At 41.6% G+C, this 72,089-nt stretch overlaps 1 protein-coding gene across 3 annotated transcripts; it reads right to left on the reverse strand.

Moving 5' to 3' along the window:
* Positions 1-28,877: 28,877 nt before the first annotated feature.
* TAF1 (TATA-box binding protein associated factor 1) lies at positions 28,878-55,489 on the reverse strand. Of its 3 annotated transcripts, none has more exons than XM_072125403.1 (40): positions 55,332-55,489; positions 53,157-53,274; positions 52,495-52,611; positions 52,289-52,408; positions 50,931-51,172; positions 49,281-49,496; positions 48,827-49,054; positions 48,552-48,747; positions 48,346-48,462; positions 47,871-48,038; positions 47,641-47,768; positions 47,165-47,272; positions 46,680-46,853; positions 44,868-45,041; positions 44,683-44,787; positions 44,405-44,605; positions 44,176-44,317; positions 43,706-43,836; positions 43,174-43,254; positions 42,939-43,088; positions 42,650-42,772; positions 42,253-42,428; positions 40,402-40,643; positions 39,120-39,333; positions 38,630-38,795; positions 38,198-38,409; positions 37,910-38,018; positions 37,505-37,603; positions 37,045-37,222; positions 36,876-36,943; positions 34,294-34,416; positions 34,065-34,157; positions 32,994-33,078; positions 32,754-32,821; positions 32,546-32,662; positions 32,306-32,428; positions 31,080-31,178; positions 30,832-30,982; positions 30,323-30,497; positions 28,878-29,449 (listed from the first exon to the last, which is right to left on the reverse strand). In XM_072125403.1, the coding sequence occupies exons 1-40, from the start codon at positions 55,437-55,439 to the stop codon at positions 29,233-29,235; spliced, it is 5,862 nt and encodes a 1,953-aa protein (XP_071981504.1). In that variant the 5' UTR covers positions 55,440-55,489; the 3' UTR covers positions 28,878-29,232. The 3 variants fall into 3 exon arrangements, with proteins under 3 accessions (XP_071981504.1, XP_071981505.1, XP_071981503.1); XM_072125404.1 differs by having other exon boundaries at positions 39,120-39,327; positions 50,931-51,175; XM_072125402.1 differs by having other exon boundaries at positions 50,931-51,175.
* Positions 55,490-72,089: the final 16,600 nt, after the last annotated feature.

Below are 72,089 nucleotides of genomic sequence, written 5' to 3' on the forward strand. Positions count from 1 at the left end.
GAAGACCCGAGGCTACCATGGTAACCGATCGCCGCCCCCCGATGACATTCGGGGGCGTGGCGATCGAAAAAAAGATGGCGGCGCCCGTTTAGAGGGTTAATAGCCGCGATCGGTGCAAGCACCGACCGCGGTTATTAGCGGTGGGGGTTTTGTGCAAAATGCAAAAACCCCCACCTCTGTATGAAGAGGACTCAGCCCGTGAGCCCTCTTCATACATCCCTTATACCTCTGCGCCGTAGAGCTACGGCGCAGAGCGTTAAGGGGTTAAAGGCTGCGGGCAATTGACAATACGGAGCGAAGTTTGCTGCTCCTGGAGCACAAACTCTCTGGGGACGATGGGTGTGGGGAGGGAAGCATGGAGGTGCAGAGTGAGGGGGCAGCTAGTAGGGTAACATTTAGAAGGCGGGGTAGAGGGAAGAGTTGTAGGGAGTCTAGTCCTGATCTGGTGCACCCCAATAAGTTTGCCAGGCTGGCGGATGAGGGGGATATCAGCTCTGGGGTAGCAATGCTGCAGCAAGACATGGCCTCTAGCAACCAGGGGACTGTCTGCTCCAGTAAGAAGGGCAATGGGAGCACAGTCAAGATCAGACAGGTGCTGGTAGTGGGAGATTCCATTATTAGGGGAATGGGCAGGGCAATCTGTCACAAAGACCATGCATACCGAACAGTGTGTTGTTTGCCGGGTGCTCGGGTTCGGCATGTTGCGGATCGGGTTGACGGATTACTGCGAGGGGCTGGTCCACATTGGCACTAATGACAAAGTAAGAGGTAGGTGGAAGGTCCGTAAAAATGATTTCAGGGATTTGGGCCATAAGCTCAGGGCAAGGACCTCAAAGGTAGTTTTCTCCGAAATACTGCCTGTACCACGTGCCACACCAGAAAGGCAGCGGGAGATTAGGGAGGTAAATAAGTGGCTCAAAAGTCGGTGTAGGAAGGAAGGTTTTGGTTTCATGGAGAACTGGCCTGACTTTTCTGTCGGCTACAGGCTCTACAGTAGGGATGGGCTGCACCTCAATGGGGAGGGTGCAGCTGTTTTGGGGGTAAAAATGGCTAGAATGTTGGAGGAGTGTTTAAACTAGAGACCTGGGGGGAGGGCAACTACACTTGTGCAAGGCAAATAGACAGTGTAGAAAGAGAGCTGGGAAGAGTCATAGTCCATGGGGGAGGAAGGGGGGCTGGAATGAGATTGGGGAATAAGAACAAAAGGAATACGGACAGGGAAAACCACAGTAGCTATGACTGGGCTGTTACTATAGATGGTTATAGTCTTTTTAGAAAGGATCGTATAAATAAAAAAGGGGGAGGGGATTATTTATATGTGAATTCTTGCCTCAAGCCTGTCTTGCGAGATGACATCAGTAACGCAAATGCAAATGTAGAGTCCCTATGGGTGGAGATAAGGGGAGGGAAAAAGAATAATAAAATATTACTAGGGGTTTGTTATAAGGCTCCAAATATAATGGAGGCAGCAGAGGAAATGCTGATAAGTGAAATGGATGCGGCTTCAAAGCATGGTGAAGTACTTATCATGGGGGACTTCAATTACCCAGATATTGACTGGGGGGCAGAAACCTGCAGGTCCTTCAAAGGCAGCAGGTTCTTGTCAACAACAAAAGACAATTACCTGTTGCAACTAGTCCTGGAGCCAACAAGAGGGGGGGGCACTGCTGGACCTTATCCTTACCAACAGACCTGATAGGGTATCAAAACTACAGGTTGGGGGGAACCTGCGGAATAGTGATCATAATATCGTTGATTTTGTATTACGCTTTACTAAGAGCGTTAGTGAAGGAGCAACCAGCACTCTAAACTTCAGGAGGGCAAATTTTCAGCAACTAAGGGAAGACCTTAAAGGCATAGACTGGGATAATGTTCTCAAAGACAAAAGCCCCCCCCCCCCCCCCCCAAAAATGGGACTTTTTCTCATATATTCTGAAAAGTCCTGTGAGAAACACATACCTTATGGGAACAAGAAAAAGCCTATGTCTTGTCTTGTAAGGAAAGCAATAAGTGAGAAAGATAAGGCGTTTAAGGTGCTTAAACGTGAAGGTAGCGATGAGGCATTACAGGATTATAGAGAGAAAAATAAATCATGTAAAAAGCAGATGAAGGAGGCAAAAATAGAGACTGAGAGAAATATTGCCAGGGAGAGCAAAAATAACCCCAAATTATTTTTCAAGTATATAAATGATAAGAAACTAAAAACAGAGAGTGTGGGTGCCCTTAGAAATAACATGGGGGTCATGGTGGAAGGAGATGAGGAAAGGGCCAATCTACTGAATGTCGCCTTCTCAACTGTCTTTACCCAGGAAAATCCCCTGGTGGAAGACACAATGAGGAATAATGTAAATTATTTTTGGAATATCAACAGTTTAACCCAGGAAGAGGTATGGCGCCGCCTCGCAACCACTAAGATAGATAAATCACCGGGGCCAGATGGCATACACCCCCGGGTTCTGCATGAATTATGTACGGTGATAGACAGACCGTTATTTTTAATATTTGAAGATTCACTGAGGACTGGTTATGTTCCACAGGACTGGCGCATAGCAAATGTGGTACCAATATACAAAAAAGGATCAAATAGCGATCCTGGAAACTACAGGCCCGTGAGTCTAACTGCTGTGGTGGGGAAAATATTTGAGGGGTTTGTTAGAGATGCTATCCTGGAGTATCTCACTGTGCACAACCTCATAACCCAGCGTCAGCATGGGTTTATGAGAGATCGGTCCTGTCAAACTAATCTGATTGGTTTCTACGAGGAGGTAAGTTCAAGACTGGATCTGGGGGACGCTGTGAATGTTGTATATCTGGACTTTTCAAAGGCATTTGACTCCGTGCCACATAAAAGGTTGGTATATAAAATGAGACTGCTGGGAATAGGAGAAAATCTGTGTATTTGGGTAAGTAATTGGCTTAGTGATAGGAAACAGAGGGTGGTCATTAATGGCACATTCTCAGATTAAGTTCACGTTACCAGTGGAGTGCCACAGGGGTCAGTATTTGGGCCACTTCTTTTTAATATTTTTATTAATGACCTTGTAGTGGATTTACACAGTCAAATTTCAATATTTGCAGATGATACTAAGCTGTGCAAAGTAATAAATACTGAGGTCGATAGTTTAGCATTACAGAGGGATTTGTGGAAGCTTGAGGAGTGGGCAGAGAAATGGTTGATGAGGTTTAATGTAGATAAATGTAAAGTTATGCACTTGGGCCATGGAAACAAAAAGTATAATTATGTTCTAAACAGTCAATTACTTAGTAAAACTGGAGCTGAAAAGGACTTGGGGGTATTGGTGGATGGTAAACTTAATTTTAGTGACCAGAGCTAGGCGGCTGCTGCTAAAGCAAATAAAATTATGGGATGTATCAAGAGAGGAATAGATTCTCATGATAAAGACATAGTTTTGCCCTTATACAAATCCCTGGTTAGACCACAGATGGAATATTGTTTACAGTTTTGGGCACCAGTGTATAGAAAGGATATAGTAGAGCTGGAACGGGTGCAGAGGAGAGCAACCAGGATTATTAGGGGAATGGAGGAATTAGAATACACTGACAGATTACAAAATTTGGGATTATTCAGTTTAGAAAAAAGACGACTGAGGGGAGACCTCATTACAATGTACAAATACCTGAACGGACAGTACAAGGATCTCTCCAAAGATCTTTTTATACCTAGGCCTGTGACCAGGACAAAGGGGCATCCTCTACGCCTAGAGGAGAGGCGATTTTACCATCAACATAGACAAAGGTTCTTTACTGTAAGAGCAGTGAGACTATGGAACTCTCTGGAGGTTGTTATGGCGGACTCTATGTACATGTTCAAGAGAGGCCTGGATGCCTTTCTGGAGAGAAAAAATATCACGGGTTATGAGGATAAAACATTTATTTAATTCTTAAAGGTTGGACTTGACGGACTTGCGTCTTTTTCCAGCCTTATATACTATGATACTATGATATTTTATTTAAAATCAAGAGAGTAACGATCACTGTTGAAGGAACTGTGAGACGCTATATATATTAAAGGGAACCTACCATAGATCGGGTGATAGGTGGATGTAAGGGACGTGAGGATAGCTCTTTTTAGAGCTAATCCTCATGTCCCCGCTAACTTTTAATAAACTTTATTCCCTTAATAAGTAAATTTAGTTATGTGGCTACTGGGGCGTGGAGTAGCCGGACACGAGGCTACACAGCGCGGCTACTCCATGCCCCACTAGCCACGTTACTCCTCCTACCCTATTGTGTGTGGCGCGCAGCTACTCGTAGCTGCGCGCCCTCGTCCGACATGCTGAACGCAGGCCCGTGGCTGAGCAGCCACAGCTCCGAGGCCGGAGCTACTGCGCATGCGCAGAACTCCTGCTTGTCGGATGCTGCGCGCAGCACACAACAGAGTAGGAGGAGTAATGTGGCTACTGGAGCATGGAGTAGCCGCGCTGTGTAGCCTCGTGCCGGCTACTCCACGCCCCAGTAGCCGCATAACTAAATTTACATATTAAGGGAATAAAGTTTATTACCACCCGATCTACCTTTATAGGTAGAATTTGGTGGTAGGTTCCCTTTAAATAGCATTTTTTAAATAGCATTTTGTAATTAGTTATTAGAGGGGTACAGGTATATGGACGCCAGCATGCTCTTCTTGTGTACACTTTATCTGGGGCATAACTAAGAGAGGAAGGGCCCCATAGCAGACTTCTGAATGGGATCCTACTCCTGAGTTACATACAAACTTAAGAACAAACCTATAGAACCTATGTTGTACGTAACCCGGGGACTGCCTGTATTAATTAATAAAGGGAGGGATACTGAATGATGTATTCATTAATAAGAGGGGCTGCTATGCTACATATTAATGGGGGGTTTGCTGAATACATATGGATTGGTGAGGGGGATGCTACTCTGCTACTTTATTTAACAATGTGATGCAGTGTTACATATGAATTCATTAGCGCACTGCTTTGCTAAAAATTACTGAATAGATTCTGCTACTGCACATAAGTGTCACACACAGGGGTGTGTGAAGAGTTTCTTAGGGCTAAAGTCTGTGGACTCCCTGGACCACCGCAGGAGATGATGGTACTAGTCGCAACCCAGGAGTGGAGTCTAAGTGCACCCTGGTCTTCGCCAGAGCCTGCCGCAAAGCGTGATGGTCTTGCTGCGGCGGGGAGCCACCAGGTCGCTCCACGGGTGCGTGGTGGCAGCCAAGGTAGAGAGACATAGGCGAGGAAGGACCTTGGGAAGGCAGGACTTCGGGAAAGGAGGACGTTGGGTACGCAGGACCTCGGGAAGGCAGGACCTCGGGAAGGCAGGACCTCTGGATGGCAGGACCTCTGGATGGCAGGACTTCGGGATGGCAGGACCTCGGGATGGCAGGACCTCTGGATGGCCACCGGAATACTGGACCACCACAGGAACACAAGACCTCCACAGGAACGCCACAGGAGTACAGAACCGCCACAGGAGTACAGAACCACCACAGGAACACAAGACCTCCAAAGGAACGCCACAGGGACACGGGAAACATGGAGGCATCTGGAAACGCACAGGAAACACGGAGCCATCTGGAAATGCTCAGGTGTCTTTCGCTTCAGTAGAATGACTTGAAGATCCAGCAGGGGATGTAGCAGAGCCGGGAATGCTAGTGCCAATTAAGAGGACGCTGGTCCTTTAAGTTCCTGGAGAGTCGGCGCGCCCGCCTTAGCAGCGGAAGCGTGCAACCTCGGCAAGCAGCAGGAGCGCCCTACAGAGGAAGCCGGCGTGGTACCTGGACGGGATTGCCACAGAATCCGGAGCCAGGAGATGTAAGTACGGTCCCGGGGGAATGGGGCCACATCGGAGGACACAGATGTGCCCACAATCAGAGACATGGATGGCAGAGGCATCCGTAACAGTACCCCCCTTTTTAGGGCCCCTCTTCTCCTCTTCTTCAGCCTCCTCTTCCTCCAATTCCTCTTTGTGACGGGACACCTAAGGAGGAGAGCAGGAAAAGAGAAGACTGGACAAACCACGTGGTGCTTGGACCTGGCATGGAACAAGCTGAGGATATCTTGAGGACGTCTAGAACACCTGGACAAACGCAGGAGATGATGGTACTAGGCGCAACCCAGGAATGGAGTCTAAGTGGACCCTGGTCTTCGCCAGAGCCTGCCGCAAAGCGTGATGGTCTTGCTGCGGCGGGGAGCCACCATATCGCTCCACGGGTGCGTGGTGGCAGACAAGGTAGAGACACAGGGAAGGAAGGACCTTGGGAAGGCAGGACTTCGGGAAAGGAGAACCTCGGGTAGGCAGGGGTGTGGGAAGAGTCTCTTAGGGCTACAGTCTGTGGACTCCCTGGACCACCATGGGAGATGGTGGTACTAGCCGCAACCCGGGAGTGGAGTCTAAGTGGACCCCTGGTCTTTGCCAGAGCCCACCGCAAAGCGGGATGGTCTTGGTGCGGCAGGGAGCCACCATATTGCTCCACGGTAGGAATAGGCCCGCGGTGGCAGCCAAGGTAGAGACATAGGGAAGGCAGGACCTAGGGAAGCCAGGACTTTGGGTAGGCAGGACCTCAGGATGGCAGGACCTCGGGATGGCAGGACCTCAGGATGGCAGGATGGCCACAAGAACACAGGAACACCACAGCAACATAGTACCGCAACAGGAGCACATGACATACAGGGCGTGGGACCTGGACAGGACCGCCACAGAATCCGGAGCCAGCAGAGGTGAGCACGGGCCCGGGTGGATGGTGCCACATCGGAGGACACGGATGTGCCCGCAATCCGAGACATGGATCGCAAGGGCATCCGTGACAATAAGTTAGTAAGGAAGCGGTGATGTTGTCCATAAATTAACAGGTTCATGACCGCCCGGTCAGGTCCCGGTGCATGGAGAGGGCTCACGGGTTGAGCCCTCTCCATAGCCGGTAAGTCTTTGCTGCATATTGCAGCAAAGGCTTACTGGTAATACCCGCGATCAGTGCCAGCACCGATCGCGGGTGTTTTCTTGCTGATTATGGGCGCCGCCAACTTTCTGAGGATTGTCGCTCCCCGTGACGTCATCGGGGAGCGGTGATCCGTCGCCATGGTAGCCTCGGGTCTCCCGAAGACCCGAGGCTACTTCTTTTTAACCCATTCATTACAATGTGCTATCAGCACATTGTAATAAATAAGGAGTAAAATCCCCATATACTGCCATACTGGCAGTATATGGTAGGATCGATCAGACAACCTAGGGTTAAAGTACCCTAAAGAGTCTGAAAAATAGTAAAAATAAAAAATCACCCCCCTTTCCCTGTAACTGATATAAATCTAAATAAACAGTAAAAATCATAAACACATTGGGTATGCCCGATCTATCAAAATATACTAACGGTTTTTCACTACGTTTAACCCTGTAACGGAAAATCGCGCCCAAAGTCATAAATGGCACATTTTTGCCATTTAAAAAAAAATTTTAAATTCTATAAAAAGTGATCAAAAGTTTGTAAAGTCCTAAAAATAATATCATTGAAAACATTATCATAATTCACAAAAACTGACACCACCCGCAGCTCCGTACACCAAAGTATGAAAAAGTTATTAGCACAAGAAGATGGCAAAATTTAAAAAAAAAATTGTACGTTTTAATTTTTGTAAATGTATGAAAACATTATATAAAACCTATACAAATTTGGTATCTGCGTAATCGTATTGACCCAAAGAATAAAGTAGACCTGTCATTTGGGGTGTGAAGTGAAAGACGTAAAATCCAAGCCCACAAGAAAACGGCGCAAATGCGTTTTTTCCCCATTTTCACTGCAGTTGGAATTTTTTTCCCGCTTCCCAGTACACAGAAGGGAATATTCAATGCCACCATTATGAAGTGCAATTTGTTACGCAGAAAACAAGCCGTCACACAGCTCTTTACATGTAAAAATAAAAAAGTTATAGATTTTTGAACGTGGGGAGTGAAAAATGGAGATGAAAAAACAGGAAAGGGCCCGGTCCTGAACCAGTTACATAAGTGATGTCTTTGCCTTACGAAATTGTGACGGTGCCAAATGTAAATTAATACACAGTTTTTAGCTGACATTATAAGTGGTATTTTTTGGCGACCCGTTATAAGATATGCTGTACAGAGCTAAAGACATCTGGTCATGGCTGGGAGAAGTTATCAAAGTTCATCAGGACGAAGACCACGGCAGTCCAATCCAGCACACTAATGAAAGGTTTATGCTATGACTGATTTATTCAGTTTATGATGTCTATATTTATATTATGGCAGCCCTGGAGTCCAATACATTTTTTGGCGCTATTTAGTGATGTGCAGTATTTATAGTGTGTGTGGGTATTTATAAATTAAGCCTTTAGTACAACACAATGGGGCTCATTTACTTACCCGGTACTGTCGCGATCCAGCGGAGCGTTCTCCGACGAGGATTCAGGTCTTCCGGCGATGCACTAAGGTCGTGCGCCCGATGTCCACCAGTGGTGGCCGCTGCGCCGAGGTCCGCCGATATCCGCCGGGGTTCACCATCCTATTCCTGCTGCATGTAAGTGTGTGTCAAGCGACACTTTTTTTTTGTTTTAAATAGCGCAATTTTTCCGAATCCGTCAGGTTTTCCTACGGCCACACCCCCCGTTTTTCTTTGCATGCAAGCCAGTGCCGATGCAACACAATCCGATCGCGTGCGCCAAAAACCCGGGGCAATTCGGTAAAATTCGGAAAACCCGGTGGAAAAAAAGCGATTCGGACCCTTAGTAAATGTGCCCCAATGTGCTATAATGTCACGGTTCTGCTAGGAATTATGGAGTGAGCTCAAGGGCTGAAAAAACTATAATAAAATATATGCACATAAATCCCTGGGGCCGACAGGTTTACTTTAGATATATTTGGGTATATGAAATACCAAACCACAGGCTCATAAGGATATGTTGGGATTCACAAATTCACCTCCTTAATGGTATTTAGTTACCACATAGCATCCAGCTGCAAGGACCTCCTTGATACACAATGATGTTCTGCAGCTCAGTGGATGACTAGCAACATCACTACCCAACATGCCCAACCTGACCAAAAAATCTTATCAGGACAGGTTGGGAAGGGATAGTGAAGCCTAATAGTAAACCCCCTAAATAAGACAATGGGGCATATTTATCAGGACCTCTGCGCACCGCCAGTGGCGCAGAGGCGCTGAAATAATCGCAAAAGCTAGCAATAAGCTATCTTTTGCGATTATTTTCCCCAATCCGCCAATATTGCCCCCGCGCCTGCGCACTCGCGGCTGCCGGCGACTTTTCATACATGAAAAGTCTCCGGCTGCGGTTTTTTCTACGCCAGGCCCTGCCTGGTGTAGGATAAACGCTGCGCTGCTGGCAGCCCGATACATCAAGAGGCAGAAGCCTCTTGATGTATCGGGTTGCAAATTTGCAGCAGCGGGGCGAATGAGCACGAGCGCCAGCGTATGATAAATATCCCCCAATATCCGCAACATAATATAGTAACTAGAAGAATACATAAATTCCCAAAACCTAAGTCCAAGAGATAGTTATGGAAATCCAAAAGGTCCAAAATAATAAATCAGTCCAGCAGCAAAAACACTTAAGGTGCCATCCCGTGTGTCACAGGTGCCCCTGCGTGTTCCCTGTCCTGACCTACCGCTATGTCCATGACTCTGATCCCATGCTGCCTGTCCTGACCTCTTGCCTGTCCCCCACTGCGTCTCTGCCTCACGATTCTGCACCTCGCCTTGGCCACCACCGTGGACAATGTCATGCTTGTGGAGCGACCTGGTGGTACCACGCTGCAGCAAGTCCAACCCACTTTGTGCCCAGCTCTGGTGAAAACTGGGTACCACTTAGACTCCGTTACCAGCTGTCGGCTTACGTCATTGTCCGTGTTGGTTCAGTGGGTCCACTACCCCTGAATCCTGACAACATGATTGTGCTTTGCCTCCGTTTTGAAACTGGATAAAACTGCACGGGGGCAGGCCACGGCCGATCACATATGCGTTTCTATGCAAACACGTGAGACCGGCAACCAGCTGGTAACCGATCGCACACGTTCCCATGGAAATGTATATGCGATCGACCGAAGCCTGGCCCTATGCATTTTGATTCAGTTTCAAAACGGAGTCAAAGCACAATCATGCGACAACAGTGGCGGATTAAGCGTTCCATGGGCGCCAGGATGTTCACATGACTAGGTCCCCCCCCCCCTAGCGTCCAAACCAACATGTGCCCGGATGTTAGGAAATAAGTACTACTCTATATCCTCATGATACTGTATATCCTTAACCGGCTCGCGACCGCCCGCCGTGTATTCACGGCGGCGGTCGCGTTCCGATGCATGGAGAGGGCTCGCGGGCCGAGCCCTCTCCATAGCCGGTAAGTCTCTGCTGCATATTGCGGCGGCTTCAAACAAATTGACGTCACGGGGAACGGCGATCCGTCGCCATGGTAGCTTCGGGTCTCCCGAAGACCCGAAGCTACTCCGGGTTAACCCAGCACATTGTAATGTATGAGGAGTAAAATCCCCATATACTGTCATACTGTAGTATGGCAGTATATGGTAGGATCGATCAGACAACCTAGGGTTAAAGTACCCTAGGGAGTCTGAAAAATAGTAAAAATAAAAATAAAAAAAAGTTAAAAAAAAAATTATAATAAAAAAACCTAAAAATTCAAATCACCCCCCTTTCCCTAGAACTGATATAAATATAAATAAACAGTAAAAATCATAAACACATTAGGTATCGCCGCATCCAAAAATGCCTGATCTATCAAAATATAATAACGGTTTTTCACTGCGTTTAACCCCGTAACGGAAAATCGCGTCCAAAGTCAAAACTGGCACTTTTTTGCCATTTAAAAATTTTTTTTTAAATTCTATAAAAAGTGATCAAAAGGTTGTACAGTCCTAAAAATAATATCATTGAAAACATCATCAAAAGTCGCAAAAGATGACACCACCCTCAACTCCATACAACGAAGTATGAAAAAGTTATAAAATAAAAAAAAAAATTTTGTTCATGAGGTTTTAATTTTTGTAAATGTATGAAAACATTATAAAACCTATACAAATGTGGTATCCCTGTAATCGTACTGACCCAAAGAATAAATTAGATGCGTCATTTGTGGCGTGAAGTGAAAGCCGTAATATCCAAGCCCACAAGAATACGACACAAATGCGTTTCTTCACCATTTTCACTGCATTTGGAATTTTTTTCTCGCTTCCCAGTACATGGCATGGAATATTCAATGCGATCACTATGAAGTGCAATTTGTTACGCAAAAAACGAGCCATCACACAGATTTTTACGTGTAAAAATAAAAAAGTTATAGATTTTTGAAGGTGGGGAGTGAAAAATGGAAATGAAAAAACAGGAAAGGGCCCGGTCCTTAACCGGTTAATCTTATACTGTTAATGAAATTAAATGATGAACTTCAATCATGTTCTTATAACCCTTCTATTTAGGAAAACCAATCACTTTCCCTAACTGCTGAAACCATGCACCCCGACTACTGTCCAGACCAGATCTCCTAGACAGTTTAGGAGATTGCTACACCTAGCTGGCCCTGCCTCTGTGTGCTCTGTAGCTGAACTGTAGATCTTTTATTAAAATATAAAGAATAAAATGTAACAATGTAATTTTTCCACATACATCTGTCTTTTCTTCTATTTTAGCAGATGTGGGAATATAAAAATACAATTGACCCCAATTACTTAATTGTGATGTAACAATATATAACACAAACCAAACATTATATACAGTACAGGCGGTCCCCTACTTAAGGACACTCGACTTACAGACAACCCATAGTTACAGACGGTCCCCTCTGCCCACTGTGACCTCTGGTGAAGCTCTCTGGATGCTTTACTATAGTCCCAGACTGCAATGATCTGCTGTAAGATGTCTGTAATGAAGCTTTATTGATAATTCTTGGTCCAATTACACCAAAAATTTTGAAACTCCAATTGTCACTGGGGCAAAAGAAAAAAAATTGTCTAGAACTTCCATTATAAAATATACAGTTTCGACTTACATACAAATTCAACTTAAGAACAAACCTCCAGACCCTATCTTGTATGTAACCCGGGGACTGCCTGTATATACAATAACTTACCTGATGGTCCAGCCCCATTCACACCTAGCAAAAACAACGGGGCTCATTTACTAACGCACACTTTCTTCGGGTTTCCCGCCGATTTCCACTGAATTGCCCCGGGAATTTGGCGCACGCAATCGGATTGTGTCACATCGGCGCCGGCTTTCATGCAACAGAAATGGGGGGCGTGGCCGTCAAACAACCCGCCGAATTCGGAAAACCGCAAATTTTTTTTAAAAAAATTGTGTCGCAAGATCAACACTTACATACACCAGGACGAAGCAGGTGTACTCCAGCAGACCTCGGCGCAGAGGCGACACCTGCTGGATTTCGGGCACACGGATCTTAGTGAATCCCGGCAGACCCGAATCAGCGTCGGAGAACGCGCCGCTGGATCGCGACTGGACCGGGTGGGTAAATGTGCCCCAATAACTTAAAATACACCAAAATGAACACTACATACCGCAACCCCCACCCAAACAATTATCACATCCCAAACCAAACCAATAAACAAAGATAAGCCACAAACATAAATTACCATAAATAAACATTAGCACACAGATCACATCCCACACCCATTTTTTTTTAAATATATACTAACAAACACACAAAAATACCCACAATACGCTATATATTACACTAACTGAACTGTAGATCTTTTATTAACCCCTTATCACCGACACTAGTTTTCAGCTCAATGACCAGACTCGATTTTTCAAATCTGACATGTCTCACGATAATTGGTTATAACTTCGGAACGCTTTAACATATCCCGGTGATTTTGAGAATGTTTTCTCGTGACACATTGTACTTCATGTTAGTTATAAAATTTAAGTGATAAGTTTTGCGATTCATTCTGAAAAAAAGTGAAAATTTGGCAAAAGTTTGTAAAAATTCTTCATTTTCCAAGTTTGAAATGTTCTGCTTTCCAGACAGGATGTAAAACTACCCAAAAAGCTTGATAAATTACATTTACGGAATGTCTGCTTTATGTTGGGATGATATTTTATGCTTCCGGTCATTTTTCTAGGATGTTATGAGGCGCAGAACTTTAGGTGCCATTTTTCTCATTTTCATGAAAATCCCCAAAACTCACATTTTGAGGGACAATTCAGCTTCCAAGTGACTTTGAGAGGCCTAAATAATAGTAAAACCCCATAAATGACCCCACTATAGAAACTTCACCCCTCAACGTATGTAAAACAACTTCTATTAAGTCCATTAACCCTTTAAGTGTTTCACATGGGTTAAAACAATATGGACCTGCGATTTAGAAACTATGGAATTTTTTTGGAAAATACATTCATTTAGGCCAAACTGACAGTTTCAGAATAAGTTAAATGATGAAACGCACTGCAACGTTTGATGCCCAATTCCTCCCGAGTATACTGATACCCCATATGTGGTGGTAAACTGCTGTATGGGCGCACGGCCGAGTATAGAATGAATGGAGGCGCCATTCACTGCAGATTTGTATTGTCACATTGTACGACCTATACATTTTTATTTTTTTTGGTAATGCGAACATATGAGGGCTTATTATGTACGGGATGAGATACAATGTATAGATAATTCATTTAGGGGGTCTATAGCTTATTCATGAGATTTTATTAACTATTTCAAGGGGGACACAAACAAAATCATCAATTTTTATTTTGGATTTTTAGCATTTTTTTCCCCCCGCTCACCGTAATGTAAAAATAATATTTTATCTTTATTCTCTGGTTCACTACGATTGCGGTGTTACCTCATTTATATAGTTTTTCTTATCTTTGCTCAATTTTCCTGAGCAAAACCAATATTGGAGAATATCGCATTGTTTTTACTATTGACAACTTTTTATTGCCATAACTTCTGTATTTTTATATTGTCAGACCTGGTTGAGGGCTTATTTTTTGCGAAAAGAGTTGTTCTTTTCAGTCGTATAATATTAGGGAACGTTTTTTGGTCACTTTTTAGAACATTTTTTGTGATGGTGTTTGATGAAAAATTGTATATTACGGGAAGTTTTTCGTAGTTTTTTTTTCATCGTTCACCGAGCGGGTTCAATATTGATTTAGATTTATTGTACAGATTAATACGGACGCGGTGATACCAAATATGTACATTTTTCGTGTGTTTTTGTGTTTTATATACTGTATTTGCATTACATGTGTAACTGGGGAGATTATGGGACTTTATTTTATTTATTTAATTATTATTATAAAATGATTTAATCTTTTTTTTTTTTACTTTCACATATTTTCCACATTTTGGCTTGAATAAGCGATCATCCGATCGCTTATTCAAGCCTTTACACTGCAATACACTTGTATTGCAGTGTAAAGTGTAAGTAACTGAGCATGCCGCGCAGGAAGGCAGAACCCGGCGGGAAGAGGAGCCGACAGCCTCGGGTCACTCGTCGGGACCGGGGGCAGCGGCAGGAGGGATCGGATCCCCCGGTAAGTTTTTTCCGATCCCGGGTGTCAGTGCCGGGTCTGGGCTGTGATATCACAGCCCGACACCGGCACTATACTGACCCGATGTCCCGAAATCTTCTTCTGACACGGCGCCGTGACCGACGTAGAATCCCGATAGGGCGGTCATTAAGGGGTTAAAATATAAAACAACAAAAACACAAAACATAAACAAACATTATGTACAATATATACAAAATATTTACAACAACTCACCTGCTGTTCCAGCCTCATCCACACCTAGTTTACCCCTAGGGGACTCAGCCTCTTTATCTGGCCTGTGTCACTATAAGGCCCCTTCCACACTAGCGTTTTTCACGCACGAGTTCTGCGCGTGCTTTTGACGCGCAGAACTTGCATTGCACTCTGTCCCATTGTTTCCAATGGGCCTTTCCTCATTTGCATTGTTTTGCACGCGCGTGCTTGCGTTTGTCTTGACGCGCGTCAAAATCGCAGCATGCTCTACTTTTGCGTTTCACGCGCGTTTTTCCCGCCCCATTCAAGTCTATGTAGACGCATCAAAAATGCATTGCACTCGCAAGCATTGCAAGTGCAATGCGAGTGCAATGCGTTTTAAATGGATGGGTTGCTAGGTGACATGAATAATTCCCCTGCTCCAGCTCGAGCATTTAATTAAAAAAACACAGTGAAGAACAGTGAAGAATAGAATAAAAACAGTGAACACAGGATCATTTAAGAGAAAAATACAATGAAGAACACAGTGAAGAATAGATTGCAGATGTTCGGCACATCTGCTTACTTGTCGGGAGATACGCACGAAACGTTGCGAACAAAATAGCATGTGAAGAACAATATATATGTGTGTAAAGAACACATTGCAGATGTTTCCATACATCTGCAATGTGTTCTTCACACATATATATTGTTCTTCACATACTATTTTGTTTGCACGTTCCGCGCGTATCTCCCGACAAGTAAGCAGATGTGCCGAACATCTGCAATCTATTCTTCACTGTGTTCTTCATTGTATTTTTCACTTAAATGATCCTGTGTTCAATGTGTTCACTGTGTTCACTGTTTTTATTCTGTTCTTCACTGTTCTTCACATCTGATAACTTGTCGGGAGATAATATACGCGCGCGGAACAGTGAAGAATAGATTGCAGATGTTTCCATACATCTGCTAACTTATCAGAAGACATTCTTTTTCAAAATAACACATTTTATTCCCGAACTATGGTCCCTTTGAAAAATGCTCCCATTGACTTTAAAAACGCGCGTGAAAAACGCACCGAAAACGCAAAAAAACGCGAACAACACGCGCGTGAAAAACGCAAAAACGCTAATGTCTCCAAGGAAAAATTTTTTGTAAAATCACCAGAACCCGTATTTAGATGGACCCGCTCAACTGAGAGGCCTAAATAATAGCAAGACTCATAAATTACCCCATTATGGAAACTACACCCCTAAATGTATGAAAAACCACTTTTAAGAAGTTTGTTAACCCTTTAGGTGTTTTATAGGGGTTAAAACAAAATGGAGGTGCAGTCTGCAAATTGTAATATTTTTTCACAATACACTCATTTTGGGTGGAAAATTAAACATTTACAATGGATTAAATGAAAAAAGGCTCCACAAAGTTTGATACACAATCTCTCCCGAGTACACGGATACTCTATATGTGGTGGTAACCTGCTGTATGGGCGCACGCCTGGGCATAGGAGGGAAGGAGGCACCATGCAGAGCAGATTTGCTATGTCACATTGTACAGGCTATAATTTTTTTCTTTTTTTAATGTGGACCTATAGGGGCTTATTTCTTTTGCCACATGAGATGCACTTTTCTGGTAGGTAATTTTGGGGCATCTATAGCTAATTTTCGCATTTTCGTCTTTCATATGCATAACTTTTTTATTTTTCCCCTCACAAATCTGGTTAAGGGCTTATTTTTTGCGAGAAGAGTTGTTCTTTTTAGTGGGCTTATTTTAGAGTGAATAACATTTTTTAAATCACTTTTTAGAGCATTTTTGTATAGGGTATTAATTGAAAATGATCTTTTTTGGAGCTTTTTTTGTTTTTTTTTATGGAGTTCACTTTGCGGATCTAATAACGATTCTGTTTTATTATGCAGATTGTTACGGACGCAGGGATACCAAATATGTGGGGATTTTGTGTATTTTATTCAATTGTACTGAATAAAAACTAATTTGGAGAAAATCTTGTTCATTTTTGCATCACCGTCTTTTCATATACATAACTTTTTTATTTTTTGCCTCAAAAATCTGTTTAAGGGCTTATTTTTTGCAAGAAGAGTTGCTCTTTTTAGTGGGCTTATTTTAGAGTGCATAACATTTTTTAAATCACTATTTAGAGCATTTTTTTATAGGGTATTAATTAAAAATGATCTTTTTTCGGAATGCTTTTGCGTTTTTTTTTCTCCGTCGTTTACCGTGCGGGTCCAGTAACGATTCTCTTTTATTATACAGATTGTTACGGACGCGGCAATAGCAAGTATGCGGGGGGGGGGGGGTTGTGTTTTTGTGTTTTTTATACTTTATTAAGTGTTTTAATGGGAAAGTGACATTTTAGGGGCTTATATTTTAATGTATTTATTTTTTATTTATTCTAATGTGTAGTGTTCAGTGTTTTTCACTTTTTTTTTACTTATACATACTTGAACTTGAACCAGTGATGCTCTGATCGCTGGTTCAAGTTCATTACACTGCTCTACAATACTGTTTTATTGTAGAGCAGTCCTCGGAGCTGCCCAGAAGTGGATCGGATCCCCCGCGCCGCTTACTATAGCGCAAACACCCTTACACGCCGCGGTCATGCTTGACCGCTGCGTATAAGGGGTTAACACCCGCGATCGGAGTCGGCTCTGTTCGTCGGTGTTAGCGCAGACTGTCAGTTGTGATAGACAGCTGACAGCCGCTGCTTCTGGTTCGTGAGCGGTGCCAGAAGCAGGACGTTATGCTATGTCCCGGTGCGCTTAGCATGTAGCCCTGGGGACGTAGTATAACGTCGTGGTGCGCCTAGGGGTTAACATAAGATATCATTAACATAAATGAACATAAACACACCCTCCACCCTCTAATAACTGACCACCCCACACAAATAACGCATGCTTGACCGCGGCGTGTAAGGGGTTAACACCCGCGATCGGAGTCGGCTCCGATCGCGGGTGTTAGCGCAGGCTGTCAGCTGTGATAGACAGCTGACAGTCGCTGCTTCTGGTGCCGGCTCCGTTCGTGAGCCGGTGCCAGAAGCAGGACGTTATACTATGTCCCGGTGCGCTTAGCATGTAGCCCCGGGGACGTAGTATAACGTCGTGGTGCGCCTAGGGCAGTGGTGGCGAACCTATGGCACGCGTGCCAGACAGGGCACGCAGAGCCCTCTCTGCTGGCACGCATGCCATCATCCTCCACCGTGTGCAGAGGCCCGCAGGTCCACAGTTTAGAAGAACAGCATCTGCACCTTGCGCTCAGATACAGAGCAGGCAGGTCACACTGCACGGGGTAGATGCAGTTCTTCTAAACTGAGGACCTGCGGGCCCCTCAGATGCAGCCCACAGCCGGGTGCAGGATGCCTGTGCTCCTGTCAGAGGAGCGCTGCTCTATAAGAAGATCAGTGCAGTGCTGGGAGCAGGAAGCAGCATGGAGAGCTTGTACCTCCCCCTCCTACTAGGAGACCTGAAGTGGAGCCGGGACAGAGAGAGAGGGGGAGGGGGATGCTGTGACCCGGAACATCCAGAGGCTGCTGTGTGCCTTCCTCATAGATAACTGTAAGTTGTACAGTGTCTAAAATTTGTTTATACAGTTCACATACATATATACCTGTGCTATGCATATATGTGTGTGTATATGTGACATTTACACACATATGCATAACACAGATATATATTATGTCTTTGTTATGCACTTGTGTGTGTTTGTCTGTGGTATGTGTATATAAGTATATGTATGTGTCTGTATCTGTGCTGTGCATATTTGTGTGTATATGTGTATATATATGTGCCATGCATACTGTATATATGTGTGTACTGTATGTCTGTGTTATGCATATTGTATATATGTGTGCACTGTATATGTCTGTGTTATGCATACTGTATATATCTGTGTACTCTATATGTCTGTGTTGTGCATACTGTATATATCTGTGTACTCTATATGTCTGTGTTGTGCATACTGTATATCTGTGTGCACTGTATATGTCTGTGTTATGCATACTGTATATATCTGTGTACTCTATATGTCTGTGTTGTGCATACTGTATATATCTGTGTACTCTATATGTCTGTGTTATGCATACTGTATATATGTGTGTACTGTATATGTCTGTGTTATGCATACTGTATATATGTGTGTACTGTATATGTCTGTGTTATGCATACTGTATATATGTGTGCACTGTATATGTCTGTGTTATGCATACTGTATATATGTGTGCACTGTATATGTCTGTGTTATGCATACTGTATATATGTGCACTGTATTTGTCTGTGTTATGCATACTGTATATATGTGTGCACTGTATATGTCTGTGTTATGCATACTGTATATATGTGTGCACTGTATGTCTGTGTTATGCATATTGTATATATGGCTGCACTGTATATGTCTGTGTTATGCATATTGTATATATGTGTGCACTGTATATGCCTGTGTTATGCATACTGTATATATGTGTGCACTGTATATGTCTGTGTTATGCATACTGTATATATGTGTGCACTGTATGTCTGTGTTATGCATATTGTATATATGGCTGCACTGTATATGTCTGTGTTATGCATATTGTATATATGTGTGCACTGTATATGCCTGTGTTATGCATACTGTATATATGTGTGCACTGTATATGTCTGTGTTATGCATATTGTATATATGGCTGCACTGTATATGTCTGTGTTATGCATATTGTATATATGTGTGCACTGTATATGCCTGTGTTATGCATACTGTATATATGTGTGCACTGTATATGTCTGTGTTGTGCATACTGTATATATGTGTGCACTGTATATGTCTGTGTTATGCATACTGTATATATGTGTGCACTGTATATGTCTGTGTTATGCATACTGTATATATGTGTGCACTGTATATGTCTGTGTTATGCATACTGTATATATGTGTGCACTGTATGTCTGTGTTATGCATACTGTATATATGTGTGTACTGTATGTCTGTGTTATGCATATTGTATGTATGGCTGCACTGTATATGTCTGTGTTATGCATATTGTATATATGTGTGCACTGTATGTGTTTGTGTATGCATACTGTATATATGTGTGCACTGTATATGTCTGTGTTATGCATACTGTATATATGTGCACTGTATATGTCTGTGTTATGCATACTGTATATATGTGTGCACTGTATATGTCTGTGTTGTGCATACTGTATATATGTGTGCACTGTATATGTCTGTGTTATGCATACTGTATATATGTGTGCACTGTATATGCCTGTGTTATGCATACTGTATATATGTGTGCACTGTATATGTCTGTGTTATGCATATTGTATATATGGCTGCACTGTATATGTCTGTGTTATGCATATTGTATATATGTGTGCACTGTATATGCCTGTGTTATGCATACTGTATATATGTGTGCACTGTATATGTCTGTGTTGTGCATACTGTATATATGTGTGCACTGTATATGTCTGTGTTATGCATACTGTATATATGTGTGCACTGTATATGTCTGTGTTATGCATACTGTATATATGTGTGCACTGTATGTCTGTGTTATGCATACTGTATATATGTGTGCACTGTATGTCTGTGTTATGCATACTGTATATATGTGTGTACTGTATGTCTGTGTTATGCATATTGTATGTATGGCTGCACTGTATATGTCTGTGTTATGCATATTGTATATATGTGTGCACTGTATGTGTTTGTGTATGCATACTGTATATATGTGTGCACTGTATATGTCTGTGTTATGCATACTGTATATATGTGCACTGTATATGTCTGTGTTATGCATACTGTATATATGTGTGCACTGTATATGTCTGTGTTGTGCATACTGTATATATGTGTGCACTGTATATGTCTGTGTTATGCATACTGTATATATGTGCACTGTATATGTCTGTGTTATGCATACTAATAGTGGTGGTAAACATGTGGCAGTATTATTTGGCCCTTACGTAGGTTATATTGCTCTAAATTACCATGTTGGCACTTTGTGGTAGACAAGTGGGTTTTGGCTTGCAGTTTGGGCACTCGATCGCTAAAAGGTTCGCCATCACTGGCCTAGGGGTTAACATAAGATATCATTAACATAAATGAACATAAACACACCCTCCACCCTCTAATAACTGACCACCCCACACAAATAACACATCCTACACCCAAAAACATTTTAATAAACAAAATGCAAACCTACACTAAACTGAATCCCATGCCCACTCCCTCCCTCAGACACTGGTCTAATGTCCAAAGTTTGCATTAAGAAGTCCAGACCAGTGTCCAATATCAGTTCAAAAATTCCACCACCATCACCTCCCTCCCAACCTAACTGGTCACCCAGGCCTCTGAATGCTCCATAGGCCCACTCCGCATAGGACAGACCGGCCAACCCGGGCCAATGGATGGAAGCGCCCACCCGGTTGTACACCTCTGTGTTATAGGGGCACTGAAGCAGGAACTGGTCCATGCTCTCCTGCAGGCCACCGCACTCCCCTCGGGGACAACCCCTTTCCTCAGAGCTCCTACACTTCAGATCGTCCCTCACACACAGCTTTCCAGGGAAGCAGAGCCAAGCCAAGTCCCAGAACTTCAAACAGATCATGATAGAGTTCAAAACACTTAAAACTACCCCCAGATCCCGACTTGGGCAAATTCTGAGGGTCAGAGGCCTCTGGAAATGGGTCAACAGGACCCTCTTGTTGAGGAATTTCCTCAACATGGTCCTGATCTCCCACATTCCCAGACCCCTCCGGCAAATCACCTTCAGAACCGGTGTAGCGTAAGCCGGAAGATGCCCATGCGGTGTACAGAGAAAGGCTGAAACTGAACTGTAAAAGCTCCTAATTTTACCACAAAAAGTTTACTACCTGGAGTATAAGCCCTAGGGTAGAAAATGCAGCTGCTACTATAATAAAATGTCCAGCAGCAGCCGCACCTCATTGATGAAAAGTCCACAGCAGAGCCCCCCCCCTCCTTTCCGGAAATGTCCACTACAGTGTTCCCCTTTACAAAAAGGTCCACAGCAGTGCCCCTCTTTACTGAAATATACACCACAGGGCCCCCATAATTTAAATGTCCACAGCAAATGCCTCCTTTAATAAAATGTCCACCACAGAGTCCCCTTATAATGAAATGTCCGCCGCAGATGCCCCCTTTAATGAAATGTCTACAGCAGATGCCCCCTTAATGAAATGTCCGCCCCAGGTGCCCCCTTTAACCGGTTCGCGACCGCCCTCTCCATAGCCCGTAAGTCTCTGCTGCATATCGCAGCAAAGGCTTACCGGTAACACCCGCGATCAGTGCCGGCACCGATCGGGGGTGTTTTCTTGCTGATCGCCGCCGGCAACGCTGCCAGCGGCTTCAAACAGATGGCGGCGCATCTTTCCGAGGATCGCCGCTCCCCGTGACGTCATCGGGGAGCGGCGATCCGTCGCCATGGTAGCTTCGGGTCTCACGAAGACCCGAAGCTACTTCGGGTTAACCCATTCATTACCATGTGCTGTCAGCACATGGTAATGTATGAGGAGTAAAATCCCCATATACTGCCATACTGTAGTATGGCAGTATATGGTAGGATCGATCAGACCACCTAGGGTTAAAGTACCCTAGGGAGTCTGAAAAATAGTAAAAATAAAAATTAAAAAAAAGTTAAAAAAAAAAAAATTATAATAAAAAAACCTAAAAATTCAAATCACCCCCCTTTCCCCTAGAACTGATATAAATATAAATAAACAGTAAAAATCATAAACACATTAGGTATCGCCGCGTCCAAAAATGCCTGATCTATCAAAATATAATAACGTTTTTTCACTGCGTTTAACCCCGTAACGGAAAATCGCGTCCAAAGTAATTTAAAAAAAATTTTTAAATTCTATAAAAAGTGATCAAAAGGTCGTACAGTCCTAAAAATAATATCATTGAAAACATCATCAAAAGTCGCAAAAGATGACACCACCCTCAACTCCATACAACGAAGTATGGAAAAGTTATAAGCACAAGAAGACGGCAAAATAAAAAAAAAATTTTTGTTCATGAGGTTTTAATTTTTGTAAATGTATGAAAACATTATAAAACCTATACAAATTTGGTATCCCTGTAATCGTACTGACCCAAAGAATAAATTAGATGCGTCATTTGTGGCGTGAAGTGAAAGCCGTAATATCCAAGCCCACAAGAATACGACACAAATGCGTTTTTTCACCATTTTCACTGCATTTGGAATTTTTTTCCCGCTTCCCAGTACATGGCATGGAATATTCAATGCGATCACTATGAAGTGCAATTTGTTACGCAAAAAACGAGCCATCACATAGCTTTTTACGTGTAAAAATTAAAAAGTTATAGATTTTTGAAGGTGGGGAGTGAAAAATGGAAATGAAAAAACGGGAAAGGGCCCAGTCCTTAACCGGTTAAATGTAATGTCCACCCCAGATGCCACCTTTTAATGAAATGTCTGCCCCAGATGCCCCCTTTAATGAAATGTTCACCCCAGATGCCACCTTTTAATGAAATGTCTGCCCCAGATCCCCCCCTTTAATGAAATGTTCACCCCAGATGCCACCTTTTAATGAAATTAATGCCCCAGATTCCCCCCTTTAATGAAATGTCCACACCAGATGCCCCCTTTAAATTAAATGTCCACCCCAGATGATCCATTTTAATGAAATATCCACCCCAGATGGCCCCCCTTAATGAAATGTCCATCCCAGATGGCCACTTCTAATGAAATGTCCACAGCAGATGTCCCCCCATTATTACCAAATGATCACAACAGGTCCTATACTTACCTTCGGCTCCGTCTTCTTCTTCCGGGTCGGGTGCATACACGTGACGTCATAGTGTAAGTGCTTGTGTGGAGCATACACTATGACCTCACACGATGTCAACACCACCGTGTCAAAGTGATGCGCCCCGCCGGAAGAGGATTAGAAGGAACCATGGGGCCGGGAGAAGAAGTCAGAAGGTGAGTTTCATAGTTTCATAGTTTATACGGTTGAAAAAAGACACTTGTCCATCAAGTTCAACCAAGGAAGGGAAGGGATTGGATGAGGAAGGGACTTAGGGAAAACAATTCTATATAACATAACCATCAATGTTATTTAGGTGTAAAAAGGCATCTAGACCCTTCTTGAAGCTCTCTGCTGTCCCTGCTGTGACCAGTGCCTGAGGCAGGCTATTCCACAGATTGACAGTTCTCATAGTAAAAAAGCCCTGTCGCCTCTGGTGATTAAACCTTGATTTCTCCAGACAGAGACAGTGCCCCCTTGTCTTTTGATTTGATTTAATCTGAAACAACTTACCACCATATTTTTTGTATGGACCATTCATATATTTATATATGTATAGATATAGAATATATCTATAGTATAGATTTTGTTTTTTAGAAGACTGATGGTGGATCTTCAAATAGGGCCCAGGTATGGGAGGGCATGGGCCATTGTGTGATGACACACTTACAAAGCTAGGAATGAGGATACAGAGTCCAGTCCACTGTAAAATGCCCTCTTTATGATTCTATGCCCTGGATCTTTTGCCTTATTGATGCCCCAGACACCCCTCTTCCCACACATATAACCACACAATGGGGCTCATTTACTAAGGGTCCACGGAGAACATTTTCGTCGGGTTTCCCGACGATTTCCGTTTTGCGCCAAATTCCCCCAGGATTTTGGTGCACGCAATCGGATTTTGGTGCCGAATTGTATGCAACAGAAATGGGGGGACATGGCCGTCGGGAAACCCGATGGATTCGGACAACGCGCAGGATTTAACATTTAGAATTGTGTTGCAAGACGCATACTTACAAACACCATGAAGAAGCAGGTGAACTCCGGCAGACCTTGGCGCAGAAGTGACAGATGCAGGAACTCAGGCGCACAATCTTAGTGAATTGCGGCAGACCCCAATCCTCATCGGACAACACACCGCGGGATCGCGACAGGTCCAGGTAAGTAAATCTGCCCCAATATGTGAGTTATCTCTGTGTTTCATAGAAAAAATAATGATAACAGCAAAGCTAGTTGAGTCTTAAGCCGTGGAGCAAAAAGACTCCAGTGGGCCCCAGTGAAAAATTTGAAACAAGCCCCATATATCTAAACTCTCACTTTATCCTCTGTCCTGCACAATACACTTGAGAATACACATACATCATAGCTCCCAACCGTCCCGGATTCAGCGGGACAGTCCCGGGTTTCACCTCTGTCCATCTCTTAGTTACAAAAAATCATCTAATTGCTAACCACTAAGCCTTTAGCCTAGTGGATAGAGGCTCTGCGTCTTTATGGCACATGGTCTGTGCAGGTTCTAGTTTCAAATCCCAACCTGGATTTTTATATTATTATTGAGAAGATGATTTTTATTACTATAATATGGTAAAAATCTGGGGCGTGGCCAGGGAGTGATTGGGGTGTGGCTTAAGGGGATCGCTGCGGCACGCAGAAATGTTTGGAACTATGCATAAATGCAAGACCTTATCTTTGAATTGTATAGCTACAGCATGGACTGCAGCCTGCTTTTACAAAGGAGCCAGTTACACTGTGCTGGCTTGCACTTTCCATTGTGTACACACATATCTATACACACAACACCAGTTGCATTTTACTTTTCTTTTGTCTGTATAGAAGATGTTTTCAATTCTGGTTTCCTACACCCTCTGTACAGAGAGAGTTTCTCTGTCCCTAAGGTGTAGTTGGTCTAGGGATCTATGAACTACCATATATACTCGTGTATAAGCTGAGTTTTTCAGCACCCGATGTTCGGCACTGCTCCTGAACCTGCAAAAGTGGGGGATCATTTTGGAAAACAGACATGGGGTGTGGGGGTATTGCCCATATTAGGCTGAAGCAGAACAATAGGTCTGCTAGGGCTATTGATGTTGTGAATTTCCAGAAGACCGCCAATGGTGGATGCTCTCATCCAATTCACAGAAATCGTAGGCTGTGCGATAAACTTCTATGACTTTCATAATGGCGACCTAACAACATAAGCATTTCTCCTCTGGAAACCCTCACCCCTCTCCTCAGGAAACAGCGCCACGGGCAAAGATGGAGCATATTCCTTACTGCTGCCATAGCTGTCTAGGGGAACACATACATCCCCCTGACAGTCGTGTGAATGCAGCCAAAGTATTCAAAGTGGTTCAAAGTATTACTGTGTATAAGATTGGAAAAAAGACACAGGTCCATTAAGTCCAACCTACAAGATTAAACAAATATTTTTTTCTCCATAACCTGTGAGACTTTTGCTCTCCAGAAAGTCATCCAGGCCTCTTTTGAACATGTACATAGAGTCCGCCATAACTACGTCCTGCAGCAGAGAGTTCCATAGTCTCACTGCTCTTACAGTAAAGAACCTTTGTAGTGAAGATCCACGAGAAGACGTCCCGTTCTGGAAGGCGCTGTCACACTCAGATAATAGACCAGGATGGTATATCCATAAAAGCAATTTTAATAAAAAGTAAAGGGTAAAACAGTACGCGTTTCGGCTCCGGGCTGGAGCCTTCGGCAGGTGTAAAATTAAATACCTGACGAAGGCTAGAACCCGGAGCCGAAACGCGTAGTGTTTTACCCTTTACTTTTTATTAAAATTGCTTTTATGGATACCATCCCGGTCTATTATCTGAGTGTGACAGCGCCTTCCAGAATGGGAAGTCTCCTCGTGGATCTTCGTTACACAGCTGAAACACTGGTTTGCCCGGACCTGAGTCCTGTCGGCAGCAGACACGCTCCATTTTTCACTAAACCAGGTGAGAGATATTCTACTATACATTTTCCTTATCAAACGAAATACACTTGAATCCTCTGTGCTTTTTGTCTCCCCCTCCCATTGACCACTTTGATGCATACCTGTGGATCCCCACATTAACGCATTCAACGCCAGCCCTCCGTTTGTTCGTTAGTAATGAACCTTTGTTTATGTTGATGGTAGAATCGCCTCTCCTCTAGGCGTAGAGGATGCCTCCTTGTCCTGGTCACAGGCCTAGGTATAAAAAGATCTTTGGAGAGATCCTTGTACTGTCTGTTCAGGTATTTGTACATTGTAATCAAGTCTCCCCTCAGTCTTTTTTCTAATCTGAATAACCCCAAATTTTGTAATCTGTTAATGTATTTTAGTCCCCCACATTCCCCTTATATGTTTAGTTGCTCAGCTCTGCATCCGTTCCAGTTCTACTATGTCCCTTTTATACACTGGTGCCCACAATATTCCATGTGTAATCTGACCAGTGATTTGTGTAAGGGCAAAACTAGGTCAGATTTGGACAAACGGCGGAATTTAACTTCAAAATTGTGTCGCAAGCCAAACACTTACATGAAACGGGAGGAAGATGGTGAAATCCAGTGGACCTGAGTGGGGAAGTGATGGATGCAGGAGATTGGGCACACAATCTAAGTGAATCGCGGCACAGGGCATTCCGGACGGACAATGCACTTTCGGCAACTCCGAGGGACTGGGTAAGTAAATGAGCCTCATTGTCTCCAGGAGCAACTGGATGAATGTCCCAGTATAGAGGCCAAGGCCTACAACAAGGAGACCTTAGAGAAGCCAGAGGAGCTTAGGCCTGGGCATAAGGGTCTAGTGAAGATGGAGCACTGCCACAGGAATAGAGGAGTGCATGTTAATGCCCATGTTCCCAGGGAGCTTATATGGGTTGGGTTAGCCACAATCTGTGGTGAGTGGTTATTGCTGTTCTAACTAGTCTCTAGATCTAGGGATCATAATCTCATTGTTTCTTCTGCTGCCTTTGGACTACAAACCGTATATACTCGAGTATAAGCCGACCCAAGTATAAGCAGAGACTCCTAAAAAAAACTGGAAAACCTATTGACTAGTATAAGGCGAGGGTGGGAAATGCATTGATCATAGCCTCCCCAGTATATAGGCAGCAAGCCCCCTTTAGTATATGGCCTGCCAGCCCCTGCCCCCAATATAATGCCTGTAGGGAAAATACAAAATGTGTACTCACCTTCCGAGTGGCTCCGGCCTCGGCTTCGTGTCCCCGCGCAGTCCGTCACAGGAACCATGATCTCAGCCGCTCATCATATTGTGGGCCAATGCCGGCGCACGTAGTAGAACGCCAGCGAGCGGCTGGCGCCAAGATTCCTGCAACGGATGGCTCGGGGACACTGAGGCATCGCTTCATAGAAGCGGACCTGCTGGGGGGAGTCGGAAGGCGAGTACACCCCCCCTCGAGTTTTTTGTGCTAAAAAAACTCAGCTTATAATCGAGTAGATGCTGTAAATTTTTTCATTTATCTACATTAATTTCTCCGCCCACTCCTTAAGCTTCAACAAATTCCTCTAATGTTATACTATTAGCTTTGGTATTAAATCACTTTAGTATCATACTTATCAGTACAAAAAATTTACTGTGTATACCCATTGAAGTAATTAATAAAAACATTTAAAAGAAAAGAAAGGGCCCAATACTGACCCCTGTGGCACTCCACTGGTAATGACAACCCCATCTAAGCATGTGCCATTAACGACGACCCTGTTTTATATCACTACGCCAAGTGCTTACCTTTTATGTGACACTGTATCAAATGCCCTGGAAAAGTCCAGATACACATCATCTGCAGCCTCCCCCAGGCCCAGTCTGGAACTTACCTCCTCATAGAAGCCAATCAGATTAGTCTAACAGGAATGATTCCTCATAAACCCATGCTGATACTGAGTTATATGGTTATGTACAGTGAGATGCTCAAGATTAGAATCCCTAACAAACCCCTCAAATATTTTCCCCACAACAGAAGGTAAACTCACAGGTCTGTAGTTTCCAGGATCGCTTTTTGATCCTTTTCACATTTGCTATGTGCCAGTCATGTGTAACCGAACCTGCCCTTAATGAGTCTTTGAATATTAAAAATAGTGGTCTGTCTATTAAAATACTTGATTCATGCAGTACCCAGGGGGAAAAATATAATATAATTAGTGTATCACTTGGGTCATACAATATACTGTAAAAGCTTTATCCATACCCTAGAGAAAATAATAATAAAAACCCTCCTTTGCAGCTACCGCCCTGACCTGGATCTTTATGTAACAAGAAGGGAAGGTCATTAGAGTGGCCAGTGATCCCAAGGAAATCCAGTCAGAAATATGTAGTTCACTAATAATTGGTCATCAACCTTTGTGGAGCACTCAAATGGTATAAAAATAGACAGACTTAAAAAAAAAAGCAAAACAAACTTTATTACATGAAAAACTGTACAGTAAACTCACACACAATATTTGCACAAAGACATATTTACAAGGGGAAGTGAACTGTTCGAGGATTCAGGTAATACAGGTCTCTGATACAGAGCTGCTCCTAAACTCAAAATTCCAAAAAAAAAAAAAAGGCTACATTCTACATACATTGTAAAGTTCTTGTCACATTTACTCTCAAATCCTGTGTCATGAGAACATCCTTCTTGACACTATAAATGGCACATTCATATTTTGCAATGTATTAAAAAAAAAAAAGACATAAAACAACTCAGAATAATGTATTCATACTGTGTTTTACAACATTTCTTAGTTCTTTTAATTATCAGAGTCAATGTCACTATCTCCGTGAATTGATGTAAACTCTTCACTGTCTTCTTCATCTTCTGATAACTGGATCTGACGAAGTACATTGGGCCCATGGTGCTCTTCTTCCTCGTCGTCCTCCTCTTCTGATAACTCATAGCCTCCCATGCTACTGAAACTGGTGTCTCTAGTATTGGATTTTGGGTCAGGCTCCTCGTAACTTTCATAACTATAGAATATTAAAGTCGGGGGTCACTGACATGGAATGTGAAGATTATTGCATAATGACATAATTAACATCTCTATGTGACCACATTTTATGGTAAGTGCAATAAACATTCAGAGGAAAGTTCAACTTGGCAATAGCAAGTAGCAAATGTGTGCTTTGTAAGAGACAATGAAAACAAAGACATGATTGTCTGCTTTCACGAGATTAGTGTGACATTATGGCTCAGATACATGCAAATGTGGACAGAAATCTGGCACAGACACAATATAAGAGCATGCTACACTAAACAATAATGTGTTGCAACTTGCACAACTAGCAAGTGCAAACTAAACTAGGCACATTGCACCCGTTTTTTATATATCTGGACCTGTGTGTTAAATGTTTTGTCCAGTTTATAGCTACGTATCCATACGATAGGTCATCAATAACAGATCAATGGAGGTATGCAATTTGCAACCACCATCGGTCAGGTGATAAACACACAGAATGGAAAAGAACTGTTTGATTCAGGCACAATAGGATGCTTAGAAACTTCTTTAAACGAAATCTACCATCGGGAACGTACATATGTTATATCCAGAGGTAGATTCCCGAAGTCTTCCTCACCCCTATACAGTTTTTACTATTTTTTGTAATGCAGCCGAAAATATTTTAATATTTAAATTGATATATGTATGTAAATTTCCATCAGAGGTTACCCGGGGCATGGAGACGTCCCTGTAAACCCTGCAGATCTGCCTCCTTGCACGTTCGTGCTGCTAATGAACGTGGCTATACGTCCTGCGCAGGTGCTCCTGGTCCCCATGCCGGCTTCACTGATGCTGAAGCCTATACAAAACATCCTGTACAAATCATTCTGTAGTCACCACATACCTGATGTTGCTGTCTTCCATCCCTTGTGAGGTCTCCAAACCTTCCCCATATGACATCATACTTTCATCATTTTCCATACCCAATCTGGTATTTTCCTGCATCATGTGTGGTTGCTTTGGTCTAATTCCTCCAGGCTCAATGTCAGAGTCACTGCCGCTCTCACTAAGCTGGATCGCTGAAAAATATATACATGCATAAATTAAACTAAATTACATATTTTAAGAATCCAGGTAACAGTTTTGTAGCCAGATCTGAACAGCACAAAATCTGCCGTTAATTGAAAGAAATGATAAAATATATACTTTTGTATGCCGTGTACAACAATCACTGTATATTAACTCCTTGTACGGAGCAGAGGTGCAGAAGCTGTATGAAGAGGGCTCACTGAGCCAGTGGCTCATTCTAATGAATACTGTGTAAAAATGCAGCATACTGCAATACAGTATCCTAGGGGGGTCTAAAAAAATTGTAGAAAAAAGAAAACTGGGTTAAACTAGTGGTGTGCTTACATGAGAAGGGATTATCTCCTTCTTCATCACTTCCGTCATCATCGTCTTCACCATCTGACATGAGTAAATCCTCATATAACACACTGGCCTGGGGCTGTTGTACTGTATTCTCATCTTCCTCAGCCAAATCTCCATCAACGTCCTCAACTTCCTAAATTAGTTTATGTAGAAAATAAAATATAAATGGAATAAAATCTTACACAAGTTTGTAAATGTGTTACAACAACTATATAGTGGTAGGGGCTTACAGGAGCTGGGGTCTTGGGTTTTCCATCATCGTCATCTTCAAATCCTTCAATGTCAACATCTGAATCATCCTCTCCAAGACGGTTTCTTCCTAGTCTCATCTATGTTCAATGATTACAGAGATAAAAAGAATCAACATGTGGATAGCAATAAAATCTTTAAAAAGAGCACATAACAGTACGTCTAGGAGATAAGCGGCAAAGGTCAAGAATAAATCTCACGTTTAATTTTATAGCCCCAGTGACCAGAATTCACATAGCGGTGAAATGGAAAACACACCTGACCTATCATTCACAGCAGTTAACAATAGAATTTACTTATTTATGTGGTTGTTTGAGAGAATGGAGGCGACCAGGACAGACACCTGAAGGCATTGGGAACCCATGGACTGCCTCACAAGGCTCCCCCACCCTGGAGAGAGCTTTGACGTTATCCCCCTGATGGGCTCTTTTAAGTAACATGGCTCCTCTATCTCCTTTCCCAAAGCCGATATCTTCCTTCATAACATTTACAACAATCTTGTGACAAGTAATCTTTCCTCAAAAATAAGAAAAAAAAAAACCGACACAGCTCACCAATTGCAGACAATGGTATGGATTGGAGAGGTAGAAGACATTGCAAATAGAAAAATGCTGAGTTGCTTCAGATAAATATGATGCAGACATCAAAAAAAAAAAAAAAAAAAAAAAAAAAAAAAAAAAAAAAAAAGAATTGCTCGAGCGAGTTCATTAAATTTTATTCCATACCAGGATAAAAAACTAGTAGTGTGCACAGGATCATAAACATTTGACTCGTTTTGGTCGGAGCACCTTTTGACCTTTTATCCTGATATGGAATAAAATTTAATGATTTTATTGGACTCGCTGAAGCAACTGGTCTTTTGGATGCTTGCATCATTTGCTTTTCTTCCCAGTGTCCACCGCCTCTCCCCCCATGGTTTCCCATTTTAATAATTCAGTAGATGGCAATGTACCACATAATCTATGCAAGTTTCCCCTGGAAGGAGTTTATGTTTTGCCTTGACCTATTGTAAGGCATTTCATTACTTTACAGTCAATAAAATTTTGTTGAAAAGAGAGCGAATGAGATAAAACATCAGGTCCATGAACCACGTATACACCTAACAGATATAATGGGGCTGTGACCATCTGCAGAGAACATTTTTTCCCTCAACAAAGAAATGAACAAGATCACTGGAATGTGAAATGGAAAACTTAAAATATATTACCAGACTTCTCTTCTCCAGTGAGGCGGTGGCTGCCTCTGTGGCAGACATATTGCTTTCATCTTGGTAGAAAGATGCTTCCTGGGACATGCTCAGGGATGTGTTTGTGTCATAGTAGTCAGGAGGCTGCAATATAGCACACATCAGTGATGTTCAGACATGATTCCGGAATATCTTACCGCAGCTATCTGCAAGCCTTGCATTTTTGCCGTATTAACGCAGATACCCGGACACTGTACTAACCTGTGGAGTGTAAGGCCCGGGCGTCATTGGATCCAGGCTTTCTAGATCAGCATCATCTAGTGCAGCCTCTTTAGCTGTACAAATGTCCTTTTCTAGTTGTGTTAAGTGCTCATCATACTGGTGCAGAAATGAAGATCATGGGTCAGTGTATAATAGTAATAAAATAAGTGTCATGTGTACATGAATAAATCGCAGAAATTCCGCTTACCTCAGCCAGGGTCTGGCTACAGACACAGACAATCTCCTGTGCGGTTTTACTATACTGACTGTCTGGCCCTGTCCACAAAATAATCAAAGTTATTATCTGGTAAAGCAACAATACATGTAGAAAATCCTAACACAACCCATGTCAGCCCCTGACCAGAATTATACATTTTATTTCCAGGAGAAATCCATGCAGACTTTTTCATCTGACAAATGATACAAACCAGTGCATGAAAGAACTTACCATTGTATTTTATACTGTTTGCAGAGATTAAATTAACATCAGCCAAGAAGGTTTCTCGGTTTTGGTATTTGTGTTTGGAGATATTCTGGAAGCAAAAATGAAACACAATTTATGAACTCCTTACACAGTAAACAGAGCAAATTTGAGCCATGAAGTCTCAGAATTTACACAGGAGAACACTCATTTTGCTGCCTTTAAAGTTTAAACAGTTTTTAACAATGTTTGGAGCCCCAATCCCAACTCCAGTTTCCCCCAATCAGCTCAACTGTTGGAGATCTGGCATTGCCACATTACGAAGTATAGGCTGCTCAAACTACTTGTCGCACCATATTGTACTAAAGAGATCAGACTAGAGATTTCCCATCAGGTTTCTGTCATCTCCTGCCATGAGGTGTTGTGGGACATTCATGCTGGATACTCCCTTACAGTAGTGTAAGGGAGTGTAAAATAATATACTTGTATGAATCTTAGCACATTTTCCAGCAAAAAATTTTTTGGCCACACCCAGCAGATTTAACGTTCCTTCTACTGCATATTCTTGTAAATACACACATGTGGGGAATGTATGAACTCCTCACATCTTACTGGTTTTAGGAAAGTATCTTTTTTTTCTCTAAGTTGTCTGGATTTGCACAGATTTTAGTGAAAATTTAAAATTTTATCACACTTTCTTGCATGAAGCTGGTTGTTTGTAATAATTATAAAACTATAGTTTCATACATGGGAGGTTGACCTTAATAATTTCAGGATTACAACCGAACACTGTATGACTTATTTTTAGGAGTGTAAATTGAGTATTGCGGTATAAATTAATCTGCTTACCTTGAAGTATTATTTTTTACATCTTTTTTTTGTGCAGTTTTATGCAGAAATATAAGTTTTCATTAAATTATTTGTTTTTGACAGAGTTGCATGAGGGTGGTACTGGTTTAGAAGGGGAACCTTGATGAAGGGCATTCTCCAGTCTCTTGAGCAATCAATGGCATGTATCTTATGAGGTAACCAAAGCCCTTCTGCTGATAGCAACATTATAGTTGCAGCCCAAGCATTCAAGATAAAGTAACCACTTACCTGCCGAATTGTCTCCAAATCCATTGGATTAGTGATGACTTTGTGGTAGTCAGGAACAAACTTTTTATTGACGGGGTGATGGAAAGGCCAAGACTAAAGCCATAAAAAGATCAAAAGGTATTATTACTGATAATACTAGGTGACATCATTATAATTTGTAGATTGCAGAGGTAATCCAATGTAATATAACATTTTACAGGAAAATAAGCAAACAAACAACATTACATACGTCGGGCACTGCCATCATCTTCTGTGTCACAATGTTATCCAAGATAAAAGAGAAGGCGACTTGGTCATCATCATCCAGCAATGGGTTAATTGCCTTTTCCAGTCTTGCCAGCTTGTCTTCTTTCTGTCAACAAGTATCCACAATAATTTAAAAAAAAAAAAAATCTTTAAAACTGATGCATTTTTACCAGTATACCAGTCACCTGTCACACATGGTTGGTTAGGTGTTCTTATATCTGCTGCTAGCCTTCCCAGCTTTAGACAATGGGACAAACGTTAGTTTAGAACTATATTGAGAAGCAGAAAATCACAAACACTGTGAGAATTCTGTCATTGTCATTTATCGTTTAGTGGAGAAACCAGTATTTTTGTCGCGCTGCTAGTTCAAGTGAATATAATAGGTACAGTATATGATCTGTAGTGGTATCTGTGTTGAGTTTAACACACATAAATGGCCAAAAAGTATTTGACAATTGGTTATTATATAATACTTTTTGGCCATTTATGTGTGTTAAACTCAACGCAGATACCACTACAGATCATATACTGTACCTATTATATTCACTTGAACTAGCAGCGCGACAAAAATACTGGTTTCTCCACTAAATTATAGCTTACAACATCAGGACTCTCTCCTGAAACTACTCGCCTTTTCTACCCCCACCCTCATACGCATGGTGCGCGGTGTATATACACTATATTACTATTGTCATTTATCAGTCTTTTTCCATGCCTTCCAATACATTTGGCTCACTTAAAATAACAGTATTCACCAATCTAGATAGGGAACACTTACGGTATATTGATCTACCATTGAAATATACACCCTTAAAGACAACATGTCACCTACTTTTACTGCAGTGAACTCCTAGCCCTCTCCAAGGTATGACTTCTAGAATTCCCTCCTACACATGAAATCTCGCCTGTTTACCTATAAAAGTTCTCCTCTAAACTCATGTGAAAATGAGCATAGAATAGTCATATTGTGGCTTGTGGTTTTGTGATCTACAGAGCCAGAGATATAGGTAGGTTAAATCATAGTTGGGAAGGCAAGCTGCAGGTAAAGTCCAATTTCTGTCTTACTTTAACCGACTGTATCTCCCATTCTATAGCTCCAAACCTAAGCCCAACCCTAAGGGGTTGGGCTTAGGTTTGGATGCATTACAAAGAACAACATGTGACTTGTCTGTATTTCTCACTCCTCATATATTGGCCCCCACCTTTGTGCTCCTGTACAGCTCCCCACTCTTGTTTCTACACAGAGGTCACAACCTTGTGAACTGACATCAGTGGGAGAGGTAGGATCTGTACAAGAGCACAAAGATGGAAACAGCCTGCAGTAGAGACAAGTCATATGTGTTTTTTTTAATGCATCCAAACCAAAGCCCAACCCCTGGGGCTACACAGAGGATTTTGTCAGGGGGGCAATTTAAGTTATAACACACAATTATATTGTAATGCAAATGTGTAGAAAAAGCAGAAAGACATATTTGCAATGCAGGTGTGATGGGCTTCTACAACCGGTCTTTAGTGAAAATGAGGTCCCTGGTGACAGGCTCCCTTTCATATCCCAATACTAAAAAACCATGGTTCTAGCTGCACCTGCAGCTCCCAATGTATGTAAACTGCTGTTGGCCAGAGGTTATAGAGAAGATGACCCTCAGTGATCATTTGATTCCTAAATACAACTTCATTTTGAGAAGGTTAAGTTAGAACACCATCTTTAAAAGAGGTATGCTGTCACTTTGTAGAATGAGCAACATTTTTTGTTTAACAGGTCTAAAACATTTTCATAAGAACCACATATTAAATTGTAAAGCAAGGACTTTGTATCCTTTATCTCCACTCGTTCTTTGCAACCACGGTGTTTGCAAATATCCAGTTCTCACGAAAAGTTTTCCAATGCTGAATGTGTGCAAATAGAACCAAGACTCTCTGAAGACATTTGTGGAAACAATATATGGAAACAAAACAGAAACATATTTACTATATAATCATTTTTTTTGTCAGTTAAGGTAATATCTGAGCTAAGGTAATATCCCTCTTAAAGGCCATGCTTAAAAGCACAGCTAAAGTTTTGCAGGTGCTTCATTACTGTATATTCCATGTGTCACACAACTCCTCTTGCGGTTTTTATTGATCACATTGATATGATTACAGCAGTGTGAATCTGCCTTAAGTGCCACATTCCAATAGTTTGTGTGTCTCACTTCACTATCAGATCTTCCTATAGTTGAGACTGTCACACAAGTTCTCCTATCACACTATGGCACTTAGGGCATGTAGAGGATAATCACACTGCAAAGCAAATATGGTTCTGTCTAAGGCTGTGTTGGGAACCTGGGAAAGCTAAATTAAGATTGAGTTTACTTGAAGCACTAGAAAATCTGCCTTGAAAATCAGCGGGTGCAGGACATAAAAAAAAAAGAAGTTGCAATTGTACATTAGTAAGTGTGTGTGTGTTGATTGTGGAAGTCTTCTTTAAGAAAGCACCATGTTCTATACATCAATTCTTAAATAATAGTTACATTAGCTCTTCATACCATCTCTTTATAACTGTATTTTCTGTCTGTTAGTGCTTACCTCTCTCAATTTTTCATCGCACAAGTTCAACATTTCTTGAGAAATCTGGGTCAATGCATGTTTGGGTCCTAAAAGAAAGAAAAAAAAAGAATAAAGAAAATAAATAATCTATAGGTATGACTAATACAAAAGATGACATGTGACGGACAAAGAATGTGACTGCCTTTACCATTATAAAGGATGCTGTTTTTAACTATCAGCTCCACCTGCTCACGAAACTCTTCACGGGATGGGTACATTCTCTTGCGCACATTTTCTCTTAACGTTTGTAGATCCATGGGATTTGTCACTATCTTGTAGTAATCCTTCACTACTTTAACATTAACAGGGCTGTGGAAAGGGTAGGTCTTCAAAAGAAAAACAGAAATGTTAAAATTCACACACTTCAGCTATACTCAAAACAACCACCGATACAGTTTCTTGGTCAGCTCTGTATTAGTAGCATTTCTTTTTGACATGAGTCTTAATTTTCTTACATCAATACTCAATCCCAAATAACCGGTTTTTAACCTTCTCTCCGATTGCATCATTGACGTAGCAGGTAGGCTACTGCAAATTGTCAGCCATTCCAGGTCACTGGGGAGACCTAGCCTATAAAACACACTTGTGCATGTAATGTTAAAACTTACATTGGCCATGTCTCTCATGTCATTGATGATGGACTCAAGTACTGAAGATAAGGTGACCATAGGATCTGTTCTTCTACGATGTATTGACTTATGGGGACGCTGAGAAGAAAGAACAGAGCATACACCAAGCTTAGTTTCAAAGCATGTCAGGGACAAAAAACAGGTCTATGTAAAGGGGGGTTTGGCTATATAGTTTTTTTTTTTAAAAATCATCCACTTTTTCACAGGAACGATGGCAGTGAGCTTGCCTTTAGCAATCCCAAAGAGATACAAGAAGCTGCAGAAAGCATGGATAACCACCACTCCATTCATATGGTAGGATTATGCTGAAAGATGTATTTGCGTACCATTTATATGGCACAACCCCAAGTACAGAGAGTGGATAAATCATGATAAAGGCCTTACATTTAGGTAATCACAATGTACAGTACTCCCCACTCTTCTCTTCTTCTTTGGTGGCAACTGTTGTTTAGGGAATTTCAAGACAAGGGATTTCCTACGGACCTCATCCGCACTATAAGGGGGGAAAAAAAAAAGTCACACTTATTAGTTATAAGTAGCTGTAGACAAATATGCGAAGAAGTATATTCACTGATGTCCAGCTCAGACACTGGCCTACATAGAGCAAAGCAACATGTAAAAATGAGGAATGTCCTTTCTACAAAATGTTGTACCCTACACTTGTGGCCATACCTTTCAATGAGTTGTTTGCCCAAAACAATCTTTGTTCCTTCCACTTTGATTAACTCCTCATTGTCGTTATGTATCACTGTCTTTTCCAACTCTTCTTCCTGCTCCTCTGTCATTGCCACTGGATTAGACGGAGGGGCATTGGTTTGGTAGTACAACGGGCAAAACTTGTTGGTTCTCATATGTCCGATTGCCCCACAAGCTCCACATTTTAGCTGCAAGAGACAAGTAAAAATGGTAAGTAAAAATGGTTAACCAGCTCACATTATCTGCAATATACTAGAGAAAACAATCAGTGCTCTGTGCAGTGCTGTGTAATCTGTGTGCGCGATATAAATAATTATTTCTAAACTAGAAAATGAGCAAGACAAATAATCTCTAATAATTCCTTGATTGCCTTGTTTATAGACAGGACTATTTTCTCTACTGACGGACCTTCAGATCGGGCCTTTCCTTCATTTTCTTGGGTTTCTTCTCAGGTGGACCTCTTAGTTTTTCCTTCTCTTGGTTACGTTTCAGTCTTCGCAGTTGCTCCTGGATTCTTCGCCTCTCCTTCCTCATCTCCTCACGATGTTGTTCATCAAACAGGGCGAATTTACGACTTTAAAGACAGAACAGCCAGGGTCAAATTACAGTATAAGGCGAATTCACACAAATGTATGTTACGGCCAGGCGGGCATATGACTGGCACACTGGAGAGGAGGTACGTTGACCACGGCCGTGCACATGGGGCAAGACAAGACATGTCCTATCTTTTCAACGGCATGGTGTGGCACTGCATTGCACCATGCGGCCATTGCAGTCTATGGGGAACGTATGAATGTCCGCAAGATTGCAGTCGTACATACGTCCTCCATATATTCCTGTGAATTCGGCCTTACATGCAAATTTTTATGAAATTATACACTGTATAATTAATACTTACATGAACTCATCATCCTTTGTGGTACGGATTCGACTATAAGCATCAATAACAGCTGGTTTCCGCACAGTCTCACATCGCACATATTCTTTTCCATCCTCATCTCTAAACGTACGGTAGATTTTAAGTCGACGTCCACTAGCTGCAGAATTCAGACTGGTCACTGAAGCCGTGTCATCATCTTTATGAGAACCCCCTGGCGTTGCGGCCCCTGTAGCTGAACAAAATAAATTAGTCAGAAGACGGCAAGGACCTAATGTATTAATCTTATTAAAACGGAGACCAAAAAACTATTTCCCGATATTGGTCACAGGTCCCGCTGAAGACATCAATGGATGGTAAAGTTAGCCTTAAATTATAACTGGACAGGAGACAATGCCACACATTTGACCCGAGCACAGCTATGCAGGATTACATAGCAGAGGTAGTCTGCTTCTCAGTTCACATCTATTTTAGTAAAAGATAACTGCAGCGTATGTGTACATATCCTGGAATGAATGTATATGAATGTATTGACACTTAGGGTGTAACCATTCTTCTTGGCTATAGGGTGTGTCTGTATACCTATGAACCAAAACACGCTAGTATCGAGATCCCTGCTGTAGTCCCCTTGTTTTGACTTCTGTTTAGGAGTTACTACCCACGGGCTTGTGGAGTGCATTACTTGTTTCTACCTATAGATTTCACCTTCTCTTGACACATATTGAGTTTGCAGGAATCCACTCTAGCTGTGCCCTCTTTTGGCTCACATCACATGCAGTAGTCATTTTTCCATTTTCTGATTTTACTGGATATATGTATTTTATACCTTCTATACATTAACTAATAAAGCTCATATTTTAATATTCACAAGTCCTGGAATTCCCCTGCTTTTGGTTCATAGTCTCATTAGGGAGATAAGCAAGTCTTAGTCTTAGTGTGCACAATTTGTGCATATGATAAGTCACAAGTTATTGTAATTTTTCTGTTAGTTGGTGTGTATCGATACAGTCTAATGCTCCTAGCACCAATGCAAACTGTATACCCGCATATAGTTACATAGTGGAGTCAATTGATTCATGCATTTCCAGGAGAAAGGAAAAAGACACATGCAGAATTCTAAAATATTCCAAACACGAAACAGCTGTGCATGACCTATAAGTAATTACTTATTTCATATCATTACAGAAGAAAAGTCTGCCCTTATCAAAGTAATGTGTAATTTCCTACGTCTTGTAGGTTAGTGGGGATAGTGAGATAGTCTTTTATACCATTAATACTATATGACATTTCTTCTAATACTCACAAAACCCTTTTCTGTCTTTCTTATCCTTTCGGCTGCGCTCTTTGTCGTTGCCACTATCTTCTCCCATTAGCATCCTCTGCAGCTCTTTTCTCTCTTGCTCCTCTCGCTCTCGAGACAGCTGAGAACTGGTCTTCTTATTCTGTAACATGTTCTCAATGTTTTTTCCCATCTCCTCAAAGTCGCTATCTTCGGCTGAGCTACTATCTGTGTCTGTGGACAAAACCTCTGCAGATTCTAAGACCCTGGAAACAGCAAATAAAATAAAAACTCAACATACCAATCAAAATAACCATAGCCCCTTCATGCCTAAACCACAATGGAGGCACTCACATGCCACTGTCGTTTACATTTTGCAATTATGTTTGATTGCAACACTTAAAGGGTTTTTCCCATAAAAAAAAGTTTGGCCTTATCCACAGGAAAGGGCCTGACTTGCTGAGGGTCGTATTGGTAAGACCCGCACAGATCACGAGAACGGTAGTACCTCCGTCGGACCCCTTGTCGCTTCCAGAGATGAGCAGCTGGTCACATCCGGGCAACCCTTTAAACAGTTAACACTTGCAATTGGTGCCAGCATCAAGGTGTGCCCTCTGCATATAGCCTTAATGACCCTGCACCGTAATGGTAATTTAAAGAACTTTTACCACCAGGATGAATGATTGCAAACCAAGCACGCTGACACACTGGTGTGTGCCTCCTCTGGCAGGATCTGCTCTTCTTTTAGCTTCTTATATCCCGATTTTTTTTTTTACAAAAAAAAAAGAAGTCTTTCAACACTTTGCAAATTAGTGTTGCCCTCTGGCTCATTTGCATAATTTTTGAAACATTTTTTTCTCTTAAAAACAAGAGCATAAGAAGCATAAATAAGAGCAGATCCTGCCAGAGGGGGTGCACACCAGTATGTCAGTGTGCTTGGTTTACAATCCTTCATCCTTGTGGTAAAAGCCCTTTAAATTATTAGTACGGTGCAGGGTAATTAAGGCTATATGGAGAGGGCACACCTTGATGCTGGCACCAATCGCAAGTGTTAACTGTTTCAAGGGATGTCTGGACACGCGTCACCAGCGGCTCTGCTCATCTCGGGAAGCGATGCAGGTTAGACCCTTTTCTGTGGATAAAAATAATGAAAAGTAGAAATATGAAAATTTCAGTGGTGGAAAGTCTGACATACAGTTAGGGATTAATTCTTTCAAACAGTTGCCATTTATTATATTTGGGAATATGATTTTAAGTAAATTGAATTCAGGATTTGTTTGAATCTCATCTTTCCTGCTATTAGTTGGTAATATTGATTACATGAATAGATGGCTGTGCTAAACGGTGATCTTTCATCAGTACTTTGGCATCAATAGAGAGAAAGCTCTGCATCTCTTCAGTGTTCGGAGCTTACTCTTGGGTTTTGATTTTGGCCCGTTTCACGTGAATTAGTGATCAGGCTGTGACACTGACAGGTCACTATTTAGGGGATTGAACTCCGTGCATTATATTCGATTATACGACAGCAGTAATGATGTGAAATGGGCCTTACGAATACTGATGTAAAATACTTAAAAGAGGTTTAAAAGGATTCCTACGTTTGGACGATTTTTACCTGCTCAAAAAGGGATTCTTGACAAAATGCCTACCAACCTACTGGATTCCCAAAATATACAACTGTAATTTGCACCTAATTCTGGAGCAGCAGCACCACTACAGGAAAGATGTAACACTTCTACAATAGGCTTCATGCCTTTCAAAAGTACTACCTAGGTAACAACATTTTTAATTTACCACAAAACTAACATGACTTCACCAGCAAGATAAGGCTTATGACGGATTCACTAGCGGAAGAGCAGAATAAGTGTAGCATACTTGTTCTGAAGATCAAATATCCGCTGACACTCCTCTTTATATCTTTCTTGATGTTCTGCCACTGAGAAGCGTGATCCTCTAGCAAATTTGCTCATTGGTCCTTCACCAGAACGAGCTTGCTCAGTGGACATTGTTCTCACAACATCAATGACTTCCCAGCGAGACAACTTCTTGATCTAACAACAAAAAACATAGCAAAGACAAGCGTTAGCTTATTAAAGTTTTGACAAAAGCAGGTGTGCCACTATGCGCTAAATTTACTGCACAATTGTCAAGTGCAAACTTAGCCAACACATTGGAAAACAGATAATATAAGTATTCTTCTCCCAATTTCTTATAGGAACAAACCCAGCACAGTAAAGAAATGGTGCATAAAGCCTCAACTTCCCATGCTCACCTCTTCCTCTGGCACTCCAAATTTTCTAAGCAACTGTTTGGCATTTTTTAGTGAAAGCCTCCGCAAATCTGCATCGGTTCCCGTCACAGTTTTCTTCACAGGCTGAGGCTCTTTATCATCTTGCTATTACACAAAGAAAGTGATGTCGTTAACATTTGAAACGTATTAGAAATACCTCAGCAAAACTAAAAATGGGTTCACATACTTACAAGATAAAAGTAGTAAGTATGTGAAATACGTGAAAACTGAAAAACACTTATTTATAATGAGGAGTTCAGAAAATTCTAACCTTTTGTTGTGTTGGTTTGTTGGGCACCTTGACATAGGAGAATCCTTCTCCACAGCCAGTTGGGTCTGCAACTCCAGTCACCTCCAGCAGACATTTTCCTTTCATAGCAGCAATAAATGCTCTTGTAGTGTTCCAAGGGGCAGTTCTGACCTGTTCACGTACAACGAATTATGGATTGTATAATTTGGAGATCCAAACACCACCAAGTGAAATATTTGCACTTCCATTGCCTTACCTCATCATCTATCTTCATCTGGAAGTCTTCTTCATTCTCCTCCTCTGGGGCAAAAAATGATTTTTCTCCATAGCCAGCATCCTGTAAGGAGATAAGGCAGTCAGCCACACACAGATATAAAGCATCTATATCATGAAAAGTGTGAAAGAACATCATTTCCTTTCATCATTCCTGACCTAAAATGTTTTTCCTTTCCATGGTGGAACTGATGCGCTTTTGAAAGGCTGCATAGACTACAACACAACAGTCTCTTGTAGCATGCCATCAAATCCAGTGTTGCCCCCATAATTTGTCCTCAATGCTTCCATCCACATCTCTTCTTACCATCACATCTTGTCGTGCATTTTTCTCTGACACAAAAATTTCTAAGGTAAACCCCCACCCGAGGTATGGTGTGGGTAAAAAGTATTTTTTGCCGATCTACCTTAGAGTGAGCTTTATCTTTCCTTATCCATCTTATCATCATACTGATACTGTAATGACCTCCCAAAAGCTAGAAGGAACACTGGTTCTCTCAAAGGCCATTACTGACCTTTAAACGCTGTTCTGCAGCAATCATGCTGTAATAGGCACAGCACTGTTCAGGAGATACCATGGCGCGAATCTCTTCTTCTGTTGGCAAGCGGAAATCTGGTTTCAATACCCACCAATTAGAGTCCATTCCTAGAACACAAATAAAGGAATTTGAGTAATCACAGTAATATCTTTTTACATAAACGCTTTGAAAATAGCTTTAACTGTATTTGGCAGATCTGCTTATTGTTAAATGAGTATTCTGGGATTGGATGAGTGAAGAGATTGCATATTTATAAATGATGTGATCTCCTCAACCCACTGTCAATTTTACAGCTGCAATGCCTGGTATAGCAGCACAGTACATTCACCTAAAATCATGAGCACCCAAGCCCATCATTAAAAGCCTGTAAATGACAGAATAGCCTTTTTATAGAGGGTACAAGGGAAAAAAAAAAGAAAGCAGGAAGGAAGGAAGAAAAGGGTTACCTGTTCGTTTAAAGTCAGCACACAATTTTAGTCTCTTTCTTATGCTGCTCTCTGAATGGGAGGGAAAAGCTTTTTTTATGTCCTCCATCCGTATCCTACGAGGTCTGTCTTTGCTTTTCCAAAAGAGTCGATAAATGAAAACCTGATAAACGGATTATTAACAGTAAAAAATGTTTTAATTTGCACAATATCTAATAAATTATTAATAGTCATAGGGCAGACTACAAACCTGCAAGAAGTCACGGATATGTGTGTTCGCTCTTTTAGAGTTTGGGCCAGGAACTTCAAAGAGAGGACACTGCTGGCCAACCACAAATATATCCACCAAATCGCGGATAAAATAGCCTTGACGGGTGCGAATGATCAGGAAGTCCGTTTCAGGCATCTTGTGCAAGTAGATCGGTGACCTGAATAAATTATTTTCAAAAGCCTAGGAGTGCAAAAAAGACACTTCAGAGAAAGCTGAGATTGTAAATGACAAAACCAAGCAATTGTATTAGCACATACCTGTAAAAGCTGTCCTGGGTGTAGAGATCCGAGAAATGGGGAGGTGTGACAATACACAGTCTCTCCATACTTGCAGTCTGGGGCCCCGGGGTCCTTCCCTGGTTTCTGTTAAGAAATAAAACAAATAATTAAACAGTGTTCTCATATTTTCTAAAAGCACAAAATAATAGTACAAGAATCCTTACCCTCTTATAGTAGTTCTTGATTTTAGTTGCCATGCCAACTTGCATCATTAAGGGTGGGTTTTCTTCACTGTACTCTGCCAATATGAGATCGCCGTCTTTTCCTGTAAGATCTTGTGATGTACGCATAAAAAACATCTCTCCTCCACCTGATGCCTGCCGTTCTTGCTCTCTCATCTGATGCATTGACAAATAAATATGTTAAATCAGAGACAAAAACCAAGATAAAAATTAAAGGGGTATTTATATCTTAGACATGCATGTCTTATCCCATTTCTAACTGCAAGGGATCTGACTGACAGCACCCCTTACAGTCAAGAAAACAGGAGAACACAAATCCCTTTGATCGGTTTTATAGCAATTAAGACTCTGGGACTGGTCTTCCTATAGCCTGGATGTCCTGGAGCCCCGGACAAACATGTTTAATTTACAGTATGGCAGCTCAAAAAGGGACATACAGCCCTCTTCTGCCAAAGGAAGGTGGGTTTCCAGAAACTGGACTTTCTACAATCAGGGCAAACAACAGAAGTGGAAAAAAATAGAGAAGTGACCGTTCACTCTAATCCCTAGGTCAGTGATGGGCAACCTTTTGAGCTTGGTGTGTCAAAATTTGCCAAAAAACCGAGCATAACTCGGGTGGTGTGTCACCTTGACAAAAAACATATTTTTGTGATATTTATAGTTTAAATAACAAATATGTATACTATTTAACTTCTAGGGTACTTTAACCGTGGATTGTCTGATTGATCCTACCATGTACTGCCATACAATCAGACAGGTGTGAAATTGCTTAGTAACCTGCAAACTTTCAGTCATGAAAATTCACAGGTTATAGCGAGGGCGCAGGTGCCGCTGTCTGCATCTCCCTTATGCCCTCTTGGCATGGAGAAGGTGTGCGGAGCAAAATAAATCGCAATGTCTGGCAATTTGCAAGGCGTTGCGATTATTTCAGGGCTTGTACGTCACAAAACTGACACACAAGCCCTGATAACTGTCTATCATACAGTCACTGACCTTACTCACTGTATGATGGGAGTGGTTGTCCTCCCTCATCCCTGCTCTGGAGCTGGTCAGTGTAGAGGTGGCAGCTGCTGGGACATCACACAAGGCAGCAGCGATGTGGCCTCTGACTGTGTTGCACTCCTTCCCCCACCAAAACTATCAGGAGCTGCAGAGGAGCCTCCTGGGTGTATGGCTGGGTCACCTATCCTGCTGTGCCCTGTGCTGATACCTGTGCTGACTGGAGACACTAGGCACAGCTCACACATGGGGAGGGGCCCGCCCGGGGGAGGAGGAGGGGGGAGTGCTGGAAGCTCAGTGCAATCTCTCAGCCTCCCGGCTACTGCACCTGATCATGTAGGATGAAACTTAACTCTCAGGCAGCGGCGTGTCAGTGAAAATGGCTACGTGTGTCAGCACTGACACGCGTGTCATAGGTTAGCCATCACTGCCCTAGGTAGTCACATAGCATAGAGAATAATAGTTATTCCAGCATCTTCTCCCAGACATACAGGCAAAGAGAAGAAACTGCAACATTTCTCCTCTTTGCCTCCCTGTCTGGTAATCCTTGTTGAGGTTTTAAAATGTTTTTGAAATACAAATATATATTTTTTTAAATAAGAAGATGAGGCTGGAAATACTATTTTTCCCATATTCAGGCATTTCCCCCTATCCAGTAGATGATAAATAAAATATCTGATGAAAAAAACCCTTTAAACATGTGAAAAGAGCAATGAAATAATGGGAGCCACTCACTATAATTACTCAGACTCAAAATGTTGGTTACTAAAGGTATTTGAACTTGGATACAATTACCTTTGCTTTCTTCTTGATGTGTTTGAGAAGAGGCTGCACAGTATGTGCTCCTGGCTGGGACAGGGCTCCATACGAATATTTCTTTAATGGAGGTCGGTGGAATTGTCGCAGTTTCATTGGACCCATGTGTGTAGGGAAGAAAGGCTGTCTGAGCTCCACTGCCGGGATAGAGTGCTGACAAGATAAAAAAAAATAAACGGGATACAATTATTCAAAAAGGTACTTTACAGTCGTAATGTCATGTAATAGAAGTAAAGGGTGATCCCATTATTTGCATTCACTGCCTGGATACTTCAACAAATTCTTAAGCATAATATACTGTTGCCCACTGAGAATAATAATACTGTCCGCATGCACTTTACATGTTGTCAAAAGAAGGGAATTTCCATCTATACTTTGATGTTGTTATCACATAAACAGGAATATGATAATTCTCTCCTTCACAGCCCTCTGTGTCATACTAATATAAATGCTGAGACAGTTACCTGAATAATGTTTCCACCAAATGTTCCTCGTAAGCCCTGTTGTTTTGGATAGTAAAACTCATCATTAGATAAATTCCAGGGATCCTTCACCTCTGGCTGGGACATGTTCTGTAACAACAGGACACAAAAAAAAAAATGTCAAAAACAACTTTATTTGAAAAACAAGCTACATATACAAAAGTGGAATTTGTTTAATAATTTTTATATAGCACCATCAAATTCTGCATACTTGGTGCATACATAATATTTGAAGTTAACTAAACTTGAAGCATACGCTCTGATTCATTCAGTGCAAAATATTTTAGGGGTCCGTGCAGTATAGTGTGCAGTTTAAAACAAAAAGAAAGATCAAAATATAAATCTGAACCACACCATTAAAAAAATTCATCACTTGCCTTTTTGACCAAGTTTTTTTTCCCAAATAAAATTATACTTCTTATCAAAGGATGAGCCCTTAAAAGGGATGGATCACTCACCTGCTGAGGCTCCTCTTTGATTACCCCTGTTTTCCCCAGTAAAATTCTACTTTTCTTTAGAGAGGACTCCTTTTTGCTTTCCTTAGAGGGAGAATTTGATGTAGTCTCTTCTTTCTCATCTGGGATCTCTGTTGATTAAATTTATGCCATGTATGAACATTTCTAATCTTTAATGGACAAAAAGTTTATTTAGTTTTTTTAAAAAAAAGATGGTTCACTGTTCTACCAACCCAGTATAATGTTTTCATCATTGGGATCCAATGTCAACACAGGGGGCTCTAAAATCCTGTCCATGGCTTGATCGTCCCAGATTATGTTGTCTTCCCATCGTCCATATACCAGTTCTTCATTGTCGATAGGAAAGATTGAAAACCATGGGCGATCTTCTTCAACAGACGCTAAAAAAAAATAAATAAATTGAATTAAAAAAAAAAAAATTAGCAAAATAAACAGAAGTACATAATTGCATCATCTAACGCGATATCACTGCATAGTTCCATCTGAATATTGACAATAAAGCATGCGTCTTCAAACCTGGCCTTACTGAGAGGAAGGCAACTGAAAAAATTTATGCCACAAAAAAAAAAAAAAAAAAGTCAAAATACATAAAATATGCAGTAAATAAGCCTTTTTCACATAAGGAATATATAATAGAGTTCTTTATTTAAGTCTAACATGACTATAGTTCTGATTCTCAGGCCTCACCCTGCTGTTCTGGAGGGTGTTTTTCCTTCCCTTTGGTAGAGATCAGTGAAGTGGGTATGGTTGGCTTTTGTACTAGTGGTGTTGGCAGATTTAATAGTGATCCACTTCGATTCAGTCCTGCAAGAAAGACTCTTTAAATCAGTACATAAGTATATACACCTCAGACTACTGACATTATTGCTTGAATCTTTACTGCTTAAATGTACCTTGCTGGGCATTATAGGCCGTGGCATTCCTGGTCATACTGGAGGGAAGCCAACCAGCTAAGCTGGCTCTCTGTGTCTTAGTTACTTTATGCTTCACATCCTCCCCATTCCAGATCACATCATCCTCCCACTGAAGCTGTGTTACCATCAGGAAATGTTCATCTTGATATTTTGTCTCTGTGGATTCCTCTGGTTTCTAAAAGATGTCAGAAATAGAATCTGTCAGATATCGATACTATATTGTGATCAAGCATCACCAGCTAAAACATACACACCTTGTCCTTCACATCACTGTCTGCAGTGTCTTCATCCTCATTATTATTCTCCTTCAGCTTAAACCCATAATCAAATCCACTGCCATCTTCTGGAACACCAAGCATATCATACCACAACTGAGCTGGTCCATAACGCCATTCTGCTACTCTGGGTTTTGTATCAGCAACTTTATCTGTATCCCCAGTGGACTGTGAGAACTTGGCCTCCACTGGAGCCATCATGGTGATCTGCAAAAAAGCATCAAATCATTCTGGAATATCTGTTCATTTTTAAACAAAGTTTAAATGTAATAAGACTTTGAAGGTACCTGTAGTAATTAAAAAGCAATGTAAGGCTATATTCACATGTCCAGTGTATTTAATTTACTTTAAACTGTGAAAACTTATTTATATAAACTTTAAAAGAGTGAAAAGAAGCTTGTGTAGAGGCTATGCTGCAGTTCAATATCCTCACCTCATCATCAGAGAGGCATTGCTCAGGAGGCGGTGGTGGGGCATATTCATATTCCCAGCAAGACTTCTTTTCGGGTACTGCCTCTGATTCTTCTCCGTCTTTTGTCTGAACATCCTGGGACGATTCCCTGTGTTTCTTCCGGCGTTTTCTGCGTGCACTGCGCCAAACTGATAGAACACTTTTACCAGGTCCGAAAAGACGAAGAAAGCGTAAAACCTGGAAAAAACATTAATTACCAATTACAATCACCAATTTCTTTTTTTAAATCAAACAACGCTTTATTGGTGCATATATCACAGCATTATACCACCTCAATAACATAAAACATTACCAAATCAATTACAGGCAGTCCCCGGGTTACATACAAGATAGGTTCCATAGGTTTGTATTAAGTCGAATTTAAATGCAAGTCAAAACTGTATATTTTATCATTGTTGCTCCAGAGACAATTGGAGTTTCAACATTTTTTTGCTATAATGGGACCAAGGATCTAGGATCAAAGGCTCGACCACCAAAACCAAAAATCTTGTACACATTGCAACATTTGGTGTGGAAATAAATGTAAAACATAAAACTTTTAATAGATAAGTAATAAAAGACCGCTAGAAACAGCCAAATGTAGAACGCCACCAACAAAATATTAGTAATATTAGTAAATAAATGGTTAGATCTTACCAGCTCAGATTTTTACACAGAATGAACAGGCAGCAGGGGTCCTCTCGGAATAGGAGCACAAGGACGCATGATCAGAAGGCCTATAAGTCCTATACTGCAGAGCTGTGCCCTATCACCCCAATAGCTTCTGTCCTGACAAAGAAAGATCCAGTACTCACCCCGTCAGGTGCACTACTGACCCTCTCACTAAAAGAGCAGGGCCACTAAGGTCCCTCTCTAAATCCATGTAAAATCCTGACACGTTTCTAGAGGCAGGGCTCTTGCCTCCATCATCAGGGGATTCCTTAACCCGTGATCAGACTGCCTGCTGTGAACTAGGACTAAGACAGTGGTCTGACTATCCCAGGGCATCAACGAAGTGGTGTATGGTATACCGATCGCAAGGTAGTACTGTGTGGCAGTGTTAAATAGCGCACCCTGCCTGATGGAGTGATCTGCCCACCGAGCAGCCATTGGGGAGTCATTAAGAACACTCCCATCAGGCATTGAGACCACCTCCTTCTGTAAGAGGGGAATACATTGTGATACAAACTCACTTCCTGTTCCGGGGCTTGCAATCCATCTGCATTCCAACACTTGGAATGCAAATGGCAGCAGATCACCACCTTCAACCTTCATCCTCACTTTCCTAGCTCTTGTTGGAGCAGCATCTAGCCAGTGCCTAGCAATAGATTTACAGAGCTTCTTATGCACTGTTTGTTTGTTGTTTTTTTTTATACAAAAAAAAGCCTTTAAAATTATCCAAAGGAGGGGCTCTGGGCTCCATAGGTGTTAATGGAGACAGGAGACACTCAGGTCATTTGCATAATTCTAAATCCTTTTTTTTCTTAAAAACAATATATAGAAAGCGTAAAAAAGAGCAGATCCTGCCAGAGGAAGCACACAGCAGTAGGTCAGTGTGCTTGGTTTACAATCCTTCATCCTGGTGGTAAAATTCCTTTAGGCAACATTTGTAAAGCAAGTAGATAATAATACCTTGCCAGGCCTAAATTCCGGAAAGAGCTCAGTGACACTAGGAAGAGGTTTGGTCCCATCTCTTTGCATTATTCCAGCAAGTGGTAAAGTCAACTTTCGCTCCTTCTTATCACCTTGTCCCCGCTCAAGAGGTCCAATCTCTGATTCAGAATCTGATGAACTGCTGAAGTCCACTTTTTCCAAGGACGCAGAAGATGGCGCAATAATGGAAGGGAGTATGATTCCATCACCTTCTTCTGAGGCTGCTTAAAACAAACAAAAGGTTCTATTACAGGCTTAGTCCAAAATAGCACAATAAAGTAATTTGGTGAAGAAATCAACCTTATTGCTACATTTATCAGTTTTTCAGTAATGAATTGTTCGGTGCATAAAATAAGTTAAATGGGTATTCCCACGTAGACAAATTTCTTATAAATACTCAGCATAACAAAATAACACATTCTGTAATTCACTGTTATTAACAAAAATGCAGCATTTCACAGATATAATTCCAACCTGTCCCTATCAGTCCTGGTGTACACAATTTTAGTTTCCCCTAGACCCGACCCTGTAACTTCTGACTGAGTGTCGGCAGCCATCTTTGTTTTTTGTGTGAGATCGTGCTGCGGAGATTACTGTCTGTAGCCAAGCCCCCTGCACGGAGCTCACACTGAGACACAGACACTTGCTGCCAGGAGATCATGAGGAGAGAGAAAGAGGCAGCAAACTGCAAGCTTCAAGAAGATAAGTGACCCGGGGGAAGGGGGAGACACATCCGTGAGATGTTGCAGAGCTCACATTGTAATGGTCTGTCAGCCACTGTGTGATCATCTCATGCATCTCTGTCTCATATCTGTTTCATCTCTCTTTCTATGTGTCAGTGTGTTAGTACAATGTGAGACGCCAGATGAAAGTGTATATACACCTGTACCCTGATAATGTAACTACATTGTCACCCCACAGAACTAGATGGATAATACAGTAATGTGTCTGCTTAGAGAGTCCCGGCGCACACCCTGGAATCTTACACTGAGCAGAGGAGATAGGAGCTAAAACAGCAATAAAACTGAGTAACACTGTAAAGTGAGGGGTTAAAATGATCTTTATTGTGTTAACATCACTAGGGGATTGAGAGGTGAGAATTTTCTTTAGAGGGAAAACCCCTTTAATGTGTCTTAGGAGACAGTCAGCATAACCATTGGCGATGGTCATCCCATCTGTAAAGCCACCTTATGGGCAGCCATCACATTTGCAAATGCAGATAAACACATTTGTCCCCTATTCTTAGTCCCTAAAACTGGTATAGAAAAAGGGGATCCAAGAGTTGTTTGACAGACTTTAAATACAAACAATGGATCCATGCTATAATGATCACTTACTAATTGTTGTTGGTCCCTTTTCGTCCTCTTTCTTACACGTCACTGGAGGAGGAGGTGGAGGTGGCATCAGCTTTGAATCAATGTCCTCACAGTCTGCATCATAGTCATCATCATCATCATCTATACAAAGCACAAGATAAATTGTACCAAAATGTTCATGTAATGGTATTTATTTTCACATCTATCCAGATGCTCAGAACGTTTACCTGCTCTTCTTGAGAGATGAAGATTTCCCATTGCTTGTCTATATCTGCGAGACTCATCCTCAGCCACTTCATTGATGTCGGAGTAGTCAATAGCATCATCCGTACTCTTAACCCAACCTAGAAAATAGAGAAATTATGATGGTTCACCTCATTAACAAGACAAAACATCATATAATGACACATATATAGATATTACTACAATATTCCATCACTTGCCTATTTGGTTTGTTAGAAACACTGCACGTTTTACTATTATGATGAGCAGGTGTCTGCTCCATCGCAGCACATTAAATTAGAACACAATGTTTAGTCCAGTAAAATCTTTTAGGCTTCTCTTAAAAGAAAAAAAATAAAAGGCTGGACCAACCAGGAACTCAACATCTTTTAAACGGGATAGTAAGAATCTATGTATTCTTGAGTTCTTGATGCATTACTTTTACCTCGAGTGGATGTGTTTATTCCTTATGTGTTGCATCTAGTATATAGATTGATTAACATGTGAAGAATACTCTAAGCACCATTCTTTTGTATTGTAAACAATTGTCCATCTAAGAGCCCGTGATGGGTCTCTATTTTGTTTATGTATGCTTCTCTAATGTTTAATAAAAAGTTTAAAAAATAAAATAAAATTATAACACAATGTTTTATATCAATGCCATTACCATCCTCATCCAGGTTAACCCCGTCAGTTTCTGTGGAATCATCTACACTGGATGTGATTTCTGTAATAAGATTCCCAAGTCCAAGAGCTCCCAACCCTGCAAGGTGTTTCTTTGACTCCTAGGAACAATATAAAATAGAGACATATTAGATGAAACATAGTACAGCGCCAGGTGACTGCCTACTTATCAAGTAGCTGACATCCATCCATTATTCCAGTATGAACATGAATGAAGTCACAATGAGGACCACAAGTTACAGCCACTGGGATGCACCTTCAGCAACATACGGTATCAAAGTTCACTTAACTTGCAACCACCATGCCACATGAAATTGTGAGATGCACTGAAATGAAGCCCACAATGCATGTTTTCCTGTGCAACATGTGCAGAGATAACTGTACAGGCGGTCCCCTACTTAAGAACACCTGACCCCTAGTTAAAGTAGAACCCATCTGCCCACAGTGACCTTTGGTGAAGCTCTCTGAATGCTTTACTATAGTCCCAGACTGCAATAATCAGCTCTAAGGTGTCTGTTATGAAGATTTATTGATAATCCTTGGTCCCATTATAGAAAAAAAATGTTGAAACGCCAATTGTCACTGGGGCAAAAAAAAAAAAAAAAAAAAAGGTCTCGAACTATAATTATAAAATATACAGTTTTGACTTGCATACAAATTCAACTTAAGAACAAACCTATGGAACCTATCTACCACTGGTTAACAGAAGACCTTCCATATTTTGTTCCTATTTTTTTTTTTTTCCAACGGAAGCACACAGCAATACCTGGTATTCACTACGCATTACTAGGAAATTTTATCAGTATCCATCAGTATTGCATTAGTATCCAACATGTAACATAAACAAGCTCCTTTACACTAAGTGTAGAATATAATATTGGGCTGACTGTGCAAGAGCAACTTTATAATGCCAGTCTATAGAAACTAGAATTTACTGGGATCAGTAACAAACAATCTTTACTAATACATACATACACATACATCTATGTTACTGCTGCAGGTCTTGGCTGGTCCTCTCACCCGTAACTTTTGTTATTGCAGGTCTAGTAAACTCTGGACAAGAGTATGGAGGACTTTATTGGTCACACGGATGTACATAACGCCATCACTGCAGCACAGTGAACATATAGTCCAGTGGGAAGCACTGAAGAAGTTTAGCAGTTTTTGAAGGACAGCTGTTGTCACATGTGGCGCTTGTGTTGCTTTTACAAATGCCCGGGGCAGACCTCGGCCCAATTGCATGTGAATTTCCATGGAAACATGAGAACAGTAACCAGCACATTGCATAGTGTAAAAACATTTAATAGAGTTCAAGGTATTCTTTTAGTATTTTATACTGGTTGATTCACTTTAAATGCATTTTCTGTTTGAGGAAATGTTCATCAAAACCGTGCATTTTTCTTTTAATATAAACTGTTACACTTTGAATCAAAATTGCATGAAGGTGCGGTTTAATACAATTTTTTTATGCTGTATTATTTGTACATATCAAAATTGCTCTGGCCAATAACACCATTTCCAGAAATGCCTGGCAGGGAAAGGTCAATAGACAAATGACTAATAAAACCAGGGCCACCTCTCAATTTTCTTTGGGTAGTTTTGAAAAGTGCCCTCTGTCCAGGATAATTATGATCATAGAGGCACAATGTGTCACATTATGTGTAAGTCTCTGTGGGAAGGGGGTGGTGATGACTGTAAATATGTCAAATCTTAGGATTCTAGCTTCAGCTTTCCTTAAGTGACCTGATGACGGCTTGATCTCACACAGTGTACAGTTACACATTGCAGCCACAGACCACTGTGTGTATGTCTGCAATGTTACCATGTACCAACACAGACTCCAGATGCTTTGACAACTCCTGAATAATGTAACTATGATCACAAGTAATAATAATATTTATTATCAGAATCGCAATCACTTTATATTCAGACGATCCAAAACAACACGTCAATTCTCGAATAGGGCAGTACCACCAAGATCAGATCAGTTGCTACGAGCAACTACCCCATGAGAAATTATTAAAGGGGTGATGTGGATTAGCTACAGACACCACATGACTAGTCTGCACTGACTGTGGAAACGTTGTCTATACACACTACAAGCCCAAGCCACCAAGAGCTACCACATGCAAAGTCCCCGCCAGCAGATCTAACTCACCTTGTCAAGCACAGAGTCATCCTCCAGCTGTCCATCCTCATTGATATTCCCGAACAAAAAGCCTGTGATTGAAAACGGACGCTCCTCATCACTCTCCGAGTCCGACATTGTACACAGGAAGGGAATGACTATAAACCGGAAGTTTCTATGGTAGTGGATGGGGTAGAGCGGTGTGGTGGAACGCACGAACTTCCGCTTTCGGTACTGTGGCGGTGCGCCAAGTGTGGGAGGGGCTATCTAGTTTGCGATGTGTGAGAGACATGCCAGCGGGAGGAGTATTTGTTGTTATAGCATGGACGCTTGTGTATAGATTATATCCTTCACGTAAGCCGTGCGCAGCTCGTGCTGGAAATTATTACTCCAAGCACAAGAATGTGCTTCAACTATGTTGTCAGGGTCAGCTCGGCGACGCTTGGGGCCAGGTGGTATCAGCCGTGGTGGCCCTGTTCAGATGTAGCGTTTGAATTGCATTTTGAAATGCAATTTAATTGCTGCAGGGAGGAGCTTGGCCTGATAGCATGTGTGTTTACACTGAAATGCTTGGGATTGGGAAGCAGCTCCAGATGTGTGTTATGTAAACAACGCAAAAGAAAGACCTTGACCCCAATCTCAAACGCGTTTAAAGGGGGTTTCCCACGAACAGAAGTTAGGCCCTATAACTAGCTGATCAGTGGTGGTCTTAGTGCTGAGACCCCCACAGATTGTGAAAATGAGGGGTCCGATGGGGTGCCACATACCTCCATCGGACCCCTCATCGCTCTTTCAGAGTAATAGAGCAGACGGCCGCCCATGACCGTTCAGCTCCATTAATCTCTATGAAGCTGACAGAGATTGGTGAGCGCGGCGCTGGGCAATTTCTGTCAGCTCCATAGGGATTAATAAAGCAGAACGGTCATGGGCGGCCGTCTGCTCCTTTAGTGTGACTGAGCGATGAGGGGTCTGACTGCGGTACGTGGGACCCCTCGTTTTCATGATCTGTGTGGGTCTATACACTGAGACCCCCGCTGAGCCACAAGTTAGGCCCTTATTTGCTTATTTTGGAAGAAGCAACTTGTGCTTTGCCTTTGAACATAAGTGACAATTGTATTGTGCACGGTGAGGGGAGCACACGTGTGTGACTGTACCCCACCATCAAAGCATCTTTTGCTGTACGTATGGCCCGTATGGCCCATATGGCCCTGCTGCATGTCACCTTATCGACAGGGGATGGGTGAGGAGCTCTCACCTCTCCAGCTCAAGGTATGCAAATTGTGTGTGAATGGAGCCTAAAAATGTGTTGCCGCCTAGCGAAAGTGTATATGTTAAAAAGCGTTTCTCCTGATCAAAATGCAATGCAGACCCATATTGTGAACACAACCTTATAGACCTCATCTTTTCTTTTTGGTGATTAGCATGTTTGTGGTGTCCTTCCCATATTTGCAGTCTGTATTTTTGAGTTGCAATTTTTGAAAATGCCTTGCTTTCTGTATTGCTGGCTGTTCAGTGGCCTCAGCACGGATTGGTTTTGGATAAGACCAGGAGCCAGACATGCCCCCTGCTGCTCTATTCATCAATGTAGCACCGAAGAGGTAGAATTGCTTGATCTGCCTGATTTTGAGTACAATAGACCCTTGTCACCCATGGGACAGCATTATTTGGATCTATAGGTTTAGTGCTGTTAGTGTTGCTGTATTGTTGCTGCTACAAAGAGTTTATGAGCCCTGTAGTCCACCAAGTCAAAAGTGCTTTAAAAAAAAAATCAAGTAATTTAATAAAACACTTTTTATTCTTCCATTTCTCAAATTAATTCTTCAGTTCCTGTAAGGCTGCTTGTGCACGAGCGATTGCAGTCAGAGAAACGCTACATGTGTTTGGAGGTATTTCCTGATCCTTGCCTTACATCACTGGACGGCTCTGACATGCTGATGTCACTCCAGTGATATGAGGTTCCGGCCGGAAAATCTGTCCAGTGTAATGGATCTGATTCTGGAATAACGCAACCATGTTTTTTTTCTCAGCTTGTACTGTCCCTATAAATAAAAAAACTTGCATATTGATAGGGATTTTTATGCAGGGCCCCAACAGCCTTCTTGACTTTTGTAAGGTGAGTCCTAATTAACACTTTCATGGTTGTCCTGGTACCAGGAACTTTAACATAAAACCAAGACACGTCAATCTCTTAGTGTATGTAAAAATCTTCTCTCTCGTTTAATATCTCAAATGCATAATATCACAGACTGAAGAGTCATCGAAGAGGCGTGAATAGTATACTGCAAAGCTATTGGTCATCAGCACATTCTGGGAAAAAATTAATTAATCGTGCTCAGTTCTCAAAGACCTTGTACACCGATATTGTTTATATTATCAAAAGCTACAAAAAGAACTGAGATTGTCTCTAGAAGATAAACAATGCTAGAGAGCAAGATAAGAAGGAGAACAATTATGTATAACAAGTGTCAAGGAGAAATCCTTACAGGCAGACTTTAAATAAAAAAAAAAAAAGTGAAGTTTGAATTATGAATTTAACTGGACAGTGGTCAGCGAACATGTCTGCTGTATCTAAGATGGCGGACAGTAGTCAAGATGCCGTCCGAAACCAGTGCGATCTCCTTAACAGTATACTTAGATATTTCCTTTATGCTCATGTAGTATCTAAAGCATCTGAACCACACCTAAAAACACAATAGAACATTACTGAAAAATATATTACTGAGAAATATTTACCGTATTATGCTGCTCTGGAAGTTATTAGATGTGTCAAATAATAAAGATTATAGAGACAGAGAAGTTTATTGATAATGGCACCATTGGTATTCTTGTTGCCTGTCATGCTGGGGTTATGTAATCCCACATTACTCAGGGCAGTAAATAGATGCTTTGTGCTCTCTGCTGCTAAAGGCTTTCAATGGGATATTCTTTAGGAGAAGCAGCGATACTGTCCCTTCTTCATTAATATTCAATCTATCCTCGATCTCTCAGTGAGCGCTGCATATCTGAGTCTGCTTCCTTCAGGGAGTGACTTATTATCTGAGAATGTAAATGCTTAATAAATGCTGTATACTTTCCATCAAATCTTAGGACATCTGACATCAGATTACCTGATGGTAGATGATTATTACTTACCTCCCTGTCCCTTCCTTGTGTGCACCGAGCTTAATTACTTAGAACTCTTCATGGCTGCATTTCTGTGGAAAATAAGCTTATAACCTATGCAAATTAGCCTGCAGTGCTCTGCAGAGCACCATCGGGCTCCACTGTAATATCATTTATTCACGCCTCGGGGCAAAGTCAGGCGCGTTCTGTTCAGTGCGAGATTTGAAAAGAGACCCTGTGACATTACCGGCTCTCAGAACGCGGATGGAACCACACTGGGGCGTGAATATATTATGGTGGAGCCTGGTGCTGCTCTGCAGAGCACCCCAGACTGATTTGCATATGTTATAAACTTATTTTTCACAAAAATGTGGCCATGCTGAGTTATAAGTAATAAGCTTATAATTACTCCCTGTCACAAGGGTAGTCTGAAGGTAGATGTCCTTTAATATAAAAGTGCAGGTAATGCACATGTATAAAACAAGCAAACTTTAAGTTTATGTTGAGAGTTATTCCATCTGCAGAAGCATGAACACATTTACATGAACACATATTACCAATTTTTGTCCCATCATACCAGTATTAGTGAAGGGCTAACTATTAAAGTGGTTTTACCAACTTTTATTGTTATCTATCCACATCATATGGGATAACAATCTGATTGGTGGAAGTCCGATTGCTGGGACCCCAATTAATCAGAAGAAAATGCGACCCGCAGAAATCTAGATACCAGAGATCACATTATTATTGAATGATGGAGTCGCTGCTCCATTCAATTTTACTGGAGTGACTAAAACTGTTGATAGCACAGCGTTCTGCTATTTTTGCCAGCACTGTTCACTGCACACATGTACTGTGCATTCTCTTGATTGGTGGGGTTCCATCTGCTTGGGCTTCCACTGTTCACAAGTCCAAACCGTTGGATCCAAACTTGTCGTGTGGGTGACTAGATACAAATGTTTCAGGTTGCCAAAATGCTTACTATGGGGTATTGGGCCCTAACCAATGTAGTTCACTAGGAAACGATATCCCTCTAGGGCAGTGGTGGCGAACCTATGGCACGGGTGTCAGTGGTGGCACTAAGAGCCCTTTCTGTGGGCACTCAGTCCATCACCCCAGGACAGAGTTCACCAAACAGGACCAAATATATCAAATCTTCCAGATGCTGCTCTTAGCGTTATTTTACATTGACATTCCATTGACTGGAACTGCTTGAAAAGTAAGAAGGTGTTGATAAAACTGCATTATCTTTGTAGGTCTTCCTGCTACATCCACCATTCTTCCTGGACAGAGAGACCTTGGAGAGAAGCTACAATAATAGTCTGAATTTGCCCACCTTCTTTCAACTGTATTGGTGGCCTCGGGCGGCCGATACAATTAAAATAAGTGGAAGAACAGGTAACATTTTGGTTTTGATTTTGGTTGTAGTTTGGGCACTCGGTCTCTAAAAGGTTCGCCATCACTGCTCTAGGGGGTTCATAGAATTGTGTTTAATAATGATGTACATTCATAACAATGGGGGTCATTTACTAAGGACCCGAAATGCGTTTTTACGCCGGGTTACCCGAATTTTACCGTTTTGCGCCGAGTTTTCCCTGGATTGCGCCGGCATGCACGCGGCAAAAATCGGGTGGGCCTGGTCGTCGGAAAACCCGTTGGATTCGGAGAAACCGCCATATTTTTTTTAAAAACCACGTGCTTACCTGCACCCGGCCTGACTTGGTGAACTTTAGTGAACTCTGACAGAATTCAGCGCAGCAGCGACACCTGGTGGACATCAGGGGAACTGCCTTAGTGAATTGCCGGAAGACCCGAATCCTCCACAGAGAACGCGCCGCTGGATGGCGAATGGACCGGGTAAGTAAATCTGCCCCAATGTGTATGGGCAGCTCAAAGATTTCCTAGCTGTTGAATATATGATTATACATCCTATGTGATAAAAGACGTTGTTAGTCATCGCTGAACATTGTATACTTGTTTGCTAATGTTCAAATAAAACTTTGTGGAAACAAACCGATCACCTTGTGGATGGGGACAACTTCTAAACCTTGGTCAACCACTTTAAGCAAAGAAAAAAGGGTCATCCGCATACAAATAGGCAAATTGGTATTTGGCAGGGCGAGGACGCTGCCGCCTGGTCACGTGACTTGGGGTGCGACTGTATGGATTAATATAGCCATACTCAAACTTGCGCTCACCCTTCACTCAGGGCATACTTATACTGGGACTAATAAGTATTCTCCACATCTCTACATCCGCTCTTCTCAAGCAGTCGCCTTGTTACACCACTAGACATGCACACTCGGCTCTCTAGCAGTCACACAGCTAACCACACTTCACAAGGCTATGAGTCTGCAGAGCATAAGGGACCACAATTAAAGTGAAATCTTTAATACAAAAAGGTGATCAAAAAAGTGCATAAAAATGTTAAAAACAAAAGAATTACAAAATAAAATGACACACAACAAGGCAAAACAGTTATAAAATAAAAAGTGTGAAAAATAACAGAAAGATTCCCTAGTGGGGGGAAAATATGGAACAAACCAGCTTGTCAGGCAGTCCCCAAAGAGTGAACACTATTCCCTGTATCTCATATTGTTTTATATCTTCTCTGTTTAGTTCAGGTTTCAGAACTTCCCATTCATTAATTAGTCCACAGGGTCACTTAGGATTGGATAAAGTGTTAATGACACTGCTTGATGTTCACAACCAAAGTCACCCAAGAGGTGACATGTGAGTCACATGGACTATTGTTCATAAGATCTGCAAGCTATATGTTTTATGTACATCGTTATGGGACCGATGTTATGTTTATGTGAATGAAAGAATTCTATATGGAAAACTATGAAGTAAAATGGGTGATACTGTATACATCCCCCTGCAGAGAGATGCCATCTGACACCCATAGGTGCTGATAGCTCCCTTTCTCCCACTGCTCTGCCCCTGTGCCTGTCAACAATGTAGTTCAGGTATTCTATTCATGAATTGCCAAGCTTAGAATACACAGTCACTGTTATCTTCTCATTACCTAAAGCAAGGGATTGTGGGGATCCATTCAAGAAGTACTTGAAGATATAAGACGGCAGTTCTGATTTTGACAGGAGTATAAGAGACTATATAACTGCAGATTGACACTCCTGTCACATGCAGAGCTGCGGTCACATGAGATTATTTAACAATAGATAGATGTTTGCAGCTCTGGATGTGAGTGGAGTATCAGAGATTATCATGGCGGATATAAGACTCCAGGCACAGTGGGGGAAAAAAGTATTAAGTCAGTCACCAACTCTGCAAGTTCTCCCACTTAAAAGATGAGAGAGGCCTGTAATAACATCATAGGTAGACCTCAACTATGGTAGACAAAATGAGATAATTATGCAAATTATGGAGGAAAATAAGTATTTGACCACCTACAAACAAGCTCTCACAGACCTGTATTTTTTTTTTTTTTTTTTTTTTAGAAAGGACATCTACCACCAGGATCACTCTCGCATACTGGTGTGCGCTCCTATGCCAGGATCCACTCTTCTTTTAGCTCCTTATGCTTCTTTAACATTGTAAAATTATGCAAATGAGCCTGAGGAGCTCCGGGTGCCATTAAAACCTACGAAGAGAGTGCTTGGTTTGCATTCCATCATCCTGGTTGTAGATGTCCTTTAGGAGTCTTTGGCCTCCACTCACTACCTATAGTAATGGCCTCTGTTTGAACTTGCCATCAATATAAAAGACATCCGTGCACAACCTCAAACAGTCACAGACCAAATTCCACTATGGTGAAGACCAAAGAGATGTTAACCCCTTAACGCTCTGCGCCGTAGCTCTACGGCGCAGAGGTATAAGGGGTGTATGAAGAGGGCTCACGGGCTGAGTCCTCTTCATACAGAGGTGGGGGTTTTTGAATATTGCAGAAAACCCCCACAGCTAATAACCGCGGTCGGTGCTTGCACCGATCGCGGCTATTAACCCCTCCATTGCCGCCGGCAAAGTCGCCGGCGACATTTAAAAGACGGTGGCGCGCGGCCGATCGGTTGCCATGGTAGCCTCGGGTCTTCGTTTTACCCGAGGATACATGGCTTCTGGAGATTCGTTACAATGAGCCAGTGGCTCATTGTAATGAATGACCTGCAAAAATGCCATATATTGCAATACAGAAGTATTGCAGTATATGGTAGGAGCGATCTGACCATCTAGGGTTAATGTACCCTAGATGGTCTAAAAAATAGTGGAAAAAAAATTTTTAAAAAAAGTTTAAAAAATAAAAAAAAATTAATAAAATATTAAAAATTCTAATCACCCCCTTTCCCTAGAACTGATATAAAACATAATTAACAGTAAAAATCACAGACACATTAGGTATCCCCGCGTCCCAAAACACCCGATCTATCAAAATATAAAAACTGTTACGGCCGGCGGTGACCTCCGAGGCGGGAAATGGCGCCCAAATGTCCGAAATGCGACTTTTACACCTTTTTACATCACATGAAAAATGGAATAAAAAATGATCAATATGTTGCACAGGCCTCAGAATGGTAGCAATGAAAACGTCGGCTCATTTCGCAAAAAATGACACCTCAAACAGCTCCGTGCGCCAAAGTATGAAAAAGTTATTAGCTTCAGAAGATGGCAAAAAAAAAATTTTTTCTTTTTTGTACACATTCGTTTAATTTTTGAAAATGTATTAAAACACAATAAAACCTATATAAATTTGGTATCACCGCGATCGCACCGAACCAAAGAATAAAGCTGAGCTTTTATTTTGAGTGCACAGTCAAAGTCTTAAAAACTGAGCCCACAAGAACGTGACGCATGTGCGTTTTTTTTTAAATTTTTCCACATTCGGAATTTTTTGTCAGCTTCGCAGTACACGGCATGTTAAAATAAATAACATTACGGGAAAGTAAAATTTGTTGCGCACAAAATAAGCCCTCACACAGGTCTGTACACGTAAAAATGAAAAAGTTATGGATTTTTGAAGGTGGAGAGCGAGAAATGAGCGAAGAAACCCTGCGTCCTAAAGGGGTTAAAGAACACCAGAAATAAAATCATAGAGCTGCACCAGGCTGGGAGAACTGAATCTATAATAGGCAAGCAACTTTGTACCGCTATCTAAAAGGTCATATATAGGCCATACGGCTTAAAGATTTTCAGCTGCTAGACTCCTGTTTACATGTTTATGTATTTAGAGACGTGTCACATTTTATCGTAAACAGAGGTTTACAGAAATTAACTTCCCTTACTTTAAATGACGGTCCCGAACGTTCAGACCTATAGTGCGCATGCGCCACAATCTCCTATGCCCATCCACATTATCCTTACTTAAGATGGCGGCATCAGTAGCGAGTTGTACTGATGTGCCTACGTGACATGCGCAATAGAGGATCTGCACGCCACTACCTCTTACTGACATGCGCACTAGCGTCTGTAGGACGCGGCTAGCGTTTTGTCTATGAACAACATGGCCAGGAGGAGGTTCCCTTACAGGTGACTTATTACACTATAATCTATGTAAATTATGCCTGTATGGTAATCGATCACTTTATCACATATGGCTGTACACTTTATATAATGTTAAAGGGATCCACTACTTATTAAAATTGTGTTTTTGTGAAAGATAATGTTAAATACTACTTTATTGTATATGTATGCAATGTTTACCCTGGATATGATGTCACAACTCTAAGTGTATATATATCTGTATGCACTTGGACACAAATGGCTTGACAAAGGCTGGATACACAGCCGAAACGTTGCTTGAGGTGGAATAAACACTGAATTGTTTCACTACCTTGGAGTGCTGCCGTTTCTTATGTTTGTATCTATCTATCCATCCATCTATCCATCCATCTATCCATCTCATATCTATATATCTCTATGATATGTATCTCATCTACCGCTGTTTTAGCCTCCAGTATAGCTGCAACCCAGCTTTCCTCGTCTCTTGAATGGGATGTCACCTTGAATGCTCCTGTAAGTATAATCTTCTATATTTGCTTCTGTGTAACAATCTCACATATTGTTATATTTTGCGTGTGACCTATGAGAGTATAATCTCCTGGCCGTCCATTATAAGCATATTACACATTATTACAGCCAGTCCTACTATTCATAAGTCACATGAAGGTTTTACTGCTTCTCATTCACACCTATAACCTCATAAATTACTCTATATATAATGTGAGGTAATTATATCATGACCCATCGTTAGATGTGAGGAGTCATTTATATCATTGTCCTGGTGGCTGATGAAAGACGTGGAGGCTGGAGCCATTGTTATGGTCTCGGCCTATGACGGTTGTTATAGTCTCGGCCTATGACGGTCTATGGAGCCATTGCTATGGTCTTGGCCTGTGACATTGTATGGCCATTAAATATGTACAAGAAGAAACGTGTCAGAACAACCAAACTATAAGCAAAATATCAAACTTTATTTACACATACCAAATATTTTGACAAACACTGACCAATTTAAAAACACTTAAAGCATGTATCAAGTACACAGACACAAAAGACTCAATGGGATGAATGTTGTAAAATCATCCCAAAGGAACCACCCTGACTGCAATAAATAATTTCTGGTGTCAATAAGTAAATACAGTAAAAAGATCCAAAAGGAAACAGCTATATAAAGTGCATACTATCACAATGGCACCGTAAACTCTCCTATGTAACAATAGTCATTAAGTATAGAACGCTGCATATAGCCCATATACAAGTAGAATCATAGCAGTTTACCGGACCAGAACACCAGAGATAGCCAGGGGGTCCAGATACCCCACGCGTTCTGTCACCCAAGGTGACTTCATCAGGGGAGAGCAGTCAACTGAGTCGATGTGACAGCTTTTATGGCAGCAGTGGGAGTCCCCTCACCTGTGAGATGCTCAGTCCACATCCGGTTGCTATGCCGGAAGTGTCAGGTGTCGTAATTAGATTTATGCGCATGTGACAAAAACAGCGGCAAAAAAGTAATTGTTATGTGCACGCTAAGGAACACTGTGTAGTAAAGTGCCTAATTCACATTTAGGCGCACGTTCAAAAAATCAGTCGCACGGTACAAACCCTTGTGTTGTAGAGCCCAGAAGTGCAGAGCCACTTCAGAACATATATCAGGACATATAAATATATATATAAAATAATAATTGTTAACATAGACATAGGACAAAGTAATCAAAAACCCATCCCCATATCACAAACGAAATTAGATTAAGTTATTAGGTGATGCATTACAATCAAAATTAAGTAATGTGTACTGTGATAAATATGATAAAGTAAAAACAGGGGGGGGGAGGGGGGTATTTAAGAGAAGGTGAAATACACAATTATCACTGTCTAGCACCATTATATGCGGTACTCAATATATAACAAATAAGTGCTACAGTCCTCACCATATATTCCTTTTGAAAAAAAAAATTGACATACACATCTATTCCTGTTTGGCACAGTTGGATGCAATACTCAATATATGACGCATATATTGTATAAGTACAGGGTATTCACAGTACAGCGCGTAAATATGAAGTTTACATAACATGAAGGTGAAATTCTCACCATATGTCGCATGGATACAGAATACTCACTATTCGGCGCATAAATACAGGTTTTTTACTATGCGGCACATATATACAAGATTTTCACTGACCGATACATACATATGGAATTCTCACTACACCACAAGTGTGTAAAGTTCTCAATAAGCGGAGCATACACCTCATTCGGGTACCGCCTGCAATCAAATGGGGACCCCCACTGCACTGATGCCATGGCCGTCACACATATAACAAAATAACCAATAATGAATGAAATAGTTGGTACATGATTAATTTATATAAATATATGAATGGTCCATACAAAAAATATGGTGGCAAGTTGTTCCAGATTAAATCAAATCAAAAGACGAGGGGGCACTGTCTCCGTTTGGAGAAATCAAGGTTTAATCACCGGGGACGACAGGGCTTTTTTACTATGAGAACTGTCAATCTGTGGAATAGCCTGCCTCAGGCGCTGGTCACAGCAGGGACAGCAGAGAGCTTCAAGAAGGGTCTAGATGCCTTTTTACACCTAAATAACGTTGATTGTTATGCTAGATAGGATTGTTTCCCCTAAATCTCTTCCTCATCCAATCCCTACCCTTCCTTGGTTGAACTTGATGGACAAGTGTCTTTTTTCAACCGTACAAACTATGAAACTATGAAATCAAGTCAAAATATTTCTTTCATATAATAATAGCACAAGTTTGCAATAATTAGTCCAATTAGAGTACATTCCAAGATTTCAAGAGAACAGAGGCCATGGAGACAGGCATCAGACCGATTCTGTCGAAGATGGCAAGAGGAAACAGAGCAAACAAGCAGGAAACGGGTCATGAATATCGAGTTGTTCAGGGTCAGATGAAATTCCAATAAGATGATGTTGAAGACAGGTAGGCGGTTCTGAAGGTCCAAGGTGCAAGGTCTGTTGAACTAAGTATTGGTCCTAAAAGATAGGGATTGAAGGATTCTGTTTCTCTAAAGGAAGGAAGTGGAACAGAAATAAATCAGATGCAATAGCAGGGTTATGCAAAAAAAAAAGGGGAGAGAGAGAAAGGAGAAAGAAAAAAAACATAGATGGTGGATAGAATCATGAACCAAAGGTATCTCCTATATCCCCAAAGATGGTCCTCAAGCCCGTGAAATAACAAAGTAGACTGGGTGCTAGTTAAGAGGGACCAAGTGGTCCCAAGGGAGTGTGAGAAAAGTTTGTGAACACCAAAATTATATGAGTATTTATCAAACATTATGTGAAAAATCAAACGACACAAAAAAATCTGTTAGGGGAGGAAAGAACCTCCACTTATACACCCAAAACAATAAGTGTTATGCATAACCAATATAGCATATTTACCAGGCTTCTATTGGCAGATGTATGAAGAAATTGATGTTCTATTTCTGCTTGTAAAAGCCTGTAAAGAGAAGGTCTTTACAGTGTCAGTATCGGAGAAGGTCTTTGTCAGTATCGGATAACCTGCTAATAACCAACTTATTTCGTAAGGAGACAGATACAAATAGCTTACTACACTTTGACAGTTTCCATCCCAGACATTTGAAAACTGGAATTCCGGTGGGCCAATTCATCCGCCTGAGGATAACCAGTGGCATGATTTACATCATATCTTGCAGAAACATTGGAATATACTATTGGCGGAACCAAAACTTCAATGGGTGATTGATACAAAACCAACTCTGATTGCAAAAAGGGCACAGAATCTCAAGGACAGACTTTCACATAGTCACTTTAAATGACCAACGGTTCCAATTGGCACGGGCATGAGACTTAAAGGATCTTTCCCCTGTGGTGACTGTTCTGTCTGTCCCTTCATGCAGGTTTCCAAAAATCATCTGAATGTGCCCAGTTTCGGTAAGGTTCCTCTACGCCACTATATTAACTGTAGATCTACCAATGTCATTTACGCACATATCTGCCCTTGCCAAAAGCTCTACGTTGGTCAAACAACCCAACAACTTCGGAAGAGAATCCAACAGCACTTGTCTACAATTACCAATGCGGAATCTAGCTTCTCACAGGGGAAGACCCTGTCGACTGTTGCAATGCATTTTCGAACACATCATTCAGGTAGGACTCAAGGTGGTGGCCTTGGACATGATTCGCCCCTCTATTCGAGGTGGCAACCTGGTACCTGAACTTCTACGCAGAGAAGCAAGATGGGTTTTTAGAATGGGTAGCCTGGCCCCTCGGGGCATTAATGGAGACCTTCTCTTTACAGGCTTTTACAAGCAGAAATAGAACATCAATTTCTTCATACATCTGCCAATAGAAGCCTGGTAAATATGCTATATTGGTTATGCATAACACTTATTGTTTTGGGTGTATAAGTGGAGGTTCTTTCCTCCCCTAACAGATTTTTTGATAAATACTCATATAATTTTGGTGTTCACAAACTTTTCTCACACTCCCTTGGGACCACTTGGTCCCTCTTAACTAGCACCCAGTCTACTTTGTTATTTCACGGGCTTGAGGACCATCTTTGAGCACTTTCGTTATCTTTCCGGATACACGCTAACATCTTTGGGGATATAGGAGATACCTTTGGTTCATGATTCTATCCACCATCTATGTTTCTTTTCTTTCTCCTTTCTCTCTCTCGCCTTTTTTTTTTTGCATAACCCTGCTATTGCATCTGATTCCACTTCCACTTCCTTCCTTTAGAGAAACAGAATCCTTTAATCCCTATGTTTTAGGACCAATACTTAGTTCAACAGACCTTGCACCTTGGACCTTCAGAATCGCCTACCTGTCTTCAACATCATCTTATTGGAATTTCATCTGAACCCGAACAACTAAATATTCATGACCCGTTTCCTGCTTGTTTGGTCTGTTTCCTCTTGCCATCTTCGACAGAATCGGTCAGATGCCTGTCTCCATGGCCTCCGATCTAAAAGAATTACTGTTCTCTTGAAATCTTGGAATGTACTTTAATTGGACTAATTATTGCACACCTGTGCTATTATTATATGAAAGAAATATTTTGACTTGATTGTACCAACTATTTCATTCATTATTGGTTATTTTGTTATAGGTGTGACGGCCATGGCATCAGTGCAGTGGGGGTCCCCATTTGATTGCAGGCGGTACCTGAATGAGTGTCCGTTCTGCACCTATAGGCAACCGCGATAGACATGTAATATTAATAGATATATGAATATGCACCATATTTTCCACTTGCGCCATTGAGCCATAGATCTTTTTCCAATATGCTACTTAATGAGTATCGTATATGTATGCTCCACTTATTGAGAACTTTACACACGTGTGGTGTAGTGAGAATTCCATATGTATGTATCGGTCAGTGAAAATCTTGTATATATATATGTGTCGCATAGTGAGAACTCTATCTGTATGTGCTGATCAGTGAGAATCCTGTAGATATGTGCCGGATAGTGAGAACTCCACCTATACACTCACTGGCCACTTTATTAGGTACACCTGTCCAACTGTTCGTTAACACTTAATTTCTAATCAGCCACTCACATGGCGGCAACTCAGTGCATTTAGGTATGTAGACATGGTCAAGACAATCTCCTGCAGTTCAAACAGAGCATCAGTATGGGGAAGAAAGGTGATTTGAGTGCCTTTGAACGTGGCATGGTTGTTGGCGCCAGAAGGACTGGTCTGAGTATTTCAGAAACCGATGATCTACTGGGATTTTCACGCACAACCACCTCTAGGGTTTACAGAGAATGGTCCGAAAAAGAAAAAACATCCAGTGAGCGGCAGTTCTGTGGGCGGAAATGCCTTGTTGATGCCAGAGGTCAGAGGAGAATGGGCAGACTGGTTTGAGCTGATAGAAAGGCAACAGTGACTCAAATCGCCACCCGTTACAACCAAGGTAGGCAGAAGAGCATCTCTGAACGCACAGTACGTCGAACTTTGAGGCAGATGGGCTACAGCAGCAGAAGACCACACCGGGTGCCACTCCTTTCAGCTAAGAACAGGAAACTGAGGCTAAAATTTGCACAAGCTCATTGAAATTGGACAGTAGAAGATTGGAAAAACGTTGCCTGGTCTGATGAGTCTCGATTTCTGCTGCAACATTCGGATGGTAGGGTCAGAATTTGGCGTCAACAACATGAAAGCATGGATCCATCCTGCCTTGTATCAACGGTTCAGGCTGGTGGTGGTGGTGTCATGGTGTGGGGAATATTTTCTTGGCACTCTTTGGGCCCCTTGGTACCAATTGAGCATCGTTGCAACGCCACAGCCTACCTAAGTATTGTTGCTGACCATGTCCATCCCTTTATGACCACAATGTGCCCAACATCTGATGGCTACTTTCAGCAGGATAATGCGCCATGTCATAAAGCTGGAATCATCTCAGACTGGTTTCTTGAACATGACAATGAGTTCACTGTACTCAAATGGCCTCCACAGTCATAGTATCATAGTATATAAGGCTGGAAAAAGACCAAGTCCATCAAGTCCAACCTTTAAGAATTAAATAAAATGTTTTATCCCCATAACCCGTGATATTTTTTCTCTCCAGAAAGGTATCCTGGCCTCTCTTGAACATGTACATAGAGTCCGCCATAACAACCTCCTGCGGCAGAGAGTTCCATAGTCTCACTGCTCGTACAGTAAAGAAGTCACCAGATCTCAATCCAATAGAGCATCTTTGGGATGTGGTAGAACAGGACATTCGCATCATGGATGTGCAGCCGACAAATCTGCGGCAACTGTGTGATGCCATCATGTCACTATGGACCAAAATCTCTGAGGAATGCTTCCAGCACCTTGTTGAATCTATGCCACGAAGAATTGAGGCAGTTCTGAAGACAAAAGGGGGTCCAACCCACTACTAGCATGGTGTAACTAATAAAGTGGCCGGTGAGTGTATGTGCTGCATATCGAGAACTCTATCTGTTTGTGCCGCTTAGTAAAAAACCTGTATTTATGCACGGAATAGTGAGTATTCTGTATCCATGCGACATATGGTGAGAATTTCACCTTCATGTTTTGTAAACTTCATATTTACGCGCTGTACTGTGAATACCCTGTACTTATACAATATATGGTGAGGACCTTAGCACCCATGCGTCATATATTGAGTATTGCATCCAACTGTGCCAGACAGGAATAGATGTGTATGTCAATTTTTTCAAAAGGAATATATGGTGAGGACTGTAGCACTTATTTGTTATATATTGAGTACCGCATATAATGGTGGTAGACAGTGATAATTGTGTATTTCACCTTCTCTTAAATACCCCCCTCCCCTTTCTCCCCCCCTTTTTACTTTATCATATTTATCACAGTACACATTACTTAATTTTGATTGTAATGCATCACCTAATAACTTAATCTAATTTCGTTTGTGATATGGGGATGGGTTTTTGATTACTTTGTCCTATGTCTATGTTAACAATTATTATTTTATATATATATTTATATGTCCTGATATATGTTCTGAAGTGGCTCTGCACTTCTGGGCTCTACAACACAAGGGTTTGTACCGTGCGACTGATTTTTTTGAACGTGCGCCTAAATGTGAATAACAATTAGCGTGCGCATAACAATTACTTTTTTGGCGCTGTTTTTGTCGTGTGCGCATACATCTAATTACGACACCTGACACTTCCGGCATAGCAACCGGATGTGGACTGAGCATCTCACAGGTGAGGGGACTCCCACTGCTGCCATAAAAGCCGTCACATCGACTCAGTTGACTGCTCTCCCCTGATGAAGTCACCTTGGGTGACAGAACGCGTGGGGTATCTGGACCCCCTGGCTATCTCTGGTGTTCTGGTCCGGTAAACTGCTATGATTCTACTTGTATATGGGCTATATGCAGCGTTCTATACTTAATGACTATTGTTATATAGGAGAGTTTACTGTGCCATTGTGATAGTATGCACTTTATATAGCTGTTTCCTTTTGGATCTTTTTACTGTATTTACTTATTGACACCAGAAATTATTTATTGCAGTCAGGGTGGTTCTTTTGGGATGATTTTACAACATTCATCTCATTGAGTCTTTTGTGTCTGTGTACTTGTTACACGTTTTAAGTGTTTTTAAAGAGAACCCGTCATGCAAAATAACCCCCCTAATCTAAATAGATTTTCATAAACTGCCATTAGAAAGCATTAGCTTTATCCCTTCATTGTCCCTCTACATGCCTGTAAACCTAATGAGGTCC

The sequence above is a fragment of the Engystomops pustulosus genome, chromosome 9, assembly GCF_040894005.1.
Source record: "Engystomops pustulosus chromosome 9, aEngPut4.maternal, whole genome shotgun sequence".
In the NCBI taxonomy this organism is placed as follows: Eukaryota; Metazoa; Chordata; class Amphibia; order Anura; family Leptodactylidae; genus Engystomops; species Engystomops pustulosus.

Coding starts and splice junctions, on each gene's coding strand:
- TAF1 (XM_072125402.1), bottom strand. CDS start 55,439: ATGTCGGACTCGGAGAGTGATGAGGAGCGTCCGTTTTCAATCACAGGC. Junction 48,039..48,345: donor ACACCCTCCAGAACAGCAGG/GTGAGGCCTGAG, acceptor ATTTTTTTTTAG/CGTCTGTTGAAGAAGATCGC. Junction 38,410..38,629: donor AGGAAAGGCCCGATCTGAAG/GTCCGTCAGTAG, acceptor TGTCTCTTGCAG/CTAAAATGTGGAGCTTGTGG.